General features: G+C 46.3%; 5 protein-coding genes and 1 non-coding gene across 8 annotated transcripts; 3 read left to right on the top strand and 3 right to left on the bottom strand.

Annotated features, from left to right (window-relative positions):
• Positions 1–12,908: 12,908 nt before the first annotated feature.
• Positions 12,909–12,981, top strand: TRNAA-AGC (transfer RNA alanine (anticodon AGC)). The gene has a single exon. It is a non-coding gene; the product is annotated as a tRNA-Ala (tRNA).
• Positions 12,982–17,976: 4,995 nt separating this feature from the next.
• LOC109754968 (calcium/calmodulin-dependent serine/threonine-protein kinase 1) lies at positions 17,977–23,824 on the bottom strand. 2 transcript variants are annotated; one of them, XM_020313853.4, is made up of 11 exons: positions 22,509–23,824; positions 20,805–20,935; positions 20,556–20,597; positions 20,358–20,466; positions 20,067–20,145; positions 19,670–19,966; positions 19,449–19,561; positions 19,052–19,159; positions 18,914–18,976; positions 18,661–18,828; positions 17,977–18,575 (listed from the first exon to the last, which is right to left on the bottom strand). In XM_020313853.4, the coding sequence occupies exons 1-11, from the start codon at positions 23,040–23,042 to the stop codon at positions 18,438–18,440; spliced, it is 1,782 nt and encodes a 593-aa protein (XP_020169442.1). In that variant the 5' UTR covers positions 23,043–23,824; the 3' UTR covers positions 17,977–18,437. The 2 variants fall into 2 exon arrangements, with proteins under 2 accessions (XP_020169442.1, XP_020169441.1); XM_020313852.4 differs by having other exon boundaries at positions 18,914–19,159; positions 22,509–23,815.
• A 23,168-nt stretch (positions 23,825–46,992) lies between these two features.
• LOC109754972 (uncharacterized) lies at positions 46,993–51,245 on the bottom strand. Of its 2 annotated transcripts, XM_020313856.4 has the most exons (8): positions 51,054–51,245; positions 50,804–50,871; positions 49,588–49,707; positions 49,434–49,507; positions 48,975–49,026; positions 48,768–48,869; positions 48,545–48,653; positions 46,993–47,429 (listed from the first exon to the last, which is right to left on the bottom strand). In XM_020313856.4, exons 1-8 carry the CDS (start codon positions 51,131–51,133, stop codon positions 47,309–47,311), a joined length of 726 nt encoding a protein of 241 aa, XP_020169445.1. In that variant the 5' UTR covers positions 51,134–51,245; the 3' UTR covers positions 46,993–47,308. The 2 variants fall into 2 exon arrangements, 1 of the variants encoding a protein (XP_020169445.1); XR_002230838.2 differs by lacking the exon at positions 46,993–47,429 and having other exon boundaries at positions 48,964–49,026.
• A 64-nt stretch (positions 51,246–51,309) lies between these two features.
• LOC109754970 (10 kDa chaperonin, mitochondrial) lies at positions 51,310–53,853 on the top strand. Its single transcript, XM_020313855.4, has 3 exons — positions 51,310–51,617; positions 52,666–52,808; positions 53,527–53,853. Exons 1-3 carry the CDS (start codon positions 51,507–51,509, stop codon positions 53,573–53,575), a joined length of 303 nt encoding a protein of 100 aa, XP_020169444.1. The 5' UTR covers positions 51,310–51,506; the 3' UTR covers positions 53,576–53,853.
• Positions 53,854–57,015: 3,162 nt separating this feature from the next.
• Positions 57,016–58,613, bottom strand: LOC109754966 (plastid-lipid-associated protein 6, chloroplastic). The gene is made up of 4 exons (XM_020313850.4): positions 58,086–58,613; positions 57,746–57,985; positions 57,510–57,636; positions 57,016–57,427 (listed from the first exon to the last, which is right to left on the bottom strand). The coding sequence occupies exons 1-4, from the start codon at positions 58,332–58,334 to the stop codon at positions 57,210–57,212; spliced, it is 834 nt and encodes a 277-aa protein (XP_020169439.1). The 5' UTR covers positions 58,335–58,613; the 3' UTR covers positions 57,016–57,209.
• A 2,952-nt stretch (positions 58,614–61,565) lies between these two features.
• Positions 61,566–62,243, top strand: LOC141040787 (uncharacterized). The gene has a single exon (XM_073506906.1). The coding sequence runs from the start codon at positions 61,566–61,568 to the stop codon at positions 62,241–62,243; it is 678 nt and encodes a 225-aa protein (XP_073363007.1).
• Positions 62,244–70,467: the final 8,224 nt, after the last annotated feature.

The following is a 70,467-nucleotide window of genomic DNA, read 5'->3' as shown; positions in this document are numbered from 1 at the left end:
CAAGGTGACGGATGCTACCTCCGACAAGGGGGAAGCTACTAGCGAGAAAGCTCCTTCTTCTAGTGGTAAAAATGGCACCGGCATCTTTGCCCATGTGGAACCTCCACTTGTCTATGGTGGACCGCTTCCTTCCACTCATTTGAATCATGCCGGCCCGGCCCCTAAGATTGAGAAGAATGTAGAATTTGATTCTTGGGTCTATCGTTTTAAGCGTCATTTAAATCATGTGAACACTAACCTTTGGAGAATCATTGAATAAGGTTTCTATCTACATGACCGAAGTAACTTCACTCCTAGAGAAGCCGTGGATAATCAATTCAATGAGAATGCTCTCTTCATCATCCAAGAAGCAATCCCACCCGAAGATCTTCCTCATCTCCGGCCCTACTCCATGGCCAAAGATGTTTGGCACCAAGTGGTTTCCCTCTATCGGGGAAGCGCAAGCATTCAACGCTCCAACTATGAAGTGGTGCAAGATGAAGCCGATGAGTTTGCAATGAAAGAAGATGAAGAACCTCGTGAGCTTTATCGGAGAGTAACCAAACTCGCGGTCTCTCTCCGAGATCATGGAAGTAAGGACATGGATGACAATTTGATCAAGCACAAATTCCTCAAGGCAATGATGCCCTACCACAAAGCCATGTCCTCCGTCATTCGTCAAAGGCCGGATTTCCACACCTTGTCCTCAAGTGAAGTGTTGGATGAGTTTGTTGCTATGAGCATCTTGGACAAGACCGCCGACAATGCGGTACTACGCTCTCAAAGAGTAAAGAAGCCCAACCTTGCTCTAAAGGCCAAGGTTAGTATGGAGGAAGAGGATGAAGAGGAAGAAGAGGAGAGCAACCTTGAAGTTACAAAGTATGCCTATCATGAACACATGGCCCTTGCTTCAAGGCAATTTTGGAGCAAGAAGAACTCAAGGCCCAACTTCAACAAGAACAATTCAAGTGGCGCAAAGGGCAAGCAACAAGTGAGGACTTGCTTCAATTGTGGCAATGTGAGCCACTTTGTTGCGGAGTGCCCGTATGAGAAGAGGGAAGACAATGGTGGCAAGCTCATCCGAAAGGACAAGGCCAAGTCGTTCCCCAACAAGAGCAACTTCACCAAGAATACTCCTCCCAAGGCATTGGTGGTACAAGAAGAGTACAATGAGGATGATGACGATGATGAAGATGGTGAGTCGATTTCCATGGCCTCCGTTGCCATTGCGACGACTCCACGAGTGTCTCTCTTCGACTCACCCAATGAGAGCATCACCGCCAAGTGCCTCATGGCTAAATCCACCAACAAGGTAACCCCCAACATCAAAACTACCATCATTAATCATCCTTCTTCGACGGATAGCATTGATGAACATGAGGGAACAAATGTGGACGAGAATGAGTTTGAGACCTTTATGGGTAAACTCAAGGGTAAATCCAAGAAGCACTTCGTTGCTCTCTTGGAACAACTTGGTGAAGCCAATGACATGATCGAGGCTCACGAAGATACCATCTCTAAGATGGAGGGGCATAGTCGTGACTATGCCGATGAGATTTCGGATCTTTCCAATGTTCTTGACGAAGAGTGTGGTCTTCGTTTGGCTCTTGAGGAGTCACACAACGATGATCATGCTAAGTTAAAGAAAGATCTTGATCATGCTCTTGTTGTTTCTCGTGTGCTAAACTCCGAGAAGGCAAAGCTTGGGGTTGATCTTGCTAGACTCAAAGAGGAGTTTGACATTCTCGACAAGGCTCACAAAGTCTTGAATGGTGTTCATGATAGCCTCCAGGAGTCTCATGATCAACTCCAAGTGAAGCTAACTAAGGAGAAAGCCACCTTTCCTCATATGGTGTTAATTGATAATGCAAATGCTACTAACCCTTGTTGTGAGCATGTGCATCTTGTTGAGGAGAATGCTAAGTTGAAGGAGCAACTTGAGAAAGGCCTTGTGTCATGCATACAAGGTGAGAAGAACCTCAACGACCTTTTGAGCAATCAAAAGGAAGTTGTGGCCAAGGAGGGGATTGGGTTCGCACCCAAGCCCAATAACAAGAAGAAGAATGACAAGACCAAACGACCTCCTCCTCTCAAGTAAACTTTTGTGAAGGAGGGAGAGGGTGCTTCCAAGGAGAAGAAGAACAATGCGAAGGGTGGCGGTGTCAAGAAGGGCAATGCCACCCCTCCCAACAAAGCCAGCGACTTTAATCCTTCTTATGTGTTATGTCGTGCTAGTGATGGGCATGTTTATGCCAAATTTGTTGGTTCTCCTCATGAGTATATTGAATGGTCTATTTGGGTTCCTAAGACCCTTGTTACTAACATCAAAGGACCCATTACAAAATGGGTACCTAAAACCAAGCATTGATCTCTTGTAGGTGTTTGCTTCCGGTGGGGGATCATGGTTGCTCGACAGTGGAGCTACAAATCATATGACTGGAAGCAAGGACTTGGTGGTGGACGTGCACAAGATTCCATCTATGCCCACCAATGTCGAGTGGGGTGATGCCTCGTCTTCTAAGGTATTGGGACTCGGCAAGGTTGTCATTTCTCATGATCTCACGATCGAGAAGGTCATGCTTGTTGAGTCCCTTGCATACATTTTACTTTCCGTTCGTCAACTTGCAATCATGGGCTTTGCTACCTTCTTTGATATTGATACCGTGGCCCTCTTGTGGAGCAAGACTCTTAAAGTAGCCTTTGTTGGGCATGTCGAGAACGGTCTATATGTGATTAACTTTTCGGAGCGACCCACTAAGATCGCGACATGCCTAATGGCTACAGTTGACGTGGGATGGCTTTGGCATCGCCGTTTAGCCCATGTCAATATGAGATCTTTGCAAAGTCTTCTCAAGGGGGACCATGTCCTTGGACTAACGAATGTTAGTTTTGCTAAAGATCGTGCTTGCAGTGCTTGTATCGAAGGAAAGCTACATGAGAAGGCTCACCCTCCCACGACTATCATTTACTCGAAGAGGCCTTTGGAGCTCCTTCATTTGGATCTCTTTGGGCCTCCATCCTTTGATAGTCTTGGGGGTAGGAAGTATTGCTTGGTGATTGTGGATGACTATTCAAGATACACTTGGGTGTATTTCTTCAAGAGGAAGAGCGAGACCCAACAAACCGTCATTGACTTTGCAAATGAAGCCCAACGTCAACACAATGCAAAGATCTTGACAATAAGAAGTGACAATGGCACCGAGTTCAAGAACTACACCTTGGATGAGTTTCTTAGTGATGAGGGGATCAAGCATCAATATTCCGCACCTTACACCCCTCAACAAAACGGTGTTGCGGAGAGGAAGAACCGGACGTTGATGGATGCGGCAAGGACCATGATGGCGGAGTTCAAGTCTCCATACAACTTTTGGGCCGAAGCCATCAACACCGCGTGTCATGCATCCAATCGGCTCTACCTCCGCAAGGGCTTGAACAAGACTCCATATGAGATATTCACCGGTAACAAGCCCAACCTCAAGTACTTTCGGGTGTTCGGGTGTAAGTGTTTCATTCTCAAGAAAGGTGTTCGGTTGTCTAAATTTGAGGCTAGATCTTATGAGGGCATATTTGTTGGTTATGCTACAAACTCTCATGCTTATCGTGTCCTCAATAAATCCACGGGACTTATTGAGGAGACGTGTAACGTGGAGTTTGATGAGAATAACGCTCCCAAGTGGAGCAAAGCGGCACTTGTGATGTAGGTGATGAAATTCCTCCTCAAGCCATAAGAAGAATGGGTGTTTGTTTTATCCTACCCATTGAGGAACCCCTTGTGGCTGAAGGAGAAGGACAATGCTCCACTCAAGTGGAGCCATCACCAACCCAAGGCCCACACGCTTCCGAAGAACAAAGTGAAGGCCCTCAACCTCATGAACAAGACCAAGGGCAAGATCATGCTCAAGACAGTGTTGACACACCAAGTGATGCCCAAGGTCAAGTTCTCTCCTTCGAGCAAGTTCAAGATCAAGAACAAGCTCAAGACGGCGCTCAAGATGATCAAGTGACCGCTCCTCAATTCACCACCGAGGAGGAATTGGAGTGTCGTGCCGCCAAGATTGCATCCAAGCTCTCCACCAAGGGTCATCTCATGAAGAATGTGCTTGGAAGCATTCAAAAGGGGGTAAGCACTCGTAGACAATTGGTAAACTATTGTGAACATCACGCGCTTGTCTCTTGTGTTGAACCCCAAAAGGTATATGAAGCACTCGAAGATCCGGATTGGCTTAATGCCATGCATGAAGAACTCAACAACTTTGAGTACAACAAGGTGTGGAGATTAGTGCCAAGGCCAACGGGGAACCACAATGTCATTGGAACCAAGTGGATATTCAAGAACAAGCAAGATGCTCATGGGACCATCATTCGCAACAAGGCACGATTGGTGGCACAAGGCTACTCCCAAGTCGAGGGTATCGACTACGGTGAAACCTTTGCTCCCGTTGCTCGCCTTGAATCCATTCGTTTGTTGATTGCTTATGCTTTTCATCACAACTTTAAGTTGCAACAAATGGATGTGAAGAGTGCCTTTCTTAATGGTCCTATTAATGAGTTGGTTTATGTCAAGCAACCCCCCAGTTTCGAGGATCCCTACTTTCTCGATCATGTGTATCAACTCGATAAGGCACTCTATGGCCTTAAACAAGCCCCACGTGCGTGGTATGACCACCTTACCGAGTTGTTACAAGATCATGGGTTTGAAGTTGGGCTAATCGACCCCACTCTTTTTACTAAGAAGGTCAAAGGGGAGTTGTTTGTGTGCCAACTATATGTTGATGACATTATCTTTGGTTCCCCTAACAAAGCTTTCAATGAGGAATTTGCCGCACTCATGACCTCAGAGTTCAAGATGTCTTCCATGGGAGAGTTGAAGTTCTTTCTCGGTTTCGAAGTGAAGCAAAGAAGAGAAGGAACCTTCATCAACCAAGCCAAATACACTCAAGACATGCTCAAGAGATTCAAGCTAAGTGATGTCAAGCCGGCTTCCACTCCAATTCCCACCAAGTGCCAACTTGACATTGATCCCAATGGTAAAGCGGTGGATCAAAAGGTATATCGCTCCATGATTGGCTCCTTGCTTTACCTTTGTGCATCTAGACCGGATATCATGTTGGGTGTGGAAATTTGTGTACGGTTTCAAGCCACACCTAAGGAAAGCCACTTTGTGGCGGTCAAGCAAATCTTTCGATATTTGGCTCATACCCCAAACTTTGGCTTATGGTACCCAAGAGGAGCAAAATTCAAGCTTGTAGGTTATTCGGACTCAGATTGGGCGGGAGACAAAGTGGATAGGAAGTCTACTTTCGGAGGGTGCCAATTCCTTGGTTGCTCTTTGGTAAGTTGGTCTTCTAAGAAGCAAAGTTGTGTGTCTCTCTCGTCCACCGAAGCGGAGTATGTGGCGGCCGGCAGTTGTTGTGCACAACTCTTATGGATGAGGCAAACTTTAAAGGATTATGGTGTCATTTGTGACAAAGTGCCTCTTTGGTGTGACAATGAAAGTGCCATCAAGATTTCTCTCAACCCGGTGCAACACTTCAAGACGAAGCATATTGAGATTCGGTATCACTTCATCCGGGATCACATTAGGCGAGGGGAGATCGAGCTCAACTACGTCAACACTCATGATAACCTTGCAGATATTTCACGAAGCCATTGGATGAAGCAAGATTTCGCGAGTTAAGGCATGAGCTAAATATTATTGATTCGAGCAATGTTGCTTGAACCCTTGCACATCCCACCATACTCAACTTGTTGTCTTGTTTAGATGTAGGCATGGACATAGGGGGGTGTTGTTCTCTCAATGAACTCTCCCTCCCCCCATTATGCATGAATTGATCAACTCTTCCACATTAGCCATTTTTGTTGGTACTTGTGCTTCAAAGACGAGTTTTGGTCATGGGCCCAAGGATAATTCTTCGCGGTGCCATACCAATTGACTCAAACATAGGTGGCACCGGCCACCGCCCTCTCTTTGGAGAGGTTGTGTCTCGAGGTTGTTTCTTGTTGTCTTTTTCCTTTCTTTCTTCGTGTTGAGCGTGTTCTTGTGGTGTTTTGTTGCCTTGAAGATTCCGTGCGAAGACCTATTTTTCTTGTGATTGAAACGTGCATCCTCTTGAGCTCGCGGTACTACCGCGGCTAGCCACGGTACTACCGCGTGTGGAGTGCACGGTACTACCGCACCTAGCGCGGCAGTAATTTTTTACTGCCGCCTGGGAGAGCGGTACTACTGCTTTGGTGTGGTACTTCCGCCCGAGCGGTACTACCGCGATGAGGCACGGTACTACCGTGCTGACGAGTGCGCGTGGGGTTAAGACCCAGGCAGGGGGAGTTCCAACTCCCGCATACCCATTCGTTCGTCTCTCTCCCCACCGCCTCTCTCTCTCCTGCTCAAGAACGGCACCGGAGAACCTCGCCGGATCTCCGTCTCCGGCCACTCTCCTCGGATTCCGACCGGTGGGATCGTTCCCCACCACTTCCTCTTGCCATGGAACAAGGTTTCTCCCCAAATCCCTCTCTCTCTCTCTCTTGGTTGTTCTTTTGCCTCTAGGTATTTGGGGAGATGCATGTGTTCTTGAGATTTTAGGCCAAATCTATGCAAGAGTAGGATGTAGGAGAGTAGTATTGCGTAGAAATTATACTTGATATGTTGTCCCGTGGTAGATTTGATCAACCGTAGTACCGCCACGTTTTCGCGGTTCTTCTCAGATTCAAAGTGGTTCGGATCTGACGCCGCGCGGTACTACCGCCCATCTGGTGCGGTACTACCGCTTGTCCGGTACTACCGCCCGTCAAGTGCGGTACTACCGCACGAGCTACGGTACTAAGATTCTACTACCGCTCCGAGCCCCAGTACTACCGTGTCTTGACGCGGTACTACCGCGGCTAGGTGCGGTACTAGTGCCGCGCGAACTGGCAGTACTACCGTTGTTGTCCAATCTTCTTCTTGGCAATTACCATGTATGCTTCCTACATGTTTCCCTTGTTTTGTTGAGGTCTTTGCATTGATTCTTCTCGCTTGTTGTGTGTGTTTTGTGTTTTGTGTCTTAGGTGGTGGCTCCGGTGCTCCTGCTCGCCGTTCCAATCCCAGTCGTGCCACAAGCTCCAAGCGTCTGCGCAATCAAGACGATGCTCCAGAGGGCTCCAATGCCCCCCAACGCAGGACCAAGACCACCGCCACCAAGCTGAAGGAGCCCACCACGGGCATGGATGAGATTCCACAGGCAGAGTTTCTCGCTCGAAGGAGGATCAACCCTTATGTGAATCCTCGTGCCAACATCAGAGGCAATGATCGATTTTGGACCAAGCAGCAGAACCTCATCTACCTGGATGTGATCAAGGGCAAGCAGAACATCTATGTGGACGTGCACTGGATTGATATGCATCACATGAGGGAGGAGAAGCACCGTGCTTACTTTGGTGAGGCCTTGGATCTCGTGGAGCAGTTTGCCATTGAGGATGTGATCTCCTTTCACCTGGACTATGATCCCGAGCTTGTGGCCCAGTTCTTTGCTTCAGTTCACTTTCACACTAAGGAGGATCGGAGGATGACCTGGATGACCAATGGACGTTAGCTGACTGCTACGTGGCAGGAATTCATGGCGTTGCTCAGTGTTCCTGATGAGGGACTCAACACGCCCGTTGGTGTCCGCCCTCATGCCAACCCCGAGTCTGCCAACAAGAACAGGCGTATGCCATACTATGTTGAGAAGGTCCTCCCAAGTGGTAAGAAGACATGGCTGCTGAACTCTTTCCTTGACATCATGCACCGGATCTTCCGCAACTCTCTCTTCCCACGCATTGGGGACAAGGACAAGGTGCATGCTTATCTTGTGGACATGTTGCTTATCTGTGAGGAGGCACGGATCTCTCAGACTCAACCCTTGGATGTTTCCCACATCATGTGGTGCGAGCTTCGCTTTGCGGTGTTCAACCGTAAGGTTCCCATCTATGGACCTTACCTGTTTCTGCTGATCTCGAAGACTTGGGAGCAACGCTTCCCTCAGGATGAGTTTCTGGCCCCTAACTGGATCCGTCATGATCCCATCAGACTTCGCATCAAGCCCCAGTGGGCTAACACTACCACTCGTGCTGAGGCAGCGGCTGCTAAGATGGCTGTGGATGGAGAGGAAACTGAGGAGGAAATTGCAGCTGAGGACCGTCCTACTGGACATGCCTCTTCCTCCACTGAGCCCTCTTGGGCCAAGAAGCTGAAGGACAAGATGAAGACTCTGTTCTGCATGCAGGCAAAGGGGCAATACCGGACTCACGTTGCTTCCAAGGAGAGTCGCCGCCGTGACAAGAAGATCATGAAGGTTTTTGGTGAGGCAGAATCCAGCGGGTCAGAGAGGCACATCACCCCAGAGGCGGAATGGATGGCGAAGCAAGGCTACAGGTGGACTGTTTCTGAGGAGGACATCGAGGAGACCGTCCCCGCCGCCGAGTTTGACGAGGAGCATTGGAGCGATTTCTCTGCCTGAGCCACCCCTTGTGTGTAGGTGTCCTCTCTGCCTTTTTGGCGTCTCGATGCCAAAGGGGGGAGAGTGTAGGGATTTGCTTGCGAGTCGTGTTTGGTTTGTTTGCCTTCTCGTTTGAACCTCGTTTGCTTTGGTTTGCGCTTGTGAGACTTATCCTTCAATGGTGTAAGACATATGCACTCTATCTTATCTTAGTGAGCTTATGATATATGGTGCTACTTATGTTATGCTCTTGTTTGCTATCCTGCTTAGTGTTAGCCTTCTATTGCAAGATATGCCTTGTCTATAAAATATAGGGGGAGTGTTGATCCTAGTATGTGTGCCGTGCAGTCCAAAGCACTCATCTAGATTGCACACATCTAGGGGGAGCCCGTCTATATTTTAGAGAGGAGGGGTTTGCGTTTGCTCAATATTATTTTCCTTTGTGCAAATCCCGTATTGTCATCAATCCACCAAAAAATGGGAGATTGTAAGGGCATATTTATCCCTGAGGTGTTTTGGTGATTGATGGCAATGCTTTTGCGGACTAATCGTGTGCCTTGAGTTTCTCAGACGTTTCATCGCTAGGCACCAGACGGTTTGGTGCCCCTCGAAGACTATTGAAGACGGCGTTCTTTTTACGTTTCTTTTCGGTGGAATTGAGTCGTAGGAAAGCCGTACTATCAAGAGGGGGTCCGCTTCGGAAAGGTTCGGGTGGAATCATCACGTACACGTTTTCTTCCTTGTCTCCACCTTTCCCCCTGCGCTTTGGAGCATCCTCCATTTTATCCTCTATGCATTCTGTCTTGGTTGCTGAAATTGGGCTTGCGGTAGTACTGCTCCCTGGAGTAGTAGTACCACAGGCACTTGCGGTAGTACCGGACCCCGGTGCGGTAGTACCGCAGGAGCCCACGGTAGTACCGCTCCTCAGGAGCTGTAGTACCGTGGCCCCCAGGCCAAGTGCCGCTGCACTGCGGTAGTAGGGGCGGATGTAACTTTTTACATCCGCGCCCTCTGCGGTAGTACCGCACCCCGGTGCAGTAGTACCGCAGCCAAGTGCCGCTGCGCTGCGGTAGTAGGGGCGGATGTAATTTTTTACATCCGCACCCTCCGCGGTAGTACCGCACCCTGTGCGCGGTAGTACCGTGCGCCCTGGCCTGGCTCAGCTGCCACGGGGTAGTACCGCTCCTCTAGCTGTACTACCGTGCCAGATTTTTGCATCGACTCCAACTCAGCGGAAGTTGCTACGGATGTAATCTTTTATGTCCGTGCCTCCCCGTTCTCTGGACCTTCCCTGCCTTGCGGTAGTACCGCAAGGTGATGCGGTAGTACCGCTTGTGCGGTTCAACCGCTCTCCGCTTCAGTGCGGTTGGGCTGGCTAGGGCTGTGCTGTTCAGGCAATAGTACCGTAAGGCCCCGTGGTAGTACCGCGTGTGCCTGCGGTAGTACCGCAGCCCCGGCGCGGTAGTACCGTGCTGCGCAGAATGGGTTGGTGGATAACGGTTGGATTTGTATCTCCACTATATAAGGGGTGTCTTCTTCCCCGAGTTGACCACCTCTTCCAACCCTAAGCTCCATTGTTGCTCCAAGCTCTATTTTCGCCCGATCTCACTCCCTAGCCAATCAAACTTGTTGATTTGCTCGGGAGTGGTTGAGAAGGCCCCGATCTACACTTCCACCAAGAGAAATTTGATTCCCCCCACTAATCCCTTGCGGATCTTGTTACTCTTGGGTGTTTGAGCACCCTAGACGGTTGAGGTCACCGCGGAGCCATAGTCCATTGTGGTGAAGCTTCGTGGTGTCGTTGGGAGCCTCCAATTAAGTTGTGGAGATTGCCCCAACCTTGTTTGTAAAGGTTTGGTCGCCGCCTCCAAGGGCACCAATAGTGGAATCACGGCATCTCGCATTGTGTGAGGGCGTGAGGAGAATACGGTGGCCCTAGTGGCTTCTTGGGGAGCATTGTTCCTCCACACCGCTCCAACGGAGACGTACTTCCCCTCAAAGGGAAGGAATTTCCGTAACACACCCTCGTCTTCACCGGCTCCACTCTTGGTTATCTCGTGTCTTTACTTGTGCAAGCTTATTTGTGCTATATCTCTTGCTTGCTTGTGTGTTCATTGTTGTTGCATCATATCGGTTGCTCACCTAGTTGCATATCTAGACAACCTACTTTGATGCAAAGTTTAAATTGGTAAAGAAAAGCTAAAAATTGTTACTTGCCTATTCACCCCCCCCCCTCTAGTCAACTATATCGATCCTTTCAACGCTTTCACCTTCTGCAACTCAAACCATCGTCGTGACAAATGCGGCATGAGTAGGACGCTGGAGCGGATCCCCACCTACCAGCGCCAGCCGCCAAGCGCCAAGCGCCAAGCCCTTGGCGGTTAACGGACCCATCCTCCTTTGTACGCCCTCCACGGGGCACAACTGAAGCATGGGCCCGAGGGCTGCTATCGGCCCAGAGGAAAACAAGGTATCCCAGGCCGGTGGACCAAGGACTTAACGGTGGCGCCCGGCAAGCGGTTCCGCGCATGCTGGCGCAGCTAGAAACTTAGCCACCCAACCTTGTACGGGAGGAATCCGTGACACTTCCTCGAGAAGTGTCCCACGGTGCAATAGGACCCGGCAAGAGGTTCCTGAGATCAACCCGGGGAGCACCACACCCGCACTTCTGACTTTCTCCATAGAAGGAGGGGAGAACCCGTCTGTCAGAAGCATTAAATGCGGACCACATCGCTACAGTGGATGGCGTCAGCTGCCAAGATGGGCCGCAGCGTGGCCACCTTTTGACTTCAGGCGCCAACAAGGCGCGCCATCCCCAAAATCATCCACAGTGGTCGCCAGAGGTTCACCTACCCGGCCCTCTACTACAGGAGCGTTCTGTAGCAGTCTGCGCGGCATGGGCGAGCATGCCACGCCTCGTCGTGTCAAGTCGGTACGGATGGCTTTCCACTCTCGCCCCTGTTAGAGCTAAACATGTGGTAGCTCCCCGTAGGGTAAGGGTAGACCAAGCTCAGTATAAATGGTGGTGACTGCGACCTGGGAACGGGTCGACTAATTCGGGGCACATACTCTGTAATCACCTCTTCGAGATCACACAGCTATAACACTCTTAGGCAGGAGTAGGGTATTACACCTCGATGGTGGCCTAAACCTGTGTATCTCCGGTGTGTTCTACCTTCTGCCACCCACTCTCCGGCGATCGGTGACTTAGGAAACCGAGCGTGTTCAGTCCCTGGCTGAACTCACAAAGGGTTGTAGCAAGCAACCCAATGTCAGATTCCTGGACTAGGACAAGTATGAACCCCTCTATTTTCCCTAGTAAAGGTCCCACGCCTCTGCATGTGTGGAAATTTCCCTCGTGTCATTTCCCTAGCGCGGCAACGCTCCGTTGCCTCCTCGCGAAGCTCTGCCTCCATCCGCATGTTTCCTTTTGTCCAACTCCTCTTCCACTCCCCCTTACCACTAAGTGACCCCCCACCACAGGAGGATATCTCCCCCTTGGAAGGAAGGGTATCAGACTTTTCCTTCAAAGAGTGTGGATTTTCCATACTCTCATGAGTTTGTATCAAGATCTATGTTATCTTTGTATATAGAAATTTGTATACTTGTTTCTTCCAAACAAAGAACATTTGACCTTAAAACTTCACAGACCAACGATACACAAATGCCACTCTTTGCATAAAATGTTTCTGACTTTTTTTTGATGAGACAGAAATGGAGCGGTCGGTTACCGGAGAGATATGGCCAGCGAGAGAAGCAAGAGAGGCGGGGTGAGATGGCTGGAGTCCTGCCGGAGATGACGGCCGGAGAGGTGGCCGAGCCAGTGGCATGGGAGGACAGCGGGCCAAGGTCGTCAGCCATGCGTGGCGTCTGATACCAAAACGCTCAACTGTGTATAGCTGGCCAAACAGGCCGGCCCGGCCCGGCACGGTCCATCCTAATCGTGCCTCGCACGACCTGGCCCGCCAAGGCACGATTATTATACGGGCCGTGTCGTGCCAGCCCGCGTGCTGCAGCCTGCAGCCCAGGCACGGCCCATATGCTAATCGGGCCGGCCCACCGACATGCTAGGCCCGCTAATCTGCCTCCTATTTTGCGCACTGGGCATTTTTTAGCCTATTTTTACCTGTTGGGCCACATTAGGATACATAAAAAATAAAATAAAAAGAGATAATCGGGCCGTGCCGTGCCGGCCCGCGTGCTCGGCCTTCAGGCCCAGACACGGCCCCTGGCGTGCCGCGTGCCGGGCCTGGCCCGTGCCGTGCCGGCCATGCTACCGGGCCGGCCCAGCTATCCCGGCCCGTTTGGCCACCTATACAACTGTGTGGTCGGACACATGCAATAGTTCCATCGGGTCAGGTGGACATGCAAGATCAGTGCGGCGATCTTGCCGGCAGTGTGCAGAGACAAATCATGGTTGTGAGTGTTTGTCGGGTACTACTTTATGAAGCGGCGATAAAATAGCCAACGCGCAATGGGGATGTAGCTCAGATGGTAGAGCGCTCGCTTAGCATGCGAGAGGTACGAGGATCGATACCCCGCATCTCCAATCATATCTTTTTTGTTTTGCATTATTGTACTTTGAAAACAAACAGTGTTTTCCACTCCTCTTCCTCTTGCATGGTTTTGAACGAGGCTTGGCTTGAGCTCGCGACGTCCGTATGCGATCATGCACCTTTCCATGTCCATGTGTTTAAACCAACCGAACCGTGTCTTTTGAGAGGACAGCCCGGTTTTAAAATTGGACGCGTCTAGGGAGCGGCCAGCCGCTCCCTAGCGTCCCCGAGCGGCCACCAGAAAATGAGAAGATTCGATCCCCCTGGTCCCAGAAAAGGAAAGCCAGCTACAGACCCACGCCAACGCAATAAACCACACACTTGACGCGGTCCCCAGGCTATCACATGCCCTTCCCTCCCCTTCTGAAGCACTCGAATCTCTCACACCCTCTTGGGCTCTTGGCCACCAACTTCTTCTCCCCATGCCCCTACCTGCCCCCACCTTCTTCCCCACGAAACAAGGGGTTCCAAGTTCTGGATCTCCATCGCCAGAGCTTCCATGGCAGATGAATCAAGGTGAAATAACAATGGTCTGGAACAATTTGCTGCGAAAAAAAGAAGAAAGAGGGAGGACAGATTAGAAAGTACCAGACAACACCAACAAGGGTGAAAAAAGAGGTTGATCCTTTTCTTCTCCTGTCCAGATCCTCCCTCCTTAACTTTCCCTTTCACCCCCACACCAAATTTCTCTTTGGAAAATAACTTCTCCATACTTGAAGACAACACAAACAAGGATAAAAAAACGGGGAGATGCGGTACCTGAGCAATTTTAACTAATTTTTGTGCAACTAGATCATAAGACAAGTCAACTTTTGCAGCAATGTGTGCAACAAAACGCAGAAAATATGCAAATATATATAAGAGAGCACATATAGTCTTATTTCACACATAATGCGGAAGAGCCAGTGTCACAGTAGCAAAAAAAGAAAAAACATATTGTAGGTACTATGAAAATATAACTACCAACTAGACAAGAAGTATATGTGTTTTTTTCCTATGATCTTTCCACACAGTAGTATATGTGACTTTGTAGCTTAGAATTGTGTGCAAAAATCTACATCAGTTCATAGACCCCCCATAACCTGTAAAACCTGCACATGATGCAAAAAAAAGAAGTTTGAGAAAAAATTAAACAAGTCTGGCTTGTAATTGTGCAACTTAACCAGTACAAGTGTGCAACTGACAACACTCCCATATCCATCTACTTGTGGGGTTTGAATTTCAGTTGTTGCCATCTTCAACTCATATAAAAGTAGAAGATGCCAACTCAGATAATTTCAGATTCATTTTGGTTTTAGCTAAAAATCTGTATGCAGAATTCCAAAAATAAACTTTATGCTGGCAGTTGTGCAACTACACCATCTATTTTGTGCAACTGCAAGTACTCCTGCATGCGAATCATGTTGCATGTTTGTGCAGCTATGTAATGAATTTTGAACTGAGGAACATGATGAATTTAGCCTATCAAAACACAAGAAAATAGACAAAATAGTGAATTTTAACAGATTATAATCTTCAAAATAAGTAGTGCAACTATATTCAAGTGCATTTGCAAACCTGAAAAATCATATGCATGTGAACACATGAGGATGCCAACTACTGAATGGTTCTTGTGCAACTAAAGAAGTTGAAGATGCCAACTCATGTGGCACTGTTGTGCAACTATTAAAAAATTGGGGATGCCAACTCCTGATTGGTTCTTGTGCAACTAAAATAGTTGTGGATGCCAACTCATGTGATATTGTTATGAGACTATTCAAAAAGTTGAGACTGCCAACTCCCAAATGGTTCTGGTGCAACTATGAAAGTCGAGGATGCCAACTCATATGATACTGTTGTGCAACTATTTGAAAAGTTGAGGATACCAACTCCTAATTGATTTGTGTACAACTATAAAAGTTCAGGATGCCAACACCTAGTTGGTTCTTGTGCAACTGTGTAAAAAATAATATCCTAGATTTCTTTGTGTAGAAAAAAATCCTACACTACAGGAAACAGCTACTTTGCCGTCTGCCACGGCGGACGGCAAAGACCTTTGCCGTCAGCCGCGGACGGCAAAAGGCTCCGGCAAAGAAGGCTACGGTAAACAGCTGCTTTGCCGTCTGCTTCCTGGCAAATTAGCTGATTCCAGTAGTGCTAATGCCATTTTATGTTACCTCAGCAGCTGCTGCAGACGGTGTGCCAACTCCAGCTACAACTCCAACCTGCGTGGTCGCCTTCCGTTTCCGCCGTTTCACGAAGCGGAATGGGTCACCAACCTAAAGGATGCATGGAAAAAGTTACTTGTGTGTGCGCAAAAAAGGGAAATGCACCCACACTGCCTGCTCGATACTCCTGTTTTCGAGTCGAACGAATAGTCACGACTAGTCGATGAATCGTAACTAGAAGTCGACTCAAACACCTCGACTAGATCGGCACGACATGACTCGTCAAGAGTCGCTACCCCAGAACGACTCGTTGAGTCAAAAACCTTGCACGATACTTACCTCATCATCCTCTGCCTCCATCGATATCAGCACGACGCGGCTGCCGCTTGGCAGGCTGTTTTGAGTTCCGCCGAGAAGAATTGTTTACAGGCCCCTGCATAGAACAAACAAAACACAGAACATGGTCAGGAAACCCCCTAAAAATAGTTATTATAATTGCAAAACAAAACCGCTACAAGGATAAATGAAAAATGATGAAAAAAACAAACATACCTCTCCTTCACTAGGAGCCGCATCTCCTTCTACAACCATTTTTGGTCTGTGAAAGAAAAGCGAACAAACAAATTAGTGGAAGCAACCAAATGTATTAAAGAGAAAATGAGCAAAAATTATTGATATCAAGAAAATGCCATGAGGTAAGCAAGTAATGTTGATTTTTCAAAGCACACCTACAAAACAAAACAAAATGTGTGCAACTTGATGCACTGTATGGCCAATAGGTCACACATGAGTGTGCAACCATAAAATCAGCATACACACTGCATGGTCATGATTTAGGCATTGGAGCCAAAACTAAACTAGTTGTCAACCATGCAACTATATAGCCCTTCCCTGTACAACTGCATAAGTGTGACTAAGCCAGCTATTATATGTACTGCTTTTATTTGTAAACTCATGTATGAATGCCAAAAGAACACACATACTGCTTGAACATGGTTTACACAGTGTATCCATCTGAATACCATCGTTTGTGCAACTGGTTAGCCCTCACTGTGCAACATCATAAGTTGGCTAGCCAACTGAGATTTGTATACGCATGATCCAACTACATTTGCATTTCTGTGCAACTATGACAACAAACTAGCCAACTGGTTACTTATATGCATGCAAGAAAACAGAGAAACCACAAAGATGCATTTTGAGAGGGTTGAGCAATAACATTAGAACTATCCTCTCAGTACTCTTATGTACTTCCCTCCTTCTATTCCAACTCAAATCGCCGCCCAAAAATCAAAACATACAAATGTTGCAGTGTCAGCTGACTAAAGAAAACACTTATTTCACCACCCAATCATTCTGTTTCTGCAAGGAGGATGAAACACACATAGAATTGGACTAGTTTGCTTCAGTCATGTACTGAGTAGCAGACTAGCACTAAATTAGAAAAAGGAAAACAAACATTAAAAATGTAAATATAAACTAGACTCGTGTGCCGGGACTACTAGCAAATACTACTACATTGTATTGACATACAGGCACCCAGAATCGCTAGGCTATGATGGTCCAGTCAACGAATTTCCAACGAGAAGGTGTCAATGCTCTCCCACGGGACCCTTTTGCCTGAATCAGGCCAGAATCGCTGTCGGCGCAGGGACCTGACACTGCTGCACCTCCGCTCAACAGGTCATGACGCCGGAAAGACCACATCAGACATCACCACCACCGGAGGCTGCTCCATCTCCACCATTGTGTGACACAGACATCAGACGCCTGATGAGGGGAGATCATCAAAGAGCAAGCAGATGGGGGGGAGTGGCCTCAATCGGAGCCGGAGGGAAAGGATCTCAACCAGCCTCGGGCAGAGGAAGGAGACGATGGCCGCATCCCATCGACGACGGCGGGGCACAGCGGTGATGGGGCTGGATCTGGTTGCGCAGGGAGCAGCGGGGCAATTGGAGAGGACGCCATGGTGGGGTAGGCTGGTGGTGGTGCGGCCAAGCCAACCGCGACAACGACCTTGGGGCAGAGCCACGCGGGGGTGGTCCTCCCCTCCTCCAATCCGCCGATGGAGCGTGGTGGCCAGTTAGTGGGAGGCTCCTGGTGGTCGGCGTTGAGGGGAGAGGCCGGTGAGCGCCCTCCGATCCAGATCTGTGGGGAAGAGTGGGAGAGAGAATAGAGAGAGGGACGCGGGTGCTGCGGGGAAGACAGGGAAAGGCTATCGGTGGGGTGGGCCGGGACTTTGTCAGATAGCGCTTGTGATGGCCGGATCGTGCGGCCGCGAGCCGGCCACTCGATGTCTCCAAATAGTGCGTATGCACTTTTTAGATTTTAGGTTTAAAATTAGAGCTCTCTGAACAAAGTCTCCATGATACCAGCTTTTAGCGCATTCCTCTACTCTACTCCTTCAAGAAAACTTTCAGTATACGGTTGAATAAGGGTGCATACATACGACCACTGGATCCTTGCAATTTTATACTGCACCGTTGCAACATTTGACGCCTCTTGCGCGTCTTTTGAGGCAACCCCTTCCTTTTCCCCATATTTTTCTTTACGACCTTTCTGTTCATGCAACAGTAGTAATTTACTGTTTGTTCTTCAAGGAGCCTTCTGAAGCATGAGGAGAAACACACAAGCACACTACTGCCTAACTGAATCATGCATGCGAGCATCCGTCAGTTGGTCATAGGCATAAGGGCTATCATCAGATCACGTACACATAACAACCATTACTTGCATAATAAGAAACCCATCCACAATCAACATCCTAACCACTAATCCCCCAAAATAAAAATAAAAATAAAAATAACCAGGGCTTCTCTTGGCACAACACAAGAGGAGATCTCCACGACATACATACACCTTATTTAAGACAACAAAAGAAGGACACTGACGACGACAACCAGCAGTCTCCAAGCCATAACAACAACAGCTAAGCCCTTTCAATTCATATTCTTTTCTTCCTATCCTCATCTGTACATCCGTCTACACAGCAGCTTAATACAACACCATCATCAATCCACGTGGCACGGGGGGGAGGGAGGGTTACAAGCAAGCACTAGTAGCTACTACAGTAGTAGTCATAAGCATCAAGCAACAACCTTCTTTTTATCTTCTTACCTCTTACACAAAGACTGTCGGCTTCTCTTCCGTTTCGGTCGGTCGCAAGCCATCGTTCTCCTCCAGCCACCTCAAACAGTAGTCGTCCACGCACACAGACACCAGCGAGAGATTGGCGGTGGCTTAGCCATCAGTCATCTCCTAGGTTTGAATTGATGCAACAATAATAATGCTTGTTTTCCGTCTCAGGCTTTCGGGATCGACCGGGAAGAAACTCCGTGCAAGAGCTTTATGAACCCGAGGAAGCTCAGCTTCCCGTCGGCGTGCCTGATCCAGTCCTGGAGGACGACGTGGAGGGGCACCGACGGGCCGAGGCCGAGTTCCTGATGGACCAAAGACGCCACGGCGATCAGTGAAAATGCAAAGTGATCATGCGTAAAATGTTCAGGGTACAGTTCAGACTCGTACCGAAGCAAGTTCTTCGATCACGATAGGCCGGTTGCCCTCCTTGTCGAACAGCTCGTACGCGCGCCGAGCGTGCTGTTCCCAGGTCTCCAGAGCTTCCATCTGATATACGCTGATGGCGGAAGCCGCAAACTCTTCGAAATCCAATTTTCTGTACTGAAGGGTGCATACCTGGGATACACCATAATTTTGGCAGGTAAGTTGGTGTCTCAGTCCAATACATCATACAACTGAAGATACTATGAAGAAGGCTTACCGTGTTAACAAAGTCAATAACCCTGGAATCCTTCATTGCATCCGTAGAATTCTTCACCAGAGCCTGCAAGTTCCATTTGCCTTTTTCAGCAACTGCGTGCTGTAAACTGGACTGAATGACGAATATAGGATTACTAACCGATTTCAAATTTTGCAAGGAGATAAAACCACTCTTGTTTGGACCCAACAATTCAAACTGCTCTTTTAGATAAAAGAGTTGATTTGCTGTCAATGTCTTAGCTAGGGCCTGCAAAATGTATGGACATCCATAAGAAATGGCTCATTGGTAATGCAATTAAATTCAGGACATAATGCTATGAACCTACTTAACTGTGCAAACTTGTTCTATATAACAGCGAAAGGAACATTCAACATGTAGCAATTTCAACAAGAATATGGATATCTCAAGTACCCAATGCAATAAAAAATCAAAACAAATTAACACTTGCTGGTAAAGAAAATAAACTGTGGATTGCATAATGTTGCAATAGGTTTTTTTTTCTTTTGGCAAGTCTGTTTAAGTGCATAGTGTATACCCTCAAAGCAGACTTCCGCAATGAAGATGAACTGATATAAGCTCGGATAAGCTTGTAGATTATCATATCTAAAGGAATTTTGACTTGTTGTGCATCACGGATCCATGGGTGACCTGCAGGTACCAGTGCACAAGTAAACAATTAAGCATCATTCTGCTGCAGGATAGTCTTCCTAAGGAGGACATTACTGTACGGTACTGCCAAACCAATATAGTTCTTACTGAGAGCTTGTGAGGCAGTCATCCTCTTGCGGTAATCCTTATTAAGCAACCTTTTTACAAAGTCTTTGGCTTCAGCAGAGAGAGTAGGCCATGGGGCCTCATCAAAACTTGGTTCCGCCTTAAGGACAGCTCGGAATATTCCTGATTCTGTGCGTGCCCAGAAAGGTCGGCTCCCACAAAGCAAAATGTAGGCAATTACTCCAATGCTCCACATATCTCCCTCCGTGCCATAAGATCGATGAAGCACCTCGGGAGCAACATAATACGCACTTCCAACAATGTCATTGAGTCTTTCATCTGAAGATGTAACAATGGTGTGGTGTCACAATACAGTCACATTTAAATGTAGTAAAACAAAACGTTAAACAAAAATCTGAATGGACCATGTTAGACTAACCTGGCTTTACAAAGTCAGACAAGCCAAAGTCTATGACCTTCAAGGGTGAGTTTTCCTCCTTTGATGAGAATAGAAAATTCTGGGAAAAGGAAACACAAATGTATTTAGTCATTGCAAAATCTTTGTATTGCATCTGCTGACTGAACAGAAGTGCTTTGGATAATAAATATAAAGAACCAACAATCGAAGAAAATATGGTATGGCATTAAGAAACTCCCAGGTTGATAATAGTAACTAAAAGATAGTACGATGAATTAATATTAGCTGCTAACTGTGTGAAAACAAACTAACCTCTGGTTTCAGATCCCGATGAACAACACCTTGAAGATGGCAAAATGATACTACACTCAAAATTTGCAGCATAACAACCTTTGCATCCTCTTCAGAATACTTTCCACCTCTGCAAAACAAGAGATTAGATATTGTTAGAACCCCAGCAGATATAATCATAAGAATTGTTCCAATTTGCGAACACTGGTAAGATTGTACCTTGCCAATATCTTATCAAGTAGTTCGCCTCCTTTACACAATCTGAAAAGAAACAAACATGATAAGTGATGTTAGTTACAGTAAGCGCCATTTGATATGCATGGTCAGTTTTGATAGGAATTGATCATAATTTGACTAATTATAATTTAAACCTTCTAATATAGAGAAGAACAAGAATCGCATGCATTGCAACAACATATGAAGACAGAACTGAAAAGGACCTACTCTATGAAAGAAATGCACACTTACTCCATAACTATATACACGTTGTCTTCATCTTCAAAAGCATCATAGAACTGCACTAGGTTGCTGTGGCCTGTCAGAGAGCTCAGTATCCTCACTTCTCTTCTGACATCTTCAATTGCTATGGCTGTTGTCATCTGCCCACACACGTCATTTGGTGAGACTAGAAAACAGCTTTAACTTAAATATAATGTGTACTCTAAATAGCTAGCACGCGTCACTTGGTGAGACTAGAAAACAGCTTGAATTTCAATATCAATTTGTATGGTTTTGGAATAAACAACTAACAAATAAATGACTGAAAAAAGCAAACAGAGACACAACAAACAAAGCCGATATGATGAACTTACTATATTACTGGTAAGATCGTGCAACTAAAACAGTGACAAGCACAAAGTCAACCAAAAATAGCTCCTTCGTCCTACTTACACTTAGGCGGGCAACGTACGTAGATCTCGAAACACAAATTATGACACCTTTGTCTTTGTGGCCTATCCAACAACCAGCTACTGTTGAGCCCAATGTTGTCCAGCAGTGCACTGGACAAGCAATAAGTGGTCAATTATAGGCACCAAGGAATAAAATGCCTCTTGCTGGCATCAGCGCAACCGCAACCCATTTACAATGAAACAATCCATGCCCAAACGGCAGTTAAAATCCTAAAGTTAAAAAAACAGTAATCAAACAACTTCGCTTGTTTCCTAACCATGCCAGTGAGCTCATCTTCTCTAGAAAGAATTGATCAAGAAAAGAAAAAGAAAAAACAGCATTGCTACGATTGGCAGAGCACAAGCACATGCACATGGAATGTGAGTAGCTGTGGCCGGCCATGCATGTACAACAGGAAGATTGCCAGCTCTGCTCATAAAAGCACTGGGCAGGCTGAGGCTCTACAGGGGCCAAATTAAATGGCACCTCATACAATTGCAGGGAGGCGCATAATGAGCAGAGCTCTTTAAACAGACTTGAAGTATCACTTTTGGCCTGCAGATCTAGCCGAGAGAGAAGGATCATGCGCTGCCATGAGCATGCCAGGCTAGGTGAGGAAAGAAGATAAGAAGAGCAGAGGACATGGACGTCGGGAGCTCGGTGACCATCTACACTCGCCACCACCAATCCACCATGACCATGATGTTAAGCCAATGAATGCACAGGGGCTTGTCCACGTCTGGATAGATGAGCTCCACCAGGCTCCATCGCCATGAATGCCTGCCGCGAGGCGGCGAGCTTTGCCCTACCGGCAAGGGCGAGGTCGTTCTCCCTCCCACCAACAGTCACGAGCGCCCCGGGAGATATGGGTTGCTTTTCGCCAAGCCATAGTTGAACCAAGCGACGCTCGTAGTTGATAGGACTAGCACATATGCAACACGAGCTCGACGGATCCGATTTTCCAAAATCCCAGGCAGAAAAAAAATGCTTAATCGACGAAATGCAAGTCTTGGTCAACACCTGGAGAAGTCGAGATTGAATCTAACGTGGTAGCAAAAGACGGATCTTGACGACAAAATGAGCAGGGACAGCATCATTCAGACGGACATGCTGATACCCAATCACGCGTGGAAAAAGTGGTAAAATGCAGAGCATGCAGCTGAACATGGACATCAGGAGACTGAATGGCAGAGGCATTTCTGCAAGCAGCTCGAGAACGAGGGCATGGCAATGGCGAGGGGAGGGGAGGGATGGCGTGAGTGAGTGAGTAAAATATCGGACCTTGGCCTTGGGGATGACCTTGACGGCGACGTCCTGGCCCTTGTGCTCGCCCTTCTTGGCCTTGGCGGCGCAGGTGTAGCCGAAGTGGCCGCGGCCGACCTCCTCGCCGAGCTCGTACTTGGCGAAGAAGTGCTTGGAGAAGCCGAAGCTCTTGTCGAGGCCCAGCTCCGGCTCGCCGCCCTCGGGGATGGACGCCTCGTTGGGCTTGACGGAGCCGTGCCGCCGCGCCAGGAGCGCGCGGATGTGCTTGGCCGGCGACGGCGGCGGGAAGGGCCGCTTGAAGCCGCCGCGCGCCGGCGTGGACGCCACGCTCGAGTTGGCCGGCGAGCCCTTGTAGCTGGACGCCGGGAGCGGGCTCGGCAGGTAGAAGGGGAACTTGGGCTGCTTCGGCGTGCCCGGCTTCGCCGCGGCGGCCGCCTGCGCCGGCGAGGCGGCGGCGCCACCGGCGGCATCGCCGGTCCCGGAGGCCACGCGCGGCTCCTCCTCCGCCTTGGGCTCCGGGATTCGCGAGGGCTTCCCATGACAGAGACCCATGGAGCCCGCGGATCAAGAACCGAGCTCAACGGCCCCGAATCGACGCAAATTCCGCAGAAACCGCCCAGAATTTCCCCCAGAAACGGCGGAGGGGCGGGTCGTCAGAGAGTCTCCCCGCCTTCAAGAACCCGAGAAATCATCCCAAATTCCTGCCCCGCCAAGAAAGGAGCCTCGCTCCACACGACGGCGAACCCGCCCCCAAAATTGGATCCCAATCACAGCCAAAACCAGGCCGCCAGAATCCTTTCCTTGCAGAGAACTCAAATGCCGCCGGAGAAAGAAAGAGAGGGAGAGCGCGACAGGGGCCTGGGCTGGCTTGGGCTGGCTTGGCTCGAAGGAGGGGTGGACGGATCAGAGCAGGGGCGGCGGCAGGAGCAAGAACATATTCCGAGATTCTTGAAGTGACCAAACAATCGGCAAAAGCCGGGGGCTTTGAGCGAAAGGCTTGGATCAGAGCGAGGAAATGGGCACCACCACTGGCTGCCTCTGGCTGCTAGGAAGGAAGGGAAGAAAAGAAACACCCAGCTGGGGAGTGAATCCTGTGATGAATTGGGAGGGGAGAAAAGGGGAGGAGGGAAGGGAGGGGAGGGGAGAGGAGCTCTGCCTTTTCCTTTTCAGCTCCTTCTTTTTCCCCCTTTTCTTTTGTAGCTGTAGCTGTAGCCCCCCTCCAACGCCTCCACACACACCATCGCCATGTATGTGCTGTGCTTTGGTGAGGGAGGGGAGGGCAATGGGGACCTGGGGTGGGGGTGGGGTTGGGGGTGGCGCAAGACAACATGGGTGGCTGGCCAGGCCAACTATTTCTTCTTTCTTTTTTTCTCTCCCCTGTTTCTGTTGCCATCTACTCCTTGTTTGCTGGTCACCACCACTCACCAGGGCAAGGGAACAACTGTACTGACAAAACTTCCACGGGATACATGCAACTTATTCAGCAGCATCATCTACTTGGAACCTCAGGGGATCTATCCCAGAATGATCCTGCTCTCAAATACCTAGAAAAATTTCCAACATTCAAACTCCAAACGCGCAAACTCGGCGGTTCGGTCCGGCCAAATGATACTGCAGGTATATACTACTCTCTCCGTTCACAAATACAAGATGTTCTAACGTTTTAGTTCATTGTTGAAGCAAAATACAACTTTTCTCTAGACCATTATGAACAAATGGATTGTTCGTCTTTGCTGATCCAGTATTTTTTTAGTTTCCAAAATTTTACTGAAAAGAAGCCTCATGTCTGTCTCGCTCTTAATCTGAACTTCTCAAGCCACCCTTCTCTCCATCTCCAATCCAAAAAAAAGGCCACGCCGCACGCACAGCACAGGCTGTCCTTGCGAGCCGAGCTGAGCTCCTCCAATCCAACCTCAACCTCCCAAGGTATTAAACTGGGGAGTAAATGGAGGCATCAATGCTGCTTGCTTGCTACTACTCCCCTCTCCTTTTCCCTCCTCTCCTCTCCTCTCATTCATATCCCGTTACCTAAGCAATGTTGACTTGAGCAGGCCGCCTTTGGATTATATACCACATTTGCTATTCAGATCTCAACAAGGCTTCCTGTCACTGTCTCACTGTAATGTTGCATCACTTCTTTTTTCATGATTTTTTACCCGGAGTTTATAGTGTAAATTTATGTCGACTTCACATGCTTTTCTTGCTATCAAGTATTTTGCATAAATGGCATAAATTAATCAGAAAAAACCTCAGTGGTTCAGCTATTAGTTTACATGTAAGGTCACTTTCAGCGATGCACCTTTCGGTCCCCATAATACCATATGTGTGACAAAACTCAAACTTGTGAACCCCCTTCTTCTCGACCGGTCAGGTCCCGTTTGAAACGCGGAAGCTATTTTCGGTTCCGGCGGAAAAATGAGCCGGCTCTTCGAAAATTCTCGTGAAACCAGATTATTAACGCGTTCTGAACAGGACCTTATAGATTGTGTACGAGATAATTAAAGTGTGTCGGCTTTGAATACAACGTTTTGTGTGTGACCAGTTGGTCAGGGTTTTGGACTCCCTGTGGTGGTGGAGTCTAGAAATGTTGATTTCCATGGATTAGAGGAACTTTCTGATTAGAAATTTGAGAGATTACGATGGGTAAGAAATGTGTGAGCATCTGATGAGACACTCCGCGGGAAGCAACCCATTACCCATGCAGTTGGTTTTCTGTAAAGGGAGTAAGATCCAGTGGACAGATGTCTTTAATCAATCATTTTCTCCTAATGGGAAATGGCGGAAAAGCGTCCATTAAGGATCTGAAAAATGCGGTGAGCAGAATTCTTCCCACACGTGAAGCTCTAGATTAAAATAAGTCCTGGGCTTTGGTAGATTCTTTCTAGAAAAGATTACATGGTCTTTTTCTTCTTTTGTGAGGAAAAGTTTACAAACCCTAAAGCGATGTATACTGTTTTGGAAAAATCCCAGAATATTTTGATCTAGAACAAAGCAAGGAAGCCAACATTATGTGATACTCCCTCCGTTCACAAATATAAGATGTTCTAACTTCTTTGTGAATCGGATGTATATAGACACGTTTCAGTATGTATGTTCACTAGTTTCAGTCTCTATGTACTTAGTCCATATTGAAATATCCAAAATATCTTATATTGGTCAACAGAAGGCGTACTAGATAGTCTATATCAAGTATTCGAGAAAAAGATAGTCTATATCAAACCTGAAAAATACTACTGTTGCACTAAAACTGATTTTCAAACATCTGTATATATACCCTGATCTCTAGTTGAACTTATCATTTATGTTGGCATAGATTTTCCCTCACCTAATACTAGTAGTACTAACTACTTTCCTTGGAAATTCCTGAACCTTTTTAGAGGAATCCATGAAATAATTCCTTTGTTTGTACAGACCACATATTATTTGCAGATACAAGCCCTGCTCTTCATTCTTGATTGGAGCAGTGCCTCCACATTGGGATGATTGATGCTGCCTCACCTCACCTCCAAACAAAAAGAAGGAACAGGCAGCTTCAATGAAACTGTCTAATTCTGTTGTCCTCTCCCCTGCACCCCTCACATAAAAGAAAGAGGTTGGAACCAGTATTCTAAGCATGTTGGGACTAGGGCTGTCACCTGCCTAATTTTCAGGGTTGGCCCACCGTCCAGCATCATTAGTCCTGATCCTGATTAATTATTGGAACACTCATGCTAGATGCATGGCATTCTCCTGAAGTTTCCTCCTCTGCTGCTTAACAGGCAGGAGCAGTGTACTACTTATGATTTACAGTACATAGTAGTACTGCTGCTGCTGCACTCTGATCAACAAGCACAAGGAATCAAGGAGGTTTTCATGGGTAACTGGAATGGTGAAAAGTTTGTGGGTATTGCCTAGTGGTGGTGGTACATGTATGTATGTGCATTGTGGCCATGGCATGGGGCACTGTGACCTTCACCCTCACCAAATCCCAGATGAGCCAAGCAAACAGGACCAGCCCCATCCTTTTTTTTTAAATCAGTGGGGGAATAATTAAGAGGGATAGATAGATAATGACATTGCTTTCACCACCCCACTATCTGCCTAAGCAAATTGCTTCCCCATTTTGTCTACCCTTTCTGGAGGTCCACTAGGGGGAAAAGGGGCAGCTAATGGGGACAATTCAGCTGAGGAATAATAAAGACAGCAAAGTGCTAATCACACGCGTGCTTGCATCATATATACTTGCTCTCTTTGATGTATGGCGTTTGGAGTCATATTTGTGGAGTATATTCCTCCACAGATACATGCAACTAACCATGTTTTGTTAGACTAGCAAATTTAAACAGATTTTACAAATTTACATATTGAATCAGGCAAATTGTGAGATTCTTTTTGTTGCAAAATGTGGTTCGGTATGGCGGTACTTTTAAATCTGTCGAAAAAAATTCTTACAAATAAATGTTTCGCGGCCGAAAATGCTGGTTCTTCTACTACAGTGCACTACACAATGAGTCTTGGTCTAAGTAATTAAACCCTAATCGACTAGTTAATTCTACACAGTCCAAGATCACAGCCAACAGCTCAGATACCCTAGACCTAAAATAACCCCAGCCTTGGGTTCACCAGGTGTGAGCCCTGATTCCAAGTCCTATGCATGCTAAGCAAGCAGGCCCGGAGCTCATCATTCCTGAGCCCTAATGCGTCGATCAATCATCCCGCCCCCAAAAGATGAACACCTGCACCCACACTCCCATGTTTTTGTGTCCCAGGAAATAATCAAGCAAGCGCATTGCTCCTGAGGCCTTTTGGAGGCCTTGTAATGTAATCATCTCTCCATATCCCCGGCGTATCCCAGTGACTGCAACGCCGCCCTGATGCTTGTCGCAAATTTGGTTGCTCTGCGTATCAATGGAAGAGCTTGCAGGAGAAGCAAGCGCCCAGGGAGGGAAAACACAAGCAGGGTGGTTGGGGAAGGATATGATAAAGATGGAGGAACATGGGGGTAACATGGACGCAATAGGGTGCTTTCATGCCATTGCAAGAAACCGCCCCCCTTCTTTGCGGTTGAGCCATGCAGTGCATCCATGCAATCCTTGTGGATTACAACCGTCTCAATCTGTGTCATCACCTGTGTGGAAGCCTCCATTTTATTTTCTTTTACTTTTCTGGGGGAGTTGTTGGGTAGTCCAGAGCCAGGAAGCAAGCTGCATGCTGCACTTGCTGCAAATCTGATATCACTCTGTTTACTAGTAGTGCTTGACTACACCTGGTAAACTGCAACATCTTTGTCACCACACACCAGGTAAAATGGACTTGTTCTTCTTGCACGGAGCATGCATGTGACATCATGGGAGGAGGAAACTAATTAACCGCGTCGTTGTCAGTAAAACCGTTTTTCTATGACCATGGATTGGAAGGGGAGGACTAGGCCACCATTTTGCTTGTCTGGCTCCTTGTTCTCTGGTGATTTGGCTGTGTCGATCTTGAGGCGGTTTCTGTCCTGTCTCTGGGAATTTCTTCCTTTTGGTTTTCAAGGGAACCGCGCCGCCGACCTCGGCAAATTGTATTCCAAATGATACGCGGACGACAAATACAACACAACCACCTTTTGTTAGGTTTTGGGGGTGTGAGGCATGACTTCTTCCACTAGCTAGGGTTCGTTGCTCATGTTTAAACGTGTGGGGCTGGGCATCCGCGGGAGCTTTGTGGATTTGTGGGTTTGTTCCATGTCTCCTCTATTTGTTGTGGGCGTGTGTTAAGAAGTCACAATCGTGTTGGTGTGTATGTGTGGTTGGATGTACACACGTGTGCCTCTTCTTGGTTAACAACAACGGCAAAAATCTATGTTTCAAAAAGAAATCAAAACAAAGTTCGCAAAAATTCTACATGGTGTTTTTTTAGGGGAAATTATGTATGTTGTTGAAAGGAGAAATTGATGGCTTAAAATAGAAATTTGGATATGTGCCACTTTTATAAGAAAAGAATAAATACGCATACATTTCTCATTTTTTCGACAAAGGGTGGATTTTATTGGTTTAAGTGGAGCATCAAGATGATACATCACACTGAACACACACCCCGCCTCTGCATAACTAAGATGCACACACACAAAAACACACCGGCAACTAGCAAAGTCATAAGACCAAAAGCTATATGTAGGTGTGGAAAAAAGAAAAAGAAACAAGAAATAAGCCCCAAAGTGATCATATGAACGATCAACAAACTACAACTAAGACCATATCCGCACCAACCATTGACACCACATAGATGACAAGGATCTTCAACAGCAACGCCTTCAGGAAGGAATCGACACTCAAGCGACGCCGTCACCTGATCCAACCACAAAGGTCAGTATCAAAGTTTTCACCCTGAAGAATTAGTTCAAACATATCCGAGCAATGCCTCCAACAAGGTAACGACGTAAAAAAACATCGCCATTGCCAGGAATAACCGCTTGGGTCTGTCCTAGGCTTTCGCCCCGGAGCTCGAGACCGGGTGCACATAGCACCACCATCCAAATCTCACATGTGTTGTCTCCCACTAGTAGAAAAAGGGCTATTGTCCCGGTTGGTAAGGGCCTTTTGTCCCGGTTTTTGAACCGGGACTAAAGGGTCGTTACTAATGCCCTAACCTTTTAGTCCCGGTTCTTATACGAACCGGGACAGATGGGCCTCCATGTGGCCGGTGCGGTGAGCCCAAGCAGGAGGGCCTTTGGTCCCGGTTGGTGGCACTAACCGGGACCAATAGGCATCCACGCGTCAGCATTTCAGGGGCTGGGGTTTTTGTTTTTTTTTAAAGGGGGGGGGGGGGGGGTTGGGGGTTTTGGGGGGTTAATTTAGGTGTTTCATATACTGTGTTAGCTAGCTAATTAATAGAGAGAAGTGTCCTCTCTTATCTCCGTGTTTGGTCGACGCTACGTACTATATACGTATGAAGAGGACTAGACACGCTAGCTAGTAATCAAACGAAGGAAACAGAAGATCGTCATGAACATATGCATACAGAGAGAAGTGATATCGACCACCTCTCCTTCTCCAAGAGATTGGTCGAACAACAAGTTCTCGTATATCTATCCGACACTACCGGCTACATATATACAATAATTATCTCTTACAATATAATCTCCTAATTAAATTGTAAGAACACAGGGTCCACATAGTATTCTCCGTTTTCAGCGATCACGTGGTCAAGGAAGAATGCCGCCAATTCCTCTTGAATTGCTCGCATACGATCTGCTGCTAGGAGTTCATCCCGCTTCCGAAACATCTAATTTGAAGAAGGGGGTCAATATATATATATATATATATATATATATATATATATATATATATATATATATATATATGAATAAATGAAACTCAACACAAATGATGGTAATAAAATAAAATTGTGAATATTATTGCTTATGCACTTCATATTGTTCGTCAGAGTAGCCCCGCTCACAGGTCGTGTAGCGGATGGACTCGCAAATGTAGTATCCACAGTAATTTTTCCCGGGTTCCTGCCACAACCACTTTACAAGAAATAGAGGTCAATCAAACTGATAAGCAAGCATGCTAAATGGTATTGATGAAACTAGCGCTTGAATCACTAGGAGATGCGCGGAACATGCTACTATAGTACTTACTTTCGGGTGTTTAAATTGCAGCTTCTTCGGCAGTCCCGGAGCTTTTTTGGCGAATTTTCTCCAAACCCTGCCAGCCAAAGAAAACAATTACTTGATATCAGGAAATGAACAAAGTTGCTGATATGGTGGATAATGATCTATTTAACTTACTTCTCGAGCATTTGAGTCATGTCCGCATAGTCCTGGGGATCTTTTCGTCTCGAGTCTAAGACGGTTACTACTCCCTGCTCAAGCTTAATCTCTAGGAGAATATAGTGGAAGTTGCGCACGCATGCATAAGTCATCAGTTACATTACTATAACCTGGACTAATAAGGGAAACCGAATATGCACAAGACAGTAACACTCACTTGAAGTTGTAAGGAAAGAGTATTATATCTTTATTTTCATTTATTACCAACGATCGTAGCAAGTTGGCCTCGGTATTTTCGGCATGATATTTAACCTCAGTTGCATCTATGAGATTTGTGTTAATGAACCCAATATCACCGATTTGTCTTTTCTTCAATTCGGCGATCTTCAATCTGCATAATATAGTGAGGATAATTATAAATACATGCAATGAAAGAGCTGACCTATATAGAGAGACTTAATGACAGAAGTAGTACTACTTACAGACAGTAGCAAGTGATCGTTGATTTATCGAGGGCCTTTTGATTGAAAAACTGGAAGAACTCCTCAAATGGAACATTCATCAGTTCAATTCCAACGAGGTCATGCTCCGGTTTAACTCTCAGCGTCAAAGTATTCCTCCCCCCAGACTCTCTGCAGGTTTTCATGTACCAATCATGTAATCTTCGCATCATCGTTGTTAGAGATCTTTATCTTTGACGAGAGGCTTCCCGTAATGGTATTTGTGTTCGTCCACCTCCAAGATATCATAATGTACATCGTCGGGCAGGTAATCTCCAAGATTGCTATAACCGGGCACCATCCTCGGATCATTAGCGACGATGTCGCTAGACACCTTGAGCGGGGGGCACGATTGGTTCGCTTGTTCGCCGAGCTGGGCAATTTTTTTCCCAGCTCGTCGTTCTTTTAGCCTTTGATCACTGATAGTACTTCCCGACCGCTCCGCTTCGACAAATGTCTTTGCAATAATGCGCTCATAGTTGCCTTTCGGCGGAGACTTTGGTGGTTTTGTCAGGGCAGCCAGAGTGCGCTTCGCTTTCACCGGATCTACCTTCTCCTCCGGAGGTGGATGTTTATTTGCTTTCACCCCTTCAAAGAAGTTCGTCACTTCGGCTCGCACGATCTTCCTGGTTTCCTCCTCGGTCCTCTCGTATGGTAACTTCTTTGGAGTCTTCAGAGAAGGACCGAATCTGTATTGCCTCCCGCCTCTGGCTGTACTGCTAGACGCCGACAGAGCAGACGGAGCGGCTGCGGCTGTCTTCTTTCCTTGCTTACGAGGCGGAGGAGAAGGACTACGACGCGCCGGAGCAGCCGGAGCGGCGGCAGGTCTCTTCCGCCCTTGCTGACGAGGCGGAAAAGGAGGAGGCTGGCTGCTCTGGCGCGCCGGCGCAGGCGGAGAAGGAGGCGGAGTGCCGCCACGCGCCGGAGAAGGAGGCTGAGTGCCCTGATCACTCGCCGGAGGAGGAGGCGGAGTGCCGCCACGCGCCGGAGAAGGAGGTTGAGTGCCCTGATCACTAGCCGGAGGAGGAGGCGGAGTGCCCTTACTCGCCGGAGGCGTCCAGTTTGGAAGGTTGATGAGCTCCTTCCGCCATAGGCATGGAGTCTTCAGAGTAGAACCTAGCCGAGTCTCCCCTTCACCGGTAGGGTGGTCAAGCCGGAGGTCCTCAAATCCCTCCGTTATTTCATCCACCATCACCCTAGCATATCCTTCTGGAATCGGCCGGTAGTGGTAGGTTGCGCCGGGTTCAGGAGGTAAAACAGAGCCAACATCCGCCTTGACTTTGAAATTCTGCCATTGCGTCATAAGGTGGCAATGTTGAGACTCGTGATAGCATCCACGGGGTAGCTAGCAGGAGCCATAAAGACATGCTCCGGCTGAAGCAGCTCGGTGGAAGCCACGCCGCTTCTCCGCTGAGATGGCGGGGTAGCTTCGGGGGTAGTTTCAGCATGTCGATTGGCGTCTCGTTCCTCTAGCGCTTGAACCCTTTCGTGGAGCTTCTGAATTTGGGTCTGCTCCACTTTTTTCCTCCTCTCCTGGCTTTTGTAACCGCCTGCGTCTGGAAAACCAGCCTTCCACGGAACGGAGCCTGGCGTGCCTCGTGTCCGTCCAGGGTGCTCAGGATTCTCGAGGGCCATTGTGAGCTCGTCGTTCTCTCTGTCTGGAACGAACGTCTCTTGTTGCGCTGCATCGATATAGTGCTGAAGCCTCTTGACTGGTATTCTCAAAAGCTCGTCCGTCCAAATGCACCTCCCTGATACAGGGTCCAATTTTCTGCCAGCCCCGAAGAACCAAGTCCGGCAACGGTCTGGCCAGTTCATTGTCTCTGGTTCGATCCCTTTATCAAGTAGATCATTCTCAGCCTTGGCCCACTTAGGCCGGGCTTTGAGGTAGCCACCTGACCCCGTGCGATGGTGAAGCTTCTTTTTCGCAGCATTCTTCTTGTTTGTCGCTGACATCTTCTTACTCTTTTCCGATGTCTTGTGGGCCACAAATGCGGGCCAGTGATCTCTGATCGTCTCATACCGGCCGATGAATTCTGGTGTCTCTTCTTTGTCGACAAACGTTTTCAGCTCATTCTTCCACCTCTTGAATAGGTCTGCCATCTTCTTAAGAGCATGAGACTTGATTAATTGCTCTTTAACTGGCTTCTCTGGATCCTCCTCTGGCGGTAGGGTGAAATTTGCCTTCAGCTCAGTCCAAAGATCATCTTTCTGCATATCATTGACATAAGACACCTCAGGGTCTTCCTTCTTAGGCTTATACCATTGGTGGATGCTGATCGGGATCTTGTCCCTAACAAGAACCCCGCACTGAGCAGCAAATGCTTCCTTTGTCCGGATGGGTTCAATCGGTTGGCCGTCGCGCGCGATTGCTTTGATCTCAAACCTTTCATCCGAGCGCAACTTTCTCTTCGGGCCTCGTCTCTTTACCGAAGTTGTGCTCGATCCGGAGGGCTAGAAAAAAGAAGAAAGACGAGAGTTAATTAATATGTGTACATACCAAAACAATGAATGCATCAATTAGCTAGTCAGCACAGGCTTAACTAATATATTTACCTGGCCGGACTCTGTTCGGTCACCGGAGCCATCACCACGGGCTCCTTCTTGCACCAGCATTGGGTCACCGGAGCCATCATAATCATGTCTTTCCTCCTCCACTCTTCGATCACCGTAGCCTGCTTCTTCACCCTGTTCTTCCAGACCATCATTGTCGTTAAGATACGACAAGATATCACCTCCGGCTAAGATTATGTCCCCCAACACCTCTTCTGCTTCCTCGTCTCGTCCGTGCTCCATTGTTTCTGCAAATATTACAACATGGCAATTATTACACAAACATGACAGCAGGTGGATATATTAGTGCAAACGTAGACCTAGCTTATTCCGGGTTTGGGGTGGCCTCGGCAACGCTTCAAGGGTAGGGGCGCGGCGGGAGGGGATAGGAGACCGACATCATTTTTTTCTAGGGTTTGGGTGTCCTCGAGAGTTTTGGTCGAGCGAGAGGGCCGGGGGGGTGCTCCCATGGTATAAGTTATCACGGTCGAAGTTATCCGAGAGGGGGTTATATCGACAACGACGACATACATACATGGGAAAATAATGTTATCGGGGAGGGGGTAGGTCGAACCCCCCCTCGTGTTGAAGTTATCGGGACACGGGGTATATCGACAACGACATATCCGATAAAAAATAAGAAGACGAAGAAGAAATAAAAAGAGGAGAAGAAGATATTAATAGAGGAGAAGATTGAAGAAAAAAAAGAAGAAATAAAAAGAGGAGAAGAAGAAAGGAATAGAGGAGAAGATCGAAGAAAAAAAGAAGAAGAAAAAGAGGAGAAGAATATCTATTTTTTCTTCTTCTCCTCTTCTTTTTCTTCTTTTTTCCTCTTCTTTTTTATTTCTCCTCCTCTTCCTCTCCTCTTCTTCTCCTTTCTTCCTCTTCTTATTTTCGTTTTTCCTCTCCTTCTTTTTCTTCTTCTTCCTTTCCTAGCTAGATATATAAAACTTTTCTAAAAACGTAACTTTTGCATATATAAAACTTTTCCATGGATCATCATTTCTCATATATATCCATCTATAGCCACATACATATATAAATGGAAAAAAAAATGCTATGAACAAAAATACATATATACTTGGTAAATATTCTATGAACATCGTATATATCAATGCATACATCCATGGATCATCATTACTCATATATCCATAGTCATATATAAAAACTTTCTGTATATGAACAAAAAACTTTCTATGAACAAAAAAACATTTTTGACATATTTAGCACATTCTAAATTTTCCTAACTCTTTTACAACCACAAAAATTTTCCTAACTTTTCTAAAAATCTAACTTTTGCATATATGTATTTTTAAAACATCATTACAATTGAAAAAATACATACATATATACAAAAAAACATGTAAAAAATACATACATACATATATGAACATACATAAAAAAATACATATATCTAAAAAATACATCGGGGCAGGAGCGGCGCGCGGCGACGGCGAGGGCGCGGGCGACGGTGACGACGGGCGCGGGCGACGGCGACGGCGACGGGCGAGGGCGCGGCGATGGTGAGGGTGCGGGGCAGGGGCGACGCGTGTCGGGGCAGGGACGGCGCGCGACGACGACGTCGGGCGAGGGCGCGGGCGACGACGGGCGCGGGCGACGGCGAGGGCGGCGGGCGGCGTCGGGGCAGCCTGGCGGCGTCGATGTCGTCGAGGGGTCGTCAGGGGCAACTGTGAGATGAAGATGAAAATTTTCACAAGTGTTGGTTATATAGCCAGAGCTTTGGTCCCGGTTCGTGGCACCAACCGGGACCAATGCCCCCCTTTAGTCCCGGTTGGTGCCACCCGGGACTAAAGGGGGGCATTGGTTCCGGTTCGTGGCACCAACCGGGACCAAAGGTGTGCATTGGTCCCGGTTCGTGGCACCAACCGGGACCAATGTCCTGCGCCTGCCAAAGCCACGGTGCGGTGGGATGTTTAGTCCCACCTCGCTAGCCGAGGAGCGGCAGGACCTGTTTATAAGCCCTGCCCCGCCATCTCCATTGAACTCCTCTGAACTGCAGGCCCCTAGGCCTAATCTTGCACTGCTATGCCTGTGGGCCTGCTGGGCCTTCTGCGGGCCTGAATCCTAGCCCATGGATGGGTTTCTAGTCGTATTCAGGCCGTGGTGGCCCAGTAGGTGGCATTTTTATTTTTTTTCCCAGTTTTTTTGTTTTCTTTTTTGCTTTATTTATTTTATTTTGTTTCTACTTACAACAAAATACTTATTTATTTTATTTTATTTTGTTTCTAATTACTTATTTATTTTACTTTATGATAATTCTTTTTGCTATTAAAGTTTCTATCAAAAAAAGTTCTTTATGAAAATTCTTTTTGCTTTTAATGATTTTGAACAGAAAATACTTCGATAATTTTAGTTGCATCAATTTTATATGATTTTAGTTTCAATAATACTAGAGGTTTCTTATAATGTTTTGAACAGAAAATACTTTGTTAATTTTAGTTTCATAAATTTTATTAAAGTTTATTTTATTTTGTTTCTACTTATATATTTTATTAAAGTTTATATTATTTTGTTTCTAATTACTTATTTATTTTATTTGTTATTTTTCATGCACCATTTTTCATGCATTTACTAATTATTTTGAGCTATAAGACCCTAAAATTGAAAAGCATTTCAAATGAACTCTGAAAAGGTTGAAAGTTGGCATGGTATTATCATTTTATCCACATAGCATGTGCAAGAAAGTTGAGAGGGTTACGACAAAAACTAGATGCACTTCGTGTACAAAACGGACAATGGTATCATACTCGTCTGTTACAAAGTTGGCATGGTATCATCATAATAGTTGCGGGAGAAAGTCTTCACTTTTTCTTCGCTTGTGTCATTTGCTTATTGCGCCGTAACCATGGATAATCTTCATCGTTTATCAGGATGCTTGGGTCAGCCTTGACTTTGAAGGGAGGAATTTCATGAAACTTTTCATAATCTTCAGACATGTCTGTCTTGCCCTTCACTCCCACAATGTCCCTTTTTCCTAAAAGAACTATGTGGCACTTTGGCTCATCGTATGATGTATTCGCTTCCTTATCTTTTCTTTTTCTCGGTCTGGTAGACATGTCCTTCACATAGATAACCTGTGCCACATCATTGGCTAGGACGAACGGTTCGTCAGTGTACCCAAGATTGTTCAGATCCACTGTTGTCATTCCGTACTGTGGGTCTACCTGTACCCCGCCTCCTGACAGATTGACCCATTTGCACTTAAACAAAGGGACCTTAAAATCATGTCCGTAGTCAAGTTCCCATATGTCCATTATGTAACCATAATATGTGTCCTTTTCCCTCTCGGTTGCTGCATCAAAGCGGACACCGCTGTTTTGGTTGGTGCTCTTTTGATCTTGGGCGATCGTGTAAAATGTATTCCCATTTATCTCGTATCCTTTGTAAGTCAATACAGTCGAAGATGGTCCCCTGGACAACGAGTACAACTCATCACAAACAGTGGTGTCACCTCTGAGACGTGTTTCCAACCAACTGCTGAAAGTCCTGATGTGTTCACATGTAATCCAGTCATCACACTGCTCCGGGTGTTTGGAGCGCAGACTGTTCTTGTGTTCATCGACATACGGGGTCATCAAGGTAGAGTTCTGTAGAACTGTGTAGTGTGCTTGAGACCAAGAATGCCCGTCCCTGCATATTATTGAGTCCGCTCCTAGCGTGCCTTTTCCAGTCAGTCTCCCCTCATATCGCGATTTAGGGAGACCTATCTTCTTAAGGCCAGGAATGAAGTCAACACAAAACCTAATGACATCCTCTGTTTGATGGCCCATGGAGATGCTTCCTTCTGGCCTAGCGCGGTTACGGACATATTTCTTTAGGACTCCCATGAACCTCTCAAAGGGGAACATATTGTGTAGAAATACGGGCCCCAGAATGACAATCTTGTCGACTAGATGAACTAGGACGTGCGTCATGATATTGAAAAAGGATGGTGGGAACACCAGCTCGAAACTGACAAGACATTGCGCCACATCACTCCTTAGCCTTGGTATGATTTCTGGATCGATCACCTTCTGAGAGATTGCATTGAGGAATGCACATAGCTTCACAATGGCTAATCGGACGTTTTCCGGTAGAAGCCCCCTCAATGCAACCGGAAGCAGTTGCGTCATAATCACGTGGCAGTCATGAGACTTTAGGTTCTGGAACTTTTTCTCTGGCATATTTATTATTCCTTTTATATTCGACGAGAAGCCAGTCGGGACCTTCATACTGAGCAGGCATTCAAAGAAGATTTCTTTCTCTTCTTTCGTAAGAGCGTAGCTGGCAGGACCTTCATACTGCTTCGGAGGCATGCCGTCTTTTTCGTGCAAACGTTGCAGGTCCTCCCGTGCCTCAGGTGTATCTTTTGTCTTCCCATACACGCCCAAGAAGCCTAGCAGGTTCACGCAAAGGTTCTTCGTCACGTGCATCACGTCGATTGAAGAGCGGACCTCTAGGTCTTTCCAGTAGGGTAGGTCCCAAAATATAGATTTCTTCTTCCACATGGGTGCGTGTCCCTCAGTGTCATTCGGAACAGCTAGTCTGCCGGGACCCTTTCCAAAGATTACGTGTAAATCATTGACCATAGCAAGTACGTGATCACCCGTACGCATGGCGGGCTTCTTCCGGTGATCTGCCTCGCCTTTGAAATGCTTGCCTTTCTTTCAACATTGATGGTTGGTCGGAAGAAATCGACGATGGCCCAGGTACACATTCTTCCTGCATTTGTCCAGGTATATACTTTCAGTGTCATCTAAACAGTGCGTGCATGCGTTGTATCCCTTGTTTGTCTGTCCTGAAAGGTTACTGAGAGCGGGCCAATCATTGATGGTTACAAACAGCAACGCGTGCAGGTTAAATTCCTCCTGTTTGTGCTCATCCCACGTACGTACACCGTTTCCATTCCACAGCTGTAAAAGTTCTTCAACTAATGGCCTTAGGTACACATCAATGTCGTTGCCGGGTTGCTTAGGGCCTTGGATGAGAACTGGCATCATAATGAACTTCCGCTTCATGCACATCCAAGGAGGAAGGTTATACATACATAGAGTCACGGGCCAGGTGCTGTGATTGCTGCTCTGCTCCCCGAAAGGATTAATGCCATCCGCGCTTAAACCAAACCATACGTTCCTTGGGTCAGCTGCAAACTCAGCCAAGTACTTTCTCTCGATTTTTTCTCCACTGCGACCCGTCAGCGGGTGCTCTCAACTTCCCATCTGTCTTACGGTCCTCACTGTGCCATCACATCAACTTGGCATGCTCTTCGTTTCTGAACAGACGTTTCAACCGTGGTATTATAGGAGCATACCACATCACCTTCGCAGGAACCCTCTTCCTGGGGGGCTCGCCGTCAACATCACCAGGGTCATCTCGTCTGATCTTATACCGCAATGCACCGCATACCGGGCATGCGTTCAGATCCTTGTACGCACCGCGGTAGAGGATGCAGTCATTAGGGCATGCATGTATCTTCTGCACCTCCAATCCTAGAGGGCATACGACCTTCTTTGCTGCGTATGTACTGTCGGGCAATTCGTTATCCTTTGAAAGCTTCTTCTTCAATATTTTCAATAGCTTCTCAAATCCTTTGTCAGGCACAGCATTCTCTGCCTTCCACTACAGCAATTCCAGTACGGTACCGAGCTTTGTGTTGCCATCTTCGCAATTGGGGTACAACCCTTTTTTGTGATCCTCTAACATGCGATCGAACTTCAGCTTCTCCTTTTGACTTTCGCATTGTGTCCTTGCATCGACAATGACCCGGCGGAGATCATCATCATCGGGCACTGGTTCCTCTTGATCTTCAGCAGCTTCCCCCGTTGCAGCATCATTGGGCACATCGTTTGGTTCCTCTTGATCTTCAGCAGCTTCCCCCGTTGCAGCATCACCGTATTCAGGGGGCACATAGTTGTCATCATCCTCTTCTTCTTCGCCGTCTTCCATCATAACCCCTATTTCTCCGTGCCTCGTCCAAATATTATAGTGTGGCATGAAACCCTTGTAAAGCAGGTGGGTGTGAAGGATTTTCCGGTCAGAGTAAGACTTCGTATTCCCACATGTAGGGCATGGACAACACATAAAACCATTCTGCTTGTTTGCCTCAGCCACTTCGAGAAAATCATGCACGCCCTTAATGTACTCGGAGGTGTGTCTGTCACCATACATCCATTGCCGGTTCATCTGCGTGCATTATATATAATTAAGTGTGTGAAAAACCATTACAGAACATCATGAATAGATAATTAAGTGACCAAATTAATAGAAGTTCATCATCACATTAAAACCAAAGTACATACATAGTTCTCATCTAACAACATATAGCTCTCCAGAGCATCTAATTAATTAAACCATACATTGAAACTATGTAAAACATTTCAATGCGAAAACAAATGCGATCATAATCGCAACCAAGGTAACAATTGATCCAACGGCATAATGATACCAAGCCTCGGTATGAATGGCATATTTTCTAATCTTTCTAATTTTCAAGCGCATTGCATCCATCTTGATCTTGTGATCATTGACGACATCCGCAACATGCAACTCCAATATCATCTTCTCCTCCTCAATTTTTTTATTTTTTCCTTCAAGTAATTGTTTTCTTCTTCAACTAAATTTAACCTCTCGACAATAGGGTCGGTTGGAATTTCCGGTTCAACCACCTCCTAGATAAATAAAATCTATGTCACGTTGGTCGGCATAATTGTCATAAACAATAAATGAACCAAATAGTTATAAAAAGATAATATATACCACATCCGAATCATAAACAGGACGAGGGCCGACGGGGGCGGATACCAAAACCATCGCACTATATAATAAGAAGGAATAATAAAAGTAACAAAATTAGACAAGTATCTATCTGAAGTAAGAATTTTTTTTTTCTTTCAGAAAGAAGATAAGAACAAGAGGCTCACCACGGTGTGCTGGCGGCGAGATCGGCGCGGGCGATCGACGGCGGTGAAGACGGGGACGGGACGTGACAGACCGCTAAACCTAGACAAATCTCGGGGAAAATGGAGCTCGGAGGTCGAGTTTCGAGAGGAGAAAGATTAACTAGTGTGGCTCAGATATTTCATCGAACACCTCATGTGCATAGGAGGTGATCTAGAGCACCCAAATGCCCTCCCCTCGACGGCCAGAAAAAATAGAGCACTGTGGAGTGCTCTGCTGCGGCGATGGGGTATATATATATAGGCAGCTCATTTGTCCCGGTTCGTGACTAGAACCGGTACTAAATCCGGGCCTTCTGTCCCGGTTCATGCCAAGAACCGGGATCAATGGTTGTGGGCCAGGAGCGAGGCCCATTAGTCCCGGTTCGTGCCTCGAACCGGGACAAATGGTTCCATACGAACCGGGACCAATGCCCACGAGGCCCCGGCCGGCCCCTGAGCTCACAAACCGGGACGAATGCCCCCATGGGTCCCGGTTCGTGACTGAACCGGGACTAATGGGCTTGCCATGCCCGAACGAAAGCCCTGTTTTCTACTAGTGTTCACCGCTTTTCCGCTATTCGAGCAGCTACAATTGGATCGTCGCTACTCCACAAACAACCCTCTGCGTCAAGTCATTGTCCATAATTTGTAACCCACCACTGAAGTCATCCACCGAATCAGGAGATAAAACCTCCCGAAGTCTTTTTGATGATGTTGTGGATCTGTATGAAGTCGCTGCAGAACAATCTACATACGCCACCATCCGGCCAATCGGATCTAAATCACCTCATCCATCCAGCACATCACCGCAGCCCCAACAATCCAGAGACCGCGTGGCCGGAGCAATGCCAAGACCACCGTTGCCTCAACGACCGCCACGCCGGAGCGACCACCACGGATCGAGGAAGGTGGGCACTGCTAGAAACGAGGGCCGCCATGCATGAGGCATATTTGCGACTGGCCGCAGCTAGGTTGGATCTTGGAAGACGTCAGGTGCAGCTCATGGGGAAACAGACCGCCACCACCATGGCCACTACCAGTCCACGACTCCATCCGACACCAGCCGCCGCAGACCACTACGCCATCTTGGGGAGGAGGTCAGGGGCGCGCGCAGCAAGCTAGGGGATCGATCTGCCCCGTCGCCGCCATCCGCCATCGCAGGATCTTGCCGCCGCCGCAGGTCTGCCCCAGCGCCGCCCACACGGCCACCTCGGCAGCACCACCACCAGCACCCGGGGCCGCCGCCCCGGCTCCCAAGCTCCGCCGCCTAGATGCTTTGTTCGGGGCCGCCTGCCGTGCCGGCTGGAGTGCTCCCCGCGCGAGAAGACGGAACTCATTCTACTAGCAGGAACTCATTCTACGCACACATTTCTCATTGTACTAGAGCCTCCATAAAAGGAACGCCCTCAAATCCCCGGTCCTAGGGGATCTAGACCACATTGATAGTTAGTAGGTCAGGCAGATAGTTCACCACGACCTACATTGTACCGCCTCTCCTTCCTTCCGTGTGGTGGTGCCATCATCGTCATTCTATAATGCGCCCCCTCTTTCCCTCTCGGAGCTCGCCCTGCCACTATTGGAACCCTAGGCTAATGCGGCTCGCGGCGCCGTAGATCGGTGTGACGCGTCATCTATATATGTCTTTAGATTGAGATAATCCAAAAGGCAAAGTTGTTCGTTTCAACGAGAAGAGTTTTCCTGTTTAAAGCCATGTTGAAGCTGATATATGTTACGCTTTTATATCAGACATGTGACACCCATGTCTAGGACCAGGCTACTGTAAATAAAATGGAGGTTGGATATTAACCCAGATGGAGATGATCCAAAAAAATTGCTCGACGAGATGAAGAACTTTTTTATTGAACTTTTTTTTAGTCCATATTGAGGGCGAAATACCCCAATGCCACACCCCATACATGTATCACTATGTGTCTGGGTCGGGAAACCGAATTTTTGTTCGGAAAAATATTAGGGTGCACTATTTTGGCTATAGAAGTTGCATATCACATTGGATTATGATGATCGAAAAGAAAAATCGTTCGCCTGAATGAGATGAAGAGTTTTCATCTTGATCACTTTTTCATTTGAGACAATCTAGAGGATGCAACCATGCAAGTAAAAAAACTAGTGTCAACACATGCCTCATATTTTTTTTAGCGAAGCTAGCGTGTCAAAAAAATAAGCTGCATCAAGTTTGTCTAAGTACGATGTCAACAGTCCATCGTTCATTTTAGGGCATCTACAATGACAGACTCTTAAATAGGCCTAATAACTGGCGCTAATTAACCGCTAATTAAACAGCCTCCGTGCGCCTGCTGCAGGAGAAAAAGGGACCTTAGCGTCCGATGCCTTCCTTTGCGCCAACATGGCATCTGACGCCAGGATTTCACGGAGTAACTGCCAGTTAACAGGGAAATTGGTAGGAAATATCCTGGCGCCTCTCCAAGCGCCCAGTGTTGGACATGCCCTTATGTGTTTAGGGCGATAAGTCTACATCGGCCATGTTTATACTTAGGAGGATAATCATAGTTAGGGCGATAAAGATCATTATGTACTCTAGTTGTAAGCCCTCAACTATTCCTCCTACCTTACAGGAGGAAATGCATGCAGACGGTTGAAAATATTTTAATGCTAGTACTTGTTAGCCATTCTCTTATATAAACGTCAGGTACTAGATTTCTAACAAATCCCTTTCGCATGTACTTGTACTTGAAGATGAATCCTCGTTAGCCATACCTTTCAAAACGATATATATGGACATGCACGACCAATTATGTACGGGGTCATGCATGAGCTGGTCGAGTCCAAAAAAACAAAACAAAACAAAAAAACCGGAGAAGTTTGACTAATCAAAATTGTTGGAACTGAATCAACTGATCTATGATATATTTAGACCCAATCAAAGCACTTGTCATTACACTACTGATGCGTATATGTATGTACAAAAGCGCGTTAGACAGACAGCTACAACTACCTGGATTCTACCAGTACTAGACATCGTATTTGTTCCTTATACATGATCCGTATAAATAATCGTATTCGTTAGTATGGTGTGTAGAGAAACCTCATTAATCTTTATGTTTTCAGCAGAACACTGCTGGTTAGTATGGTGTGTATAAAGATTAATGACGCCGCTCATATCATTGCATGGTTAATCAGATATTAAATCCCAGTCCAAACCTAACAACGACCTAGACAAATCCCTGCGGTTGCAACCGATTAGATCGTGGAGATCTTCATCACACACACGCTAGTTACATCGTCACAGCTCACGTGAGCTTGCATTGCATCGGAGTCGGAGATGCACATCAACCTCTTAATTTCATGATCAGTTCCTCCAACCGCTAGCCTACTGCTCTCCAGCCTCCGCTCAACAGCAGCAACTCGTTGTCATGAGCCGATAACGCCATTGACCTCGCTTGGTGTTTACACCTGACAGGTAATCATGCTTTGCTTGAAGTTGAACTGATCAACACCACCAAGCATAAGCCTAACTAAGCATATATAGGATGGTCAAATGAGCATAGGCTCATCCTGTCGTCCATGGTTAGTTGCCCCATCATCTGTGGTTAGTCTGTGTCGTGTTTGTTTGGGCTGCAACTTCCACAGAAAAACGCGGCTTGCGGCGGGTTGCTTCGTGAGGCAGCCTGCCGCGCCGCAGTGTGTACATTGCAATGTCTCTAACAAACGACGAGGTCAATTAATCAACTTGTGCCCCAATTAAGAGCAAGAGCACTTTTGAGGTGGTGCTTGCAAATGAGCTTCCACTGGTCAGCAATGTGTGTGAGGTCACGGTTTCATCACCACCGCTGCATCCATGTCATGCCATGCGTGTGACCAACAACTCCATCGGCTTATGCTTTGAGCACATACGCTTTCGAGATTCCCATGGCATCATCTTTCCCTTCCTTGACATTATTTATACCTATCCATCAGCAGAAGAAAACAAGCAGGTTTCTGAATTAACCTTTTGTCATGGCTCATCTGTAAGCGCCAACTCAGACTATCATACACGTACCGGCCGGCCGGGGCGGCTGGTCGTCGCCGGCGGTGGACCAGACCGCGACGGCGGCCGGTAGCCTAGACATCACCGGCCAGATGACATCTGCTTGAAGGCCAAGTTGGCGACCTGAAGAAGCGTGTGTATGTATGTATGTATGTATGTGTGTGTGTATCCATCCTGTGGCTGGACCATGCTGGTGCTAACTGACAGGGATGTTGCCACCGGCCCTTGCTATTAACACAAGCAAACAGACAGCAAGACAGAAGCAACATCTTGTATTTATCAGTTGGGTATCTGGTCGTGCTGCGTTGAGTTTGGTACCCACTGCTGCTGCTACATGTATAGCACTAGTACAAGGATGTGTATGTGCAATTGGTGGCCAAGGATCCTCTGCGCCCGTGCGTGTGTGGCCGTTGTGATGAGAGATGTTACATTTCCGGTTGAAAAAGTTGGGGCTCCTTTGATCCAAATGAATTTTATAGGATTTTTGGAGGATTGCAATCCTTAGGATATTTTCCACCAGTTTTCCTAATTCACATCTAGATGTTTTCTAAGGATGTCACATCTAAGCTCCCGCAAATAACGCAGCAACAAGGAACAAAAAAAAAGGTGGGACAAAAAAAAGACCACAAACCTAGTGGACATGAGGTTAGATGTGACATAACTATGTCACATTTAGATGTGTCCTAGACAGACCTATTTTCCAACATTTCATAAGAATTCTAACATCCACTCCAAACCCTTTTTACAATTTCTTTGTTTTTCCCATGGCATCATATACTCCTTGCTAATCTTGCCACTCCAATTCTATACTTTTTTCTATTCCCGCATTTTCAGAATCCTATGAATCAAAGAGGCCCTTAACGGTTTCCTCAAGCAGCTTCTCAGGTCGTGTAGCAGACACATAGCAGCTCATTATACAAACAGACATGAGTACGAGCTAATTAGGCAAGCATGTGCACGCAGTTTGCATTATGTAATGGTGGTGGAAAAATTCTCCTCTCATGTGGAGTGGCAGTACTGGATCATGCAATGCAGCCCAATCATTGGGCAGCCAATCAACCTTCTCTTCTTCTATGTGTTCATGTTCATCCTGTGTTTCATTTCATGGAGGAGGAATCTCTGCAAAACACACACCCATACACACATGCAAGCATATATACTAGGCAACAGTGTGCCTGCAAAAAAGCAAGGAAAAGAAGAGGTGAAGCCATGGCAACGCTGCCAATGGTGAAGAGAGTAGTCACTCTCTTTTTTCCCCCCACTTTTACTTTACCCTCAGTGCCCAGTAAATTGCTCTTCTTTTCGTACGCCCTTTCAGGTGTTTGGACTGGGCGCCGCTCCTTTCCTGGCCCCCAATTTGACCTGACTGGGTGAGTGACTGACACCTGCATGCCTCAGCCTCAAGCATCGGATGCGGCGGCTGTGGAAAAGCCAGGAAAGAAAGAAAGAAACCAATCAAGTCTTGATGCCTTTCTCGTCTGATGATGAGGCCACAAGATACTACTCCTACTAGTAGCTGAAATCCAATCATGGCCAGTGAATGAGAGGCGTTGGTTAATCTACGGGGCACATTGCCATTGCGACTAAGTTGACAGATGCCGGTGGTGACTCAGAGAAGATAGATCGCTCGGGTACGGTATCCAAAGCGTGATGCTGATTTTCATGACCAAACTTGTTGGTTAATAAACCCAGACGTTGATCTCGCTCGCCTAGTTAGTTATGACGCTAAGCAAGATGGGCCTCCAAATGGATCTTTAATCGTGTTGGTTGCAACGTAGTGGTTGCAGGGTTCTTGGACTCCATCCATGGCGCTACGCCACTGCTCTTTCCATCTGCTGCATGGGACCATTTCCAACCTCCAATCGCCAACCTGTCCTCACCAGTAGTAAACCACTAAAAACAGTAGTACAAAGATTTGCTCATTGTACACCGCTAGCAAGCAAGCTGCCTACGACTTGACAGCTTTTAGAGCTAAGCAAGCTTAGATAACTTAGGTTTAAAAAGAATCTCAGAGAAGTGAAAGCGTTGTTGTGTGCCCAAGAGGGCTGGGGTTTGTGGGGCTAGGGATCCTTCATCGTCAATGGTCTTCATACGGATATACTATTCCTGTACGTGGCTGCATCTCCCTGTAATCGAAAACAACCAACGTTTTCCACTGTTTCAGAAGCAGACCGGGTCCAGACCGGTTCATCCCGGTTTCGGATTATAGCGGAGGGCAGGTCCAGTGCAACACATCAGCGTTAGCAACAGGATCCGGCACAGTTTCGTGACCTCCCCTCTTCTTGGCAGCATCAGCGTTAGCGATGGCTCCAAATCTGGGGCTGATTCCGAGCTAGAAGAAGAAAAGCAAAGCCAACGACGACGCGTCGGTTTGCCTCCGTGACAGGGCCTACTCTGCTGACTAGGGCAGGCCTTGACGAGTTGTCGCGAATCGACGAGGGCGAGGAAGCAGGCTAAAGAACAGCCCAGAGTTTTGGATCCACGTCGCATGCATCGGCAACTTGGCATGGGAGGATTGCAGGACAATGCAGGGCAGGGATGATGAAGATTCATTGATACATTCAGTGTGGGTTTTGGTGTTTACCTGGGTGGCGCCAAGCACGAGCCCATGGGGATCCAGAGCATCTTCAGGCCCTGCAAGCAAGCAAGCACCTCTCAAGCAGTCAAGTTCATATGATGCAACTGCTTCTGGCAGCTCTTTCTTGATTGAATCCTCTCGATCAAGGACTTTCATCAGTGCCTGGTCATCTCATTGGTACTTGATAGATGGTCTAGGGAAAAGCTGTAACGACGATGTGATGCGATGCTTGTGACCCGAATCGCTTCTTGATTTAGCGAAAAGGACCACGACCGGCCGTCGGATAATGTAAATTTTACGCTGAATCAATCAGCGCCATATCAGGACTGATGCTAATGTTGTACTGTTTTCTCCCATGGAGTGGAGAGATGCAGACTAGAGACCACATCATGTTCAGGGCCAGCTCAGCAGATCATGCAGGCAGTAACATTGGCTTTCCTGATAGGAGGCTCCACATCTTGTTCCTGTCTGATGGAATTGTCACCCAAGCATTCCATCGGAGGCGTCATTTGAGGGTGATGTCGAATATGACGCCTTCGAGATCTGTGATGGTTGTTCTTGTCCCGTCCACTTCCTCGACGACCATTCCATGTTTTTCAGCTTCCTTCAGTACCAGTGCATCCATGCTGGTCATATCGAGGAGACAAGCATCTTAGTTAAAAGAATATACACATCATCATATAAAAGAATATGCATTAATACTGGAATTGGCGTAAATAATAGGACAAACAAAGAAAGTTAGTTGCAGAACATAATGAGACAGAAAAATTTGAAGCAGACATACGTGGCATATTAAAGTGTCACGGTTGCTCTAAGATCTCACTTGTATGAGTTATGACGACCTTGCAAAAATCTTTACACAAGTACGAAGGACAAAGCTGGGATAACCGGGCATAATATCTCACAAAAAAATAGACCATTTGTTGTTAACAGTTGCTCTTGTATTGCAAGCTTTAGTAACAGGACACTCTGACCATACCAAGTACATGTCAGTATGCTACCAATTGTAGCTGTCAGTAAATGATAATCTAAACTACTCCGAGCCAGCCTGTACATTCTATATGTTCAGGAATGCATTTGAAGAATCATTTTTGCACAAGGAAAATGAACTAGCAAGTGCAGAGTATCTCGAACAGGCGACAAACTGATAAAGGAATGGGCAACATGGCACTTTGCTTGTCTGCAAAACGGCAGAGGTTCTGTAGCTCTACATAAATACATTTACAGTTTTCAGCAAATCTTTTATCTTTATGTACGAGTGCATCACATCGTGTGCATTTTAGACTTAAGGATCAGCGCTCATTAGCATATGCAATGTTTTGGTTTTCTGGAGCCATTGCAAGTACTTCTTATGACCTTCTAATCTGACTAATAATGTATCTTTAGGCAGTTTTATCCATGAGTGCCTCATCTACCTTTTAAGCAAAGATATTTAAAATGGCATATCATACACTCATATGGATGAACCCAAAATATACAGATTAGTCAATGCAGCATAATGATCCAAGAACCAGGCGAGTAGTTACTCTTGACGGATAAAGCAAGGAAACTAAAATGTGAATATAATGTAATAATCAACTATAATGTCATCAATTCCTTAGTGCAATTGGCACATCATGATGGGCGCATTTATCTGCACCTTTTTTCTAGAAAGTATTCAGAATTCTACTTATATATGTCTTGGACGAGAAGATAATGAGTTGAACAAAATACATAGATAATGAGTCGAAAAAGTACATACACTTTGGTTCGTGATACATAAGCCAGTATAAATCTACATTTATTGGCCTGCATACGAAGAAGCTTCTCTACAGTATCAAAGAGACATGGAATGCTAGCTTGCTGGAAGCTTTCTGCGAGTCAAGGTCCATGAAATGCAGCAATTGATATATGCAGAAGGAATAGAGAAAAAAGGGATCAGAACTGAAAATAACCACAGGGGCATAGAAAAGTTAGAAGGATATAGATATCGGCTCCAAGAATGAGATCAAATCCAACAGGATGTTTTTCAATGATATTGCTTAGATGATCATGATTTCCCCATTCTAGCTTCTCAGCAGTCAACACTACAACAAAAGTATCAGTTCAGATCCAATTTATGTATAGTTTTATTTCAACTAATATCAGAGCAATGAAACATAGTAATAAGCTGGAAATTACAAAGTGGTAACCTGCATCCGCATTGCCAGAACATGACTGCATCTCTATATTTTTCTTTATAATCTGTGAAATAGATGTAAGGCTTATGTCCAAGGAAAGATCCAAGTGTGGCATGTGCAAAGGCATGCATCATTCACGATCAATGAAGTCAATTTCTAGTTCTAGCATTTGAAGATATTAGCACTACATTGGATGATTGTTGCCGGACAGACTGAAAAATTTCATGCTGTGCAATGCCTGCATCATTTATGATCAATGAATTTGATTTCTAGGTCTAGCATTTGAAGATATAGCAGTACACTGGATGATTGCTGATACATAGACTGAAAAATGTTGATGTCTATAAACCCAATGTATATCACATACACAAATTGCTATAACAAGTAATTCAATATCTTAAAATCATGTGGAAGTCTCAAGATCATTCTATAAAATGTCAAACTGGAAGATTCTGAAGGTTTAAATCTTGCCTCTAGAACTTCATCATTGTGATCAGTCAATACCACCTCTTTGCAGAAACGGCTGCACAATATGCCGGTAATGCCTAGCAAGTCACAACAGTGTCAGCGACTCAGTGTTTGTAAGATAACAATTTGAAGTGAATGCGGTAGAGAATTCTCTCACCGATCCCAGATCCCAACTCAATTAATGAATGCCCCTTCACAGTCTCAGGGTGTTCAGATAGGTACGTGTTCATCAGAACAGCACCTGGCCATACTAACTGTCCAGTAAGATCATAATCAGCTGCACCAAACAACGAAATGTTTGTTAGTGGTGGCGGCATGTTAAGCAGATAACAAATATCTGGCACTCTGTAATATGGGGTGGCATCATGCCTGCACCTAAATCCAGCCAGGCAAGCTAGTGTGCTAACCACGAGACTTAAATAAGACCATCCACATATCTCACTGCACGGATGCAACAGAACTTGAGTGTAGCATGGTCAGCTCTATTTTTTTTTTCAACTGATGGACACTGGATAGCACTGTGACCACTTAAATGAGAATTCCTTTGTTAAGAATATTTGCGTACATGCCTCTGGCTGTAGAAGTAGACATGATGGACAGAATGAAGCAAGGGTAAGAGTCGCCTCGCCTAGTGACAGCAAATATGAATGTGACCCTTCATTAGTTTGATCATGTGATACGTGGGCCTTTTGACGTCCTCATGCACTAGAATGGAACTGTCTCAGTGGAAGGATCCCCAAACAAGACAAGGTAAAAGTGGCCCCAAAGCCACATGGTTGTGTAATGAACACCCGTTTTTGCTACATATGAAGACAACAAGAAGACAATGCCCAAATCACATGTCACTGACATATTTTCATGCTGGAAACATTTTACCTAAGCTGTAACTGCGCAACCAGAAACAAGCTAATTACAATTGATACGGCTGTTATTACGGTATTATACTTGTGATCAAAACCTCATCAAATAAACAAGTAGAACAAACTGGCAGTGCCTGAAGCATACGTGCAGCAATTCATTGACCAAAATGAAACAACATGTAATAGAACATAACACTGAGCATTATATAGGGCTACTACGTGAACGGTGCTGGATTGAACAACTTGTAATTGTCGACACAAACACAATTGTAACTAACTTGAGCAGCACAAATGTGCTGCTCAAGTTCAACCAACCATCCCCTCTTCTGCTCTAAACTAAGGAACCTCTGTCCACGCTTGTCCCTGCTCATAGTAGATTTTACACAGAAGGAGCTAGTATAGACCCCTGCTGCCAACTCACCATCCCAACAGGCTTATCAAACTGCCTCGCTTAGCTAGCGATGAGTAATTTGCAACATTGGCAAGGAAGAAGCAAAGGGTAGGGGCACTAACTGCAGGCGGAGCTGAGGCAGAGGAGCTGGAGCTCCTGGGAGCCGTAGGTGAAGGTCTTCATCTCGTAGCTGCCCAAATCCAGCAACCAAATCAGCATAGAAGCTTTCAATTCAGCTACTCCCTCCGATTCCAAATTACTCGTCGTGGTTTTAGTTCAAATTGAACTAAAACCACGACGAGTAATTTGGAATCGGAGGGAGTACATCAGAACAGCAAACCCCGAGAGGGTGGAGAGAGAGCAAACCCCTACTTGCGGTTCATGAAGAAGGACGGATCCAGGCAGACGAAGTCTTCCTCCTCCCGCTCCCTCGTCCCGCCGGCGCCCGCCATCTCTCAGCTCCTTCCTCCTCCTCCTCGCCGCCGGCGACCACAGCTGCAGGTTGGAAATTGGAAGTGGAGTTTCGCGGCGGCGCGTTGGATTGGACCCTCGGCCGCCTTGTGGGCTAAAGCCTACGATAACGGGCCTTAACTGGGCCGTAGTAAGCACCGCGCGGTTGGGTCTGGCCCACGGGCGGGAACATTCTAGGGCTGGCATGGGCAGGACGGTCATTCCACCGCGCACGCAACCGCGCCGCCCCTCATAAAACCCTAAACCCCACCATCCCCGGGAGGCGAAAAGCGAAGAGTGTGGAAGCGTCGCGTTCTCTTGCTTGTTTCCCAAGAAGAAGAAGGAGAAGAGCGGCGTCTGATCTCGTCAGCGGCGATGGCGGCGATTCGGCGTCTGATCCCGTCCTTCAACCGGGTGCTGGTGGAGAAGGTGGTGCAGCCCAAGAAGAGCGCCGGCGGCATCCTCCTCCCGGAGACCTCCAAGCAGGTACGGCGCGCCCTTCTCTCCTCCCCCTTTGATGCTGCCGCCGCTGGTAGATGTTGCTTCTTGCTCCTGTGCGTGGATCCCGTGCGGGGGCTGCTTAGATCTTGGGCGGGTGATGGTCGTTTAGGTTGCAAATTGTTCTTATTGTGTTATTATTAGTTCAGTTGGGGGGTGTGGCTAGGCCGGCCGCCTCAGATTTACTTTGTGTGGGTAGATGCTAAGCTGGAATAATCTAATTTAAGCAATTGGGATTAGATTAACCAAGTTGACATCCATCTGCGCTGCTTCCACGAAGAATCGGTTTTTACCAATGTTGTATCTTTTGCAGTTGGTGTGCTACTAGACTGCTAGCTGTAGTTGTACAATAGTTCTGTCCCATAGTGCTATTAGTTGTGCACTTCAATGATCCCGCATTATCATTCAGAACATTAGTTCATCAATAGTTCATACGGAGTAGTTATGAACAGGAGGAGTGTCTGTTCCTTTGAAGATTGCTTATTATTCTGATATGGTTACTTGTTAGGCAGAGAGCTAGCTGCGTAGTTTGCAAATTGTTTTATTGTGGAATTCGTTCAGATGGCGGTGTGGCTAGACTTGCTGATTCAGATTCGCATTGTGTATTGCGGGGTTGTTAGCTAGAATTATCTGGTTTAAGCAACTGTAGTTTACTTGGTGAAGATGCCGTCAGTTCTGCTTCCACAAAGAATTTATTTTTACCACCAATGCCAATGTACATTTTTCACATTTGTCATGCTACTAGATTGCTAGTTTTACTGTAGTTCTGCCTCATAGTTCTATCAGTCCACTTAGACCGGTCAGTTCATGTCCAATCACTCCTATTAGTAGTGCAGTTAACTGACCGGTTCATGACTGATCAGTCCTATTAGTAGTGCCCTTAACTGAGCGGTTCTTGACTGATTACTCTTATTAGTACTGCACTTAATGATTCCACATTATCTTTGAGAAAAGGTTCTGTCATTAGTTCAGAGTTGTCTTTGATAATTTGACTGTTGAATCAGTTCATGACTTGAGAATGTTCTTGTGAATCCAGCTGAACTCTGGTAAGGTGATAGCTGTTGGCCCTGGCAGCCGTGACAAGGAAGGGAAGCTGATCCCTGTTGCTCTCAAGGAAGGGGACCATGTGCTCCTGCCTGAGTATGGTGGTCTTGAAGTCAAGCTTGCTCCCGAGAAAGAGTATGTTACTTATTTCACCATCCTATTACTTCAGTTGTTGGTGTTCTGATGTTTTTCTTGCTGGGTGTGATGCAAAACAATGTGCAACATCCTAATTCAGCAGCATAGTGCACATTTCCGTCACTCGTAGAAACAATTGTTTTCATTACCTTGTCAGCATTTATTCCATCCATCAACTTAGGATAATGAATTCTATTGGGATGCAAGTTGTAATATGTGAGTGATTTTTGAAATGCGAATAGCAGTATATCACTAACTGTATCACCTGATATGCTTCATCATTCAAATGCTGCAACAGCCACTAGGTAGTTGGTACTAAAATCTTTCACACGGTCTGTTGCTACATCAAGCCATTTTGCCTTGACTTGGGTAATTATATTATGTAGTTGGATAGCAGATTTGTTATTTCGGAAGTGCTAATATCTAACTGCGTGATTTGAAACTTCTGCTATTGCTAAAGATGGTAGTAGCTCTTTCTACTAATACACCACTTTTCACATGCTCTATGTTGTTAGATGTAACATTCTGTCAAAACTTTTGGGTGACAACAAGCATGTTCTATTTTTACCCATCTGCCATTCTGTTTTTTTTTGGAGCAAATCTGGCATTCTGGTGACAATGGGTTTTAAAACTTTTATTAGAAGACAGCTACCATTGCTCCTACCTCCTATGTTCTCAGTTTTAAATGCCTTTTCTAATGCACCTGAAACTTTTTCAGGTACCTCCTCTACAGAGACGACGACATTCTGGGCACCCTCCACGAGTAATTCAGATGGTGTGGAAGTCATCAGCTGCTTTAATGCAGGAGGAGAGGATGTTTAGAGTTTCCATGTTATTGGATAAACCTTGAAATAGAACTCTCTTTTATGGTGTGATAGATTTTTACCTCGAACATCATGAACTTGATATGATTGTTGCCAGACTTTCTGTCGTGATGCAATTCAGTAAACTTGCAGCTGAAGTGCTGCCCTTAATTTTCGTCAAAATACTTGCGTTATTTGGATTATTAATGGTGGATGCATTGATGCATTTGTGCCCTGCTTTACTCCAGCGTAAACCATGTGTATGTGCAAATCTATAGAATCTGAGACGCTCCGCTGGTTGGTTCAGCTTCCTCTTTGTTCATGTGTATTAATCGAAAATACTAACGCGTGTGGCAGTTTTGCAACTCATCCACACGCATGGACCACCGTCCAGTTGAGCTGCAGAGTTCGCCCGTGATTTGCCAGCGCAACTAGTTTTGCCCACTCAGCCATCACCTAGTCCATGCGTATGTTGTTAGATGGTAACCATACATTACGTGTACGTGGCAACTAGGATAAACACACATGGCAATTGTGATTAACCATACACGGCAGCTATGGTTGTACCATACCGTGGCAACTAGGATAAACACACATGGCAATTGTGATTAACCATACACGGCAGCTATGGTTGTACCATACGTGACAACTAGATAAACACGCGTGGCAACTACTGTTTGACCCTATATAGCAAGTAGTTAATAACACATGGCAACTATGGTTTGATTACACGCGGTAACTACCATAAATTAGGCATGGCAACTATAGTTAACCAAAACAGATAGAATTGCCATGTTTTTACAACTATATTTGCCATCCCGAATAACTACATCTGTCATTCCGGATGGCAACTAAACCGTCATCCCACGGGGTACCTAATGTAGTTGCGGCAGGACGTGTGGACATTTTTGCTTCGTGCCACACGCGCGGGGTGGAGATGGCACAAAGTAGTTGCGCACGTGTGGACACTTCTAATGTTCGCCTACATATAGTCTGTGTGGGCTGCCTTCTACTCATGCTACATACAGTATTGTCTAGTATGCCACACGTGTGGACGTTATTGGAGTCCTATATAATTACGATATTCCTTACAAAAAAAGAGGGAAATTGCACATACAAATATATGGTTCAAGCATAAAATGTATTTATACACACACAAAAATCATAGTTGAAACATAATATTCGCATAGATTCACATTGTGTTGCATAAGATCATTTAGTTGCATGAACTTGGGGCTTCTCTAAATCATGCATAGGGTTGCCTTCGTCCTTCATTCTCCATAATCATGGTGTTCAAGATTTACACAACATCAACTCACAAAGTGTTAGTTTTCACATTGTTGTAGGTACATGAAACAAACGACTTTGAAGCACTTCGAATACCCTTTCCACATCATACCATCTTGAATTTGTGAAGAGAGACATTGTTTGTTACATCAAGGCTGGATATTTCTATGCTATTGGCAAGGTAGTACCATATTTTATAGTTGTACCCGTTGACGGTGTAGTTGCACGTAATAGCATCTCCATCACGAAGTCACTTGAATAAAGGAGATTGCTGAAGCACATTGATCATTGTTAGAGCCAAGCGTGCCAAAGAGAACATGTCAAATTCACAAGTCCTTCAATGCCACTACTTTAAGTATGACATCGATCTCTTTGATATAACCTTAATACTACCCGTGTAAACCTTTCGATCGGTCATGCAATCGACTTAACAAAGCATACCTGGGAATTCACTTGATGCTCTCTGATACAAACACCTTCCGCAGACATGTTGTCTCTCCCATCCGGATTTCAGCATCGATGGTATTTGCGGCTTTACCATAAGCGAGCATCCTAAGAGCAGTTGTGCAATTTTGCAGAGGAGAGAAGGGAAGTTGTTCACACACTCTTCGTTGTACCCCTCCCGTCAGTACGAATTTATGAATTTTGCAGAAGTGTTATTTATGAAGGATACTATTCATTCTGGATGCTCATAAAACAAATCATTCTGGTGACTTGAAGAGATTTGGGATAGACACCCCCCCCCCCCCGTCAGTACGATGTGGCGGACACACCCGAGCATCCCCGTATCCAATCCGCCCCAGATATGGGTTGGAGGGGTGTCGGATAGCCCAGTCTTATATTGCCGGTTTAAGACGTCCGGTTGGGCGGCAATTTTGTCACCGACAGTGGCCGGGTCGTCCGCCAGGACGTATTAGGGAGGGGGAGGGGGGTTTGAGGGGTACAATTGTAGATGCTCTTATGTATTAGGCGATGAGAGAAGTTGCGGGACCTCCTTAAACAACATTAGTCATCAAAACCTTAATCACCACATCCCCTCTAACCCACTTCACACCTTGGAACGTGAGTCATAGACGTTCCTTGCCCTCAAAGTTAAATCCATTCGTGAATTTTCCAAATTATCCACATAGTCTTGCTTCCAAATTATCCACACAATGCATGCATAAACTTTTAGCCGTAGACCGGAAAAAAATAAGGCTGTGAAATTCAGGAGATGCCCACATAGTGCTAACATTGTTGAGTGAAATTGCAATTGAAGGCATTAGCTTTTCAATGTGTTAATGTTCCACACTTGTATATGACGTGTGTGCGTGTCTATATATATTCATTTTCAACGATTTTAACTCTTTGTTCAGATCTGTAAGAAACATACTTACATATATATTCGTTTTTTTGCTGGTTAGGATATGAGAATAATCGTAGGTAGGAAGAATAGCAACCTTGCTTTTGTTACTTTAGCAACCACAGGTTGGGTTAGAAGACCAACAAGAAACAACTTCCTAGATTTGAAGCGTCTGAGGCTTTGGGGGTTCCTATGAGACCCGATTGTAAGGGTGTATGTTTCCGGTTGAGGGTAACACACACCTAGCCTTATGGATCGGCCGAATTTTCTGGTTTTGAGAAGGCATTGCCTGGTTTTTGTTCTTGCTATTTTATTTTTAAATGGTTTAAATAAATTATGATTATTATTATGTTTTTGAATATTTATTAAAATTCACAAACATTTTTAAAAACATGATCATTTTCTAAAATCCACACATATTTTTAAATTCCTGAATTTGAATTTCACGAGCATTTTTTAAGTCTATGATTTTTTAATGTTTGTAAACTTTTTCCAAATCCATGAACATTTTTGTAAATTATTGTTTTTCAATTCGCAACATTTAGTAAAATCCAAGATTTTTTAAATTAGCGATATATAACTTTTTCAAATAAAAACACGATAGCAGATTTTCTAAGCTAGAAGTGGAGCAAGCATAAATAGAACCTAAGCGTGCGAGAACTTCATTGTTTTGCCCATTTGAGCATTAGAGTAGCAATTCCATAGTCTTAACATGAAAAAAACATCGCTAGCACATAATTAAAACTTAAGCCAACATAATAAAATCAAAACGAAATAACCGAACGTAATAATCTGCTAGAGAGAAAAAGTTAATCCCATAAGTGAAGAACGCACATTAGCCTCTATCACGATACTACTCCGGCAAAAATAGACATAGAACTAGTACAAGACTTCTGTTTAGGGGCAAAAAGGTTGAAGCAGTACACAGAGAGAGAAAGCAGCAGCAACATCAACAAAAAAAATATCAGCTCATGAGACGACGAACACCCTGAGCTCCCCCCTGTCCCCTCGGGTGATGCGGGTGTCGTCGTCGAGGTAGGTCACGTCGAACTCGCCGCTCCCGGTGTTGGACGTCGAAGGCCGGAGGCTATCCGGGATGCGGGGCACCTCCAGCAGAGGCAGCTGGGACAGGTTCCCTTTGGTCTTCACCGTCGTCTTGTCGAAATTGATCTTGATACTCGCGATTCCTGGCAGTGGCAGCCATCAGAATTCAGGAAACACCCATCAATCAAGCTAAAAAAAAGCGTGCAGAATCGAGAGGCGTCTCACCGGTGATCTCAAACTTGTGCGCCAGCGTGGCCGTGGCCTCGACCGGCGGCAGCGGCCACGGCGCGCCGAGCTCGAGCTCCACGATGTTGTCGAAGTCCTGGCTGACCACGTCGATCCTCTGGAACACCTGACGAGCACAAGCACAGTTGGGAATGGAGTTCCGCTTCCGCGTCACATTTCTGAAACCATTTTCGGTGCGGTTCAGTTGGGCTCAGGATTCGGTGTCGGGTCCTGACCTGGCCGAGGGTGATGGGGAGGAGGCGGCCGGTGGGCGGGCCGGGGCGGCTGCCGCCGAGCGTCCGCGACGAGAAGGCGCTGCTGTAGACCAGCCTCCACCGCCCCTGCAGCTTGTCGAGGTCCTTGGCGAGGTCCACGGGGGCCGGTGCCGCCGCCTCGAGCTGCCTCGCCGCCGCGTCCGCCCGGTCCAGGTCCTCCTGGCTCGCCGCGAGGCCCCGGTTCAGCCCGGCGACCGCGCTCTGCGTCCACGAATCATGCGAGGGTCCGTCAAGCGAGCGAGCGAGCGAGCGGCTACGAAATGCCCGGTCAGATGCTGGAATATTCTTATGGGCCACTCACCAGCAGCTTGATTTTCAGCGAGGGGACGTCGCCGGCGCCGGCGGCGGTGTCCGAGTAGTCCACCGCCGACGACGGTGCGGCCACCGCGCGGATGGACAGCTGCTGCCGTCTCTTCCCTCCGCTGGCGCTCCTCCTGCCGCTGCTTGCCCGCCATGGGTTCCTGCTCTTGCTGCTCGCGGGGGGGCTAGGCAGAGGACGGGTGGAGGTGGAGGCGCAGCAAGATGACCACGACGGCGATGCCATGGCCATGGGCACCGTCCGTGAGGCAGTCAATCGATCGAGGAGAGCAAAAAGAAAAGAAATTTTCAATTGGGCGCCGACCGGCAAGAGGTCAGAGACGAGCACGAGAAGCTGCTCTTGTGTTCTCAAAGAAAAGAAAAGGGCAGCTTCCCTGCAGCGTGGAATTTTAGTGGTGGGTGAGCGAGCTGGTCACTTGGCCGCGAAGAGGAGTGGCGCAGGTTGGGACGCGTAGAGGGGTGACGACTTGGCAGCCTACGGTTACGCTTTTGTCAGGCCGGTGGCACCTCCGGAGCCGAGTGGCCGTTCTAGGTGGCCGAGGTCGTCGTGGCGCCAACGTTTCGTATTTTCTCCGTTTTTTTTTTCTTGCAACGAACTAGAGAGCTTTATTGATTAACTAGAATCCGGATGAAATCCGCCGGAAGGCAACTAAGAGCAACTCTAGCCGACCCCGCATCCACCGGCCCGCAAAACGCGTTTGCAGTTCGCGTAAAACCGCTTTTGCGGGCTGGCTCGGGCTGGCACAGATGCAGACCCCCAAACGGATCCGTAAAAAAGTATATTCACGGCCGGCCTCCAGTCCGGCCGCTGCCGCCCCTTCCTCCAGTCGGCCGTGCCGACCACGCCGGCCGCGCCCAACCCCGTCGGCCGCGCCCCGTCGCCCGCAGGCCATGCCCCGTCGCCCGTCGGCCGTGCCCCGCCCCTGCTGGCCGCGCCCCATCACCACGCCGGCCGCGCCCAGCCTCGCCGGCCACGCTCCGTCGCCTCCGTCGTCCGCGCACAGCTTGCCGGCCACGCCCCGTTGCCTCCGTCGTCCGCGCCTTGCTCTATTGCCAGCCGAGTCGTGCCCCTTTGCCAGCCGCGTCGGGAGGATTCGGGCGGCCAGGCTGAGGTCATGGGAGGCCACGACGATGTCGAGCTCGTCCAATTCTAACCGGCGGCGATCGACTGCGACGTCTAGCGGCCTTTTCCGATGTGCGGTGATGAATTCCGGCGAGTTTAGGGCGGATTCCGGCAAACTCCGCGGCGGCGTGTTTGCTCCGACGAGGTTTGACCGGTATACGGGCCCCCCTATGTTCGGCCTTCCAACCTCCAAAGATAAGGGTTTCGGGTGTGCATTTGCAGTGGCCCTTAAAAATTTTATGGGTTGGACTACTTTTACGGTTTCTGTTCTGGCAACTTTTTTTTCCCAAAACTGTAAAACGTAAATTTTTTGCGGGTTTGACCACTTATGCGGGGTCTGCTAGAGATGCTCTAACAAAAAACTCAGGGCTTTGATCAAGCCAACTATCCGTCCCATATAGTGTACTAGCACGCTGAACACATGTATGCGCGTGATCGTTCAAATTCCTTTTGACATGAGTAACCGAAAAAGAAGCGAAATTTGGGACAATCCCTTCTAATTCTTTCAAGATAGGCGCAGCAATAGAGTAAGAGTTGCTACACAAGTTCCATAGGTTGACCAATTTCATGGAGTCAACCTTCAAGATCACATGTTGGGCAAAGATCACCCCCTCCCGGAAGGCAGGAGCTCGGCCGTAAAAGGAACAGACACCCCTAGAAGGAAGCTAGGAAGCAACTCATGTTGTATGTACGTTGGAATAGCCTGCCCTAGCCAGCCGCGCACGCTAGAGTCCTCTCAGACCATCCCTGCATTTTGCTTTTGCTTCTCTCGTTAATATGCATGAAAGTACCACTTGTAATTCTGCCAATAGCTGTCGGGAGACCCAAATAACATTCAGCGAACGCTTCCACTAAAATACCAAGAGTTTGCTTCAAGGACTCACGAAGGGGCTGCACGGTATTGCCACTGAAATAATTGAGCTCTTCTCTCGGTTCACTTCTTGACCAGAACAATCAGCATAGATCAATATCATTGAGTCTCTTAGCACTGAGTAAGATCAAACTATCGTTAGCAAGGAGATGATTAACCCAAGGTGCATGAATAATACCTGGATGCCTCTATCAATGTGTGCACCATGGTAATTATTTAGCAAAGAAGTGAGGCCCTGGGCACACAAGAGGAACAAACATGGTGACATCGATCGGATCCCCTTGTTGGAGACCTCTGATGGAGTAAAGTACAATAGAAGATCACCATTAACTTTTATCGTGAACCTTACAGAGGTTACACACTTCATCACCAGATGGATGAAACGATCATTGAAGCCTAATCTTATTACTGGCATAATGATCGTGCGTGACTATGAAACTTAATTGAACTTGTATTAGATTAGCTACAACAATCAATAAACTTGCAACAATGCGATGAAATCACACACACACACAATAGTGTACTTGTGTGACTACACGGTCTGCCGTGGTATTAGTATTACTAGCAAATGTGTACATGTGTTGTAATGGAAGAAACAAACCCTCACATGCCTTTGTGACCAAAAAGACATTGCAGCTCATGATCTCATTAATGTTCATTGTCCAATGCCCCACTTGTACATGCTATTGTCTCTATCGCAGATGAATGAATCTCTCCATAGATATCGCCCATCATCTCTCTTTTTCATCCATGACCAGTGGTCGATCTAATGATCATGCAAACAATGAGTTACGATGCATGTAGTACAAGCTAGATCGATCATGGAACAGGGTGATTAACTACCCATTAATCAGCTTGGTTTTGCTTCCAATTACAAAGCTAGGCTCATGTTTTGACAAGATTATTTTGGAAGCTTGTGTTATGAAGAACAACTGAGATACATGCGTGAGCTTGCAGAAAGGAGCGGAGCTGAGGGATGGGTAAACTGGAGTGGAGAGAAACTTACTTGGGCGTGCGCAGCTTCTCGGAGGTGGTGACGAAGCTATTTTGGCTTGGCAACCTCTTCAGCTTCCTACCTACGTTCGTTGTTGTCGTCGCTGCCCTGCCTCCTCTACCGCCGCGGTGGCCACCATGACCACGTCGGCCCGATCCTCGTATACAAAACATAAATGTTTGTTTTATGTGGTATTTTTTATGCCGAATTAGCATGAGACATGTGGTTTCATGAAAATTACAAACTATATTGCCAGACTACATATGATCATTAGCTACACTGGTTTACAAAAGTACTACTCTTCATAGATAAAATGCTTTAATCATGAAAAAAATGCACACGTATATGGATGATATACGCTTTGTTATTGATTGAATGGTGTTGAGGATCTGAGCACACGGGTCATGATCAATGGCCATCCTGGCCTCCCATCGACCACGCTTGCGGCCTCCGACAGGGAGACCCAATTTCCCCAATGTTGTTCACCATCGTCATCGACGTCCTGAACTCGCTTCTCCTCCGTGCGGTTGACAACAGCCTCCTCCAGCGGCTCACGACACGTCACGCGGCCTCGAGCATTTCCCTCTACGCAGACGACGTCGTTATTTTCTGCCACCTCGACAGCCACGACATTGCCACCGTGCGCGAGCTTCTTCGGGTGTTTGGGGTGGCCTCGGGGCTCCGCACCAACTTTGACAAATGCTCCGCAACGCCAATCCGGTGCAGCGATGACCACATTGACACGATCAAGTCCGAGATGCAATGCCCGGTCAAGCATTTCCCTATCCAGTACCTTGGGCTACCGCTCTCTATCCGCAAGCCGCCCACCTCGAGCCTTCTTCCGATCGTCCACAAGCTCGAGAAGAAGCTTTCCACTTGGTGTGCTTCACTTCTTTTGAAGGGTGATCGGCTTGCCTTGGTCCGCCACGTCCTCTGTGCGATCCCGACACACTTCCTCATCGCCATTGCATTCAACAAATCGATCCTCAAGCGGGTCAATCCGATCATCCGAGGCTTCCTTTGGGCCGGAAGCAAAGACGCGAGCGGCAAGAAATGCCTCGTCAACTGGCAGAAAGTCTGCAGGCCCATCTCCCTTGGTGGGCTGGGCATCTGCGATCTATACCGTGTCGGAATCGCTCTGCGTACGCGCTAGCTTTGGCTACAACGCACGGACCCCTCGAGATCTTAGAGCCACCTGCATATCCCACATGATACCGACGTCACCGCCATCTTCAGGGCGTCCACCACCTGGCAACTTGGCAACGGGGCCAGCTGCAAATTCTGGAGCGACCACTTGATAGATGGAAGATCTGTGGCAGAGATTGCCCCCCTTGTGCACTCGCTAGTCCCTCGCCGCCAACAAAAATCTCGCACCGTCAGTGAGGCCCTACACCTCAGGTCTTGGGTGCAAGACATCAGGGGAGCACTGGGCCCCGCGGCCTTGCTCCAGTACGTCGACCTATGGCGACAAGTCTGGCATGTTGAGCTCTTGGCCACTCCCGACACCCTCAGTTGGAGATGGATGGCCTCCAGCCTCTATTCTGCCAGCTCATGCTACCAGGCCCTATTCAACGGGTCATGCGGAGACCCCTAGTGGAAGCTCACGTGGAAGCCATGGGCACCTCTTCGCATCAAGTTCTTCATGTGGCTTGCGATGCAGGAGCGCTGCTGGACGGCGGAGCGTCTAGCCCGACACTACCTCTCCGACAACGACATGTGTGCCCTATGCGACCAAGAGCCCGAGACCATGCAACACCTCCTAGCGGGCTTCTCCTTTTTTAGGCAAATCTGGCATGAGGTTCGTGGCTGGGTGAGAGCACCTACTAGCCTTCCTGATGGCGACACCCCCTTCCAAACTTGGTGGGCGACCTCAACCGAACAAGCGTCAACCTCCGCTCGCAAAGGCCTCGCGTCCATCATCATCCTCACTGCTGGGTGGATTTGAAAACACCGCAACGGATGTGTCTTCGACCACGATCGGCCATCCTTCTCCCAACTCACTACTGCCATCAAAGACGAGGCGCGCCTCTAGGCCAAGGCCGGCGCCGCTGGGATAAGCAACATCATACCTGAGAGTTAGCCTTTTGTGTTTTTGGGGATGAGCAACCCCTTGTTTTGTTAGCTCCAACACCCACGATCATGCCTTTAGTGCACATGACTTGCACGTGTTTGTAATCGCTTGCTGTAACTCTTCTTCTATCAATGGAAAGATACGCAACTTGCGTATTCGCGAGGATGTGAGCTAATGTGGTGATGTTTCTATGAATCTGCTGCCATCGTAAAATCCTCTATGTCATCCTGAACAGACCCCATATGTTGACACTCTTTGGTACAGAATATCTGTTGGGGACTGCAAATATAGCGGTTATCCTTTTTTCGTGGAAACAATCTTTCCTTAAAATCAATTTCATGTGATGTTTAACTTATTCGATTAGAGGTGATGTTCTAGACTGTTTACACTAAGTGGCTTGCTATATGATGTTACATTCCAACTGATATGACTCCCTTCATGAATGAATTATTCTTGAGATCTAATAAAAAACTTTTCTATAATGCTTAGAAGGTATTCCTATCAGATTATTTCCTCCAGTGTCAAATGGAAAATGTCCAAATAAGCGGTATTGAATTATAATTGGGACCTGGGTTTCTATCGAGCTCTGTCTCCTGGAGAGTTGGATGACTGGCAGCGCCTTGCAGCTGCCTTCCCCTCACTCTCAGAGTCTAGGGACTTGGTGAGACCTGGGCTCATTCTCGTCTGGGAAGCTTTCTGTTAAGTCTCTCTATTCTAAATTGATTAAGGGTGCAGTGGCCGATATTTGAAGAGCTAGGATTCCTTTTAAAGTCAAAATCTTTATGTGGCAAGCCATGAGAGATGCGGCTAACCAAATTTCAAAAAAGGAATAGTCCAGGCTCTGATCTTTGTGCTCTTTGTGGTCACATTGAGGACACGGACCATGTTATCTTCAAATGTGACCTGCGGTCATGTTTTGGTGCTACATCCGATCGATGATGGGGGTTCAGTCGACCCCTAGTTCTCTTGTGACTTAGAAACTTGGCCGACAACCTCTCTGGTCAAATTAGACACATCTTCTGGTTTGGTTTATTGGCTGTTTATTGGGTGCTTCGAACTACCAGGACGGAATTTACTATTGAGCATGTCTTCCTAACAAACCTGCTAATCCTTTGTTCAAACTTGTCTCCTTGTTATAGCCGTGGAAATCACTGATTAAGGATTACGGCATGGAGGCCACCGAGTTGCTGATCTCCTGTGTAAGGGCTTTGGCTATATCTATTTGCCACACGGATTAAGCTATGGTGCCCCAGGGACGCGTCGGTGCTCTCCCGATTCATGCGTTAGGTTCTTTTGCTCGTAGGTAGTGGATTGTGTGTTGTTCTGAACTGTATTGCTACTGTGGCAGCCTTAAACTGTGTGGGTTATGTTCTTTGGCAATGTGGTTGTTTGACTTTGGTTGTGACTCTGGTTCTAGTGCCTTTTGGCTTTATCTATAAACTTGGGCATCCGCCTTTTGTTTAAATAATAATAATTTATCATGGAACCATGTTACGGGAAGGTCAAATGGCAATGATTAGAGAACATTTGGGAAAACTCATAGGTCTCATCTCATGTGAAGGGTAGATGATCTCTGGGAAAGATGATACTATCATTAGTAATCAAATGAACAAGATCGTGGCAATGTTGATGTTGAATTGACTGGTAGTTCATACGATGATCCTTTTAGTGGAGATGTCAATGAATATGGTGTTGGTCCATCTTCTGCAACAACCAATTAATACTAGGCATTTGAATACACCAAATGGATGGTCTTTTTTTGGGCTATGTAATGATATTTTGCACAATTTACTCTAGTTCATATTTTACATCATATTCTATTGGTGCCCGATATAGCATTTTGGAAATTTCTAGGACTAAGGTTCTTATTTTGTACTATGTTAGGCTTTCTGGACATTCTTTGTTGTCTTTCAAAGTTCAAATCAGTAGCAACTCTATTTTTGGATATTGCTATATTATGCGGTTATGCCTCTCAATTATGTAACTCGCGTGTGAAACTTATAATAGATATGAGTCTTGTCGTATCCCATCATTCCTGTGTTGCTCCCGAGTGACTCGGGGCGCTCCCAAATACAACGGCACTCCGCCCCACCTTCTTCATCCTCCCCTCGCCGCCGCCCTTGGGCGCTGCCAGGCAAAGTATGCGTGGCGCCGGCGGCAACATGGATTCCTTCCCTTGCACATCAGGTGGATGTGGGTGTGGCTACAGGTGGTCGTTTGGTGCTGCTGCAGCCCTGCTACCTCTTGAGCTTTCGTTGATTTTCCCTTGAAGAGGAAAGGGTGATGCAGCAAAGTAGCGTAAGTATTTCCCTCAGTTTTGAGAACCAAGGTATCAATCCAGTAGGAGACAACGCAACAAGCCACTAAATACCTGCACAAACAAACACCAACTTGCAACCAACGCGACAAAGGGGTTGTCAATCCCTTCACAGTTATTCACAAAGTGAGATCTGATAGAGATGGATAAACGGTAAAGTAATATTTTCGGTATTTTTGATTTATGGAACGGAAAGTAAAGATTGCAAAATAAGGAAACGGCGACAGAAATTGGCAAGTTGATGGAAAACTAATATGATGGAAAATAGACCCGGGCCATAGATTTCACTAGAGGCTTCTCTCAAGATAGAAATTATTATGATGGGTGAACAAATTACTGCCGAGCAATTGATAGAAAAGTGCAAAGTTCTGACGATATCTAAGGCAATGATCATGAATATAGGCATCACGTCTGTGTCAAGTAGACCGAAACGATTATGCATCTACTACTATTACTCCACACATCGATCGCTATCCAGCATGCATCTAGAGTATTAAGTTCATAAATAACGGAGTAACGCTTTAAGCAAGATGACATGATGTAGAGGAATTAACTCAAGCAATATGATGAAAACCCCATATTTTTATCCTTGATGGCAACAATACAATACGTGCCTTGCTTCCCCTGCTGTCACTGGGAAAGGACACCGCAAGATTGAACCCAAACCTAAGCACTTCTCCCATTGCAAGAAATACCAATCTAGTTGGCCAAACCAAATCGATAGTTCGAAGAGACTTGCAAAGATATCAAATCATGCATATAAGAATTCAGAGGAGATTCAAATAATATTCATAGATAAGCTGATCATAAATCCACAATTCATCGGATCTCGGCAAACACACCACAAAAGAGTATTACATCGAATAGATCTCCAAGAACATCGAGGAGAACTTTGTATTGAGAATCAAAGAGAGAGAAGAAGCCATCTAGCTACTAGCTATGGACCCGTAGGTCTGAAGTAAACTACTCACGCTTCATCGGAGAGGAAATGGTGTTGATGTAGAAGCCCTCCGTGGTTGAATCCCCCTCCGGCAGGATGCCGGAAAAGGCCCCAAGATGGGATCTCACGGGTATAGAAGGTTGCGGCGGTGGAAAAGTGGTTCGTGGCTCCCTTGGATGTTTTTGGGGTATAAGAGTATATATAGGAGGAAGATCTAGGTCAGGGTGTCTACGAGGGGCCCACAAGGTCGGGGGGGGGGGCGCCCTACCCCCCTGGGCGCGCCCTCCACCCTTGTGGCCGCCTCGTGGCTCTTCTGACTTGCACTCCAAGTCTCCTGGGTGTCTTCTGGTCCAAGAAAGATCAACGCGAAAGTTTTATTCCATTTGGTATTCCTTTTCTACGAAACTCTAAAACAAGGAAAAAACAGAAACTGACACTGGGCTCTAGGTTAATAGGTTAGTCCCAAAAATCATATAAAATATCATGTTAATGCATATAAAACATCCAAAACAGATAATATAATAGCATGGAACAATCAAAAATTATAGATACGTTGGAGACATATCAAGCATCCCCAAGCTTAATTCCTGCTCGTCCTCGAGTAGGTAAATGATAAAAACAGAATTTTTGATGCAGAATGCTACCTAACATATTTATCCATGTAATTCTCTTTATTGTGGCATGAATGTTCAGATCCGTAAGATTCAAAACAAAAGTTTAATATTGACATAAAAACAATAATACTTCAAGCATACTAACAAAATAATTATGTCTTCTCAAAATAACATGGCAAAGAAAGCTTATCCCTACAAAATCATATAGTCTGGCTAAGCTCCATCTTAATCACACAAAATATTTAAATCTTTCACAACCCCGATGACAGGCCAAGCAATTGTTGCATACTTTTGACGTTCTCAAACTTTTTCAACTTTCACGCAATACATGAGCGTGAGCCATGGACATAGCACTATAGGTGGAATAGACGGTGGTTGTGGAGAAGACAAAAAGAAGGAGATAGTCTCACATCAACTAGGCGTATCAACGGGCTATGGAGATGCCCGTTAATAGATATCAATGTGAGTGAGTAGGGATTGCCATGCAACGGATGCACTAGAGCTATAAGTTTATGAAAGCTCAGAAAAGAAACTAAGTGGGTGTGCACCCAACTCGCTTGCTCAAGAAGACCAAGGGCAATTTGAGGAAGTCCATCATTGGAATATACAATCCAAGTTCTATAATGAAAAATTCCCACTAGTATATGAAAGTGATATCATAGGAGACTCTCTATCATGAAGATCATGGTGCTATTTTGAAGCACAAGTGTGACAAAAAGGATAGTAACATTGTCCCTTCTCTCTTTTTCTCTCATTTTTTTATTTGGGCCTTCTCTCATTTTTTTGGCCTCTTTTTTTTCGTCCAGAGTCTCATCCCGACTTGTGGGGGAATCATAGTCTCCATCATCCTTTCCTCACATGGGACAATGCTCTAATAATGAAGATCATCACACTTTTATTTACTTACAACTCAAGAATTAGAACTCGATACTTAGAACAAAATATGACTCTATGTGAATGCCTCTGGCGGTGTACCGGGATGTGCAATGAATCAAGAGCGACATGTATAAAAAATGATGAACGGTGGCTTTGCCACAAATACGATGTAAACTACATGATCATGCAAAGTAATATGACAATGATGGAGCGTGTCATAATAAACGGAACGGTGGAAAGTTGCATGGCAATATATCTCGGAATGGCTATGGAAATGCCATAATAGGTAGGTATGGTGGCTGTTTTGAGGAAGGATATGTGGTGGTTTAATGGTACCGGCGAAAGTTGCGCGGTACTAGAGAATCTAGCAATGGCGGAAAGGTGAGAGTGCGTATAATCCATGGACTCAACATTAGTCATAAAGAACTCACATACTTATTGCAAAAATCTATTAGTCATCGAAACAAAGTACTACACGCATGCTCCTAGGGGGTAGATTGGTAGGAAAAGACCGTCGCTCGTCCCCGACCGCCACTCATAAGGAAGGCAATCAAAAAATAAATCATGCTCCGACTTCATCACATAACGGTTCACCATACGTGCATGCTACGGGACTCACAAACTTTAACACAAGTATTTCTCAAATTCACAACTACTTACTAGCATGACTCTAATATCACCATCTTCATATCTCAAACCAATCATAAGGAATCAAACTTCTCATAGTATTCAATGCACTTTATATGAAAGTTTTTATTATATCCCTCTTGGATGCCTATCATATTAGGACTAATTTTATAACCAAAGCAAATTACCATGTTGTTCTAAAGACTCACGAAATAATATAAGTGAAGTACGAGAGTTCATCAATTTCTATAAAATAAAATCACTGCCGTGCTCTAAAAAGATATAAGTGAAGCACTAGAGCAAAATTGCCTAGCTCAAAAGATATAAGTGAAGCACATAGAGCATTCTAATAAATCACGATTCATGCGTGTCTCTCTCAAAAGGTGTGTACAGCAAGGATGATTGTGGCAAACTAAAAAGCAAAGACTCAAATCATACAAGACGTTCCAAGCAAAACACATATCATGTGGTGAATAAAAATATAGCCTCAAGTAAAGTTACCGATAGACGAAGACGAAAGAGGGGATGCCTTGGGCTTGGGGTGCCTCAAAAGGCTTTTTGACATCCTTGAATATTACCTTGGGGTGCCTTGGGCATCCCCAAGCTTAGGCTCTTTCCACTCCTCATTCCATATTCCATCAAATCCTTACCCAAAACTTGAAAACTTCACAACACAAAACTCCAACAGAAAATCTCGTAAGCTCCGTTAGTATAAGAAAATAAATCATCGCTTTTGGTACTGTTGTGAACTCATTCTTTATTTATATTGGTGTAATATCTACTGTATTCCAACTTTTCCATGGTTCAAACCCCCCGATGCTAGCCATAGATGCATCAAAATAAGCAAACAACACGCGAAAAACAGAATCTGTCAAAAACAGAACAGTCTGTAGTAATCTGAATATTTCGAATACTTCTGCAACTCCAAAAATCCTGAGAAAATAGGAAATCCTAGATAATTTGTTTATTAATCTTATTAAAAAAGAATCAGTATTTTATCACGCTTTTGTGATTTTAAACAATTTTGGGGCTGAGCGCAAAAGTTTTTTTTTCCAGCAAGATCAAATCAACTATCACCGTAGGCTATCCCATAGGTCTTACTTGGCACAAACACTAATTAAAACACAAAACTGATGCGGCTTGAAGCTACGTCGGTATTTCCCCAAAGAGGAATGGATGATGAAGCACAACAGCGGTAGGTATTTCCATCAGATATGAAACCAAGGTTATCGAACCAGTAGGAGAACCAAGCAACACAACGTAAACAGCCCCTACACACAAATAACAAATCCTCGCAACCCGACGTGTTAAAGGGGTTGTCAATCCCTTTCGGGTAACGTGTTGGAAATATGCCCTAGAGGCAATAATAAAATGGTTATTATTGTATTTCCTTGTTCATGATAATTGTCTATTGTTCATGCTATAATTGTATTAACTGGAAACCGTAATACATGTGTGAATTATAGACCACAACATGTCCCTAGTAAGCCTCTAGTTGACTAGCTCGTTGATCAATAGATGGTTATGGTTTCCTGACCATGGACATTGGATGTCATTGATAACGGGATCACATCATTAGGAGAATGATGTGATGGACAAGACCCAATCCTAAGCATAGCACAAGATCGTGTAGTTCATTTGCTAAGAGCTTTTCTAATGTCAAGTACCATTTCCTTAGACCATGAGATTGTGCAACTCCCGGATACCGTAGGAATGCTTTGGGTGTACCAAACGTCACAACGTAACTGGGTGGCTATAAAGGTACACTACACGTATCTCCGAAAGTGTCTGTTGGGTTGGTACGAATCGAGACTGGGATTTGTCACTCCGTATGACGGAGAGGTATCTCTGGGCCCACTCGGTAATGCATCATCATAATGAGCTCAATGTGACTAAGTAGTTAGTCACGGGATCATGCATTACGAAACGAGT

Source organism: Aegilops tauschii, chromosome 2, assembly GCF_002575655.3.
Source record: "Aegilops tauschii subsp. strangulata cultivar AL8/78 chromosome 2, Aet v6.0, whole genome shotgun sequence".
Lineage (NCBI taxonomy): Eukaryota > Viridiplantae > Streptophyta > Magnoliopsida > Poales > Poaceae > Aegilops > Aegilops tauschii.
The sequence above is the reverse complement of the archived record's forward strand: the minus strand, read 5'-3'. Positions and strand labels throughout refer to the sequence as shown.

Coding starts and splice junctions, on each gene's coding strand:
- LOC141040787 (XM_073506906.1), top strand. CDS start 61,566: ATGTTGTTCACCATCGTCATCGACGTCCTGAACTCGCTTCTCCTCCGT.
- LOC109754970 (XM_020313855.4), top strand. CDS start 51,507: ATGGCGGCGATTCGGCGTCTGATCCCGTCCTTCAACCGGGTGCTGGTG. Junction 51,618..52,665: donor TCCCGGAGACCTCCAAGCAG/GTACGGCGCGCC, acceptor TTGTGAATCCAG/CTGAACTCTGGTAAGGTGAT. Junction 52,809..53,526: donor AAGCTTGCTCCCGAGAAAGA/GTATGTTACTTA, acceptor AAACTTTTTCAG/GTACCTCCTCTACAGAGACG.
- LOC109754968 (XM_020313852.4), bottom strand. CDS start 23,042: ATGGGTCTCTGTCATGGGAAGCCCTCGCGAATCCCGGAGCCCAAGGCG. Junction 19,967..20,066: donor GTCTGACTTTGTAAAGCCAG/GTTAGTCTAACA, acceptor TTACATCTTCAG/ATGAAAGACTCAATGACATT. Junction 19,562..19,669: donor GACTGCCTCACAAGCTCTCA/GTAAGAACTATA, acceptor TGGTACCTGCAG/GTCACCCATGGATCCGTGAT.
- LOC109754972 (XM_020313856.4), bottom strand. CDS start 51,133: ATGGCGGGCGCCGGCGGGACGAGGGAGCGGGAGGAGGAAGACTTCGTC. Junction 50,872..51,053: donor TCCTTCTTCATGAACCGCAA/GTAGGGGTTTGC, acceptor GGATTTGGGCAG/CTACGAGATGAAGACCTTCA. Junction 48,654..48,767: donor CATTCTTGGAGCCGATATCT/ATATCCTTCTAA, acceptor GACTCGCAGAAA/GCTTCCAGCAAGCTAGCATT.
- LOC109754966 (XM_020313850.4), bottom strand. CDS start 58,334: ATGGCCATGGCATCGCCGTCGTGGTCATCTTGCTGCGCCTCCACCTCC. Junction 57,986..58,085: donor CGCTGAAAATCAAGCTGCTG/GTGAGTGGCCCA, acceptor TCGTGGACGCAG/AGCGCGGTCGCCGGGCTGAA. Junction 57,637..57,745: donor TCCCCATCACCCTCGGCCAG/GTCAGGACCCGA, acceptor TGTGCTCGTCAG/GTGTTCCAGAGGATCGACGT.